The sequence below is a fragment of the Chenopodium quinoa genome, unplaced genomic scaffold (genome assembly GCF_001683475.1).
Source record: "Chenopodium quinoa cultivar QQ74 unplaced genomic scaffold, ASM168347v1, whole genome shotgun sequence".
NCBI lineage: Eukaryota > Viridiplantae > Streptophyta > Magnoliopsida > Caryophyllales > Amaranthaceae > Chenopodium > Chenopodium quinoa.
This window is the reverse complement of record NW_018742309.1, coordinates 5711082-5783170: the sequence shown is the minus strand read 5'-3', so window position 1 is coordinate 5783170 and position 72089 is coordinate 5711082. Positions and strand designations below refer to the sequence as shown.

The following is a 72089-nucleotide window of genomic DNA, read 5'->3' as shown; positions in this document are numbered from 1 at the left end:
TAGTGTTGATAATTGTTGGTATTGTTGAATTGTTAGTGTAAAAAATTGTTGGAAATTTTGAATTGTTAGTGTGGATAATTGTTGATATTGTTGATAATGTTGTTAATGGTTGATTATTGTTGGTTTTTGAGTGATTGTGATAACCTACATTGTTGTTTAATAATGTTGATTTAGGGCTTCTAAGCTGTGTTAATTTGACAAGTATGTATATTGTTGTTTAATTATGGCAATTGGGGATGATTTAGTGCGTTTAAGTGTAATGTGTTTTGGTTGTTATGTAGAATATGGCTGCACAAAATGTAGTTTTGTTATGCCGGTGGGGAGGTGAAATTTTGTTCGATGCACTCCGTGTCGAGTATAGTGGAGGAAATATGGAACCACTAACACTTGAACCGAACATGACTTTCAATGATCTGATGAACGAGGTTCATAGTAGTATTGGTTCAACCCCAAGGAATGTTGAACTAAACATTAAAATGAGGTTTGAGACCGGGAATGGGGTTCAAGTGTTACCTGTTTCTACGAATAAACATTTGAAGCTTTGAGGAGCGTTGTTGCAATGAAGGGTGTTCCCACTGAGATATATGTAGAAATGGTGCCTATATGTACCCAACAAAGTACTCGTTCAAAACAACAATCTACATATATTTCCGGTTACAACACAAAGCCCTTCCAAGTGACCTCACACGACATTCCATAAACTGAATATGGGATGGGATCTTTCAGTCGAATGCTGTATGACGATCAATTTCACATGCCATTTAGTTCTCATATAGCTTCACCTGTACATGAGGGGGCATATGTGGTAATGACCAGCCAACGTGGGCCTTCGACATCAAACACCGTCACACCTTCACCGATGCAATTGCATAGTTATTCGCCTATGCAAGATGATGTTCAAGCATCGCCATCTCAACTTGTGCCAAATCATCTTGAAACTATTCTAAATAACGAATTGTCTGTGTATAATTTGTATACAAATGATGAGGTGGAGAGCGGCGAGGAGGAAGATGGACTTCAAAACATGGATTATGAACCTGCACACATGGAAGTTGGCGAGCCCCTGGTTAGAACTCCCGTACCTTGGTTCAGTCAGGTAAACAAGAATTATGAAGTTGATTAGTATTGGGCCGAATCGGGTAGCCATACATCGTTTGTTCCTGGGAGAGAATTTGAGAAGGGGATGTATTTTGAAAGTAAGAAAATGCTTCAAGAAATGGTGAAGATGTATTTGGAAAGTAAGAAAATGCTTCAAGAAAAGAGCAGTACCAGCCGTACATCGCTCCACCGCTCCCTACACCTGATGAGGCGTACGGTTGTAGGTTTGTAACATTTGTCATTCTTTTTTGCCCCCATACGGTTTCATTTTACTTTGATGACAAAGTAAAACAATTTGTTGACATAGGTGGGTGGTCCCCAGACTCACACATGCGCATGGGGCAACGGGTCTTCCGTACTATCGAGACGCCCTAGACCGACTCACCGAGGATCAGGTGGTAACTTAAAAGGTACTTGTAAACATCTATGTAATGTGTATACTGACTGTGGACTAACCTATTCATGATATTACCGTTACTGTGTTATTGCAGATGACATGGGATCCATATGTACCTGAGTTGGTAGATGCCATGCTTGCACATCTGCTGGATCATCAGGCGGAGTGGCATGCCAGGGTCCCCCTGATCTGTTTTGAGGTTGTGGAGAGTCACCTACCCGACTGAGTCATGAGACAATTTGACTACGCCAGCCTATCCCCCAGCATTTTGACACTAGTGTACGCCTTCACAGCATTGACCATCGGGGAAAGGGGGAGACAAACTGGTCACTGGAGCATTGGTGTTTCCTTAAGATATGGCAACAATGGTTGGAGTTCGTCGTTGGAGGTGATCCGATGCAGGGCGTTACGGATCCTCACGATCCGTACATGGTGTGGTACAGGCGTATTACACGACGTTTCATCTACCCCAGCTACACACCACCATCCACACATTACCATCCAGCTTATGACATCATTAGCGGATATGTGAGTTTCTTTTATTCTACGTATTGTCCTCTATTTTTAAATTTCTATATCAAACAACTGACTAATCGATGATTACTGCAGGCGGCGGATATGGTGGCGATGGTTGATGCACTATCAGTCGCCATTGTAGACGGACCCACCAGAGCCCAGGTCGAGTGGGTGCGAGATATGGGCGTCGCTACCTTACAGAGATATGGTCATGACTATCTCCTCCACCGGCGGGACAGTCATGATGACCATTCCGTCCATTCACAGTTCAAGCTCGGCCAGAGCAGCGGTAGAGGTGATCCTACGTCACCCAGAGACGCAGAGGATTACATCATCCACAGTACTGCGCCCAGCGGTACCCAGGAGGACCCATTGTCCAGCCAGCAGACTCCCCCACCGCCCCGAGACCCATTCACCATCATTACTCATTACAGGCGGCGTCGTGTCAGACAAAGGGACGACAGACAAGATACACAACCGTTACCCCGAATAAATGAGTTGGGATAGTATTTTCTGTTTTATTTGTTGTAGCCGGATATTCTAGAATGATGTATATAACACTTACATTATTAATATAACAAATGTTTTTTGAATTAATATGTGTGTCGTTTGAAGTTTACTTTCCTTATTTGTCCAAATCGGACTTACGTCAGTCAAAATAGATCCTTCAAGGTCGATATATATCAAACAACAGACATTTGGGCTCCATAATAAGAAACGGGCTACAAGAGATGGCCCGTGGTGGTTAATGTGGTGGTTCATAGTGGTTGTAGTGCTGTTGTAGGTGGTTGTAGGTGGTTGGTGGTGGTGGTAAGGTTGGGGCTGGTGGTGGAGGTGGTTGTAGTGTTGTTGGGGGGTGGTTGGAGTGTTTTGAAGTGCTAAGGGTGGTCGAAAGTGGCGGGAGATGGTGGTCGACGGTAGGGGTTGGTGGTGGGGGTGGTGGTTGAGGTGGTGGCTTATTGAAGGCTGGGGGTGGTGTGTTGGAGGTAGAAATGCTGCTGGCTGCTGGTGCTGCAGTCCAGCAGAAAAACGCTGTCTGAGACAGCGGCTTATGTACAAAAAAATTGTACATAAACAGCTATCTCAGACAGCGTTTTATGTACAAAAAACAAATACATAAACCGCTGCCTCAGACAACGTTTTATGTGTAACAAATATTTTGTACATAAAACGCTGTCCCAGACAGCGTCCTATTCGCATTTGATTTTTTTCCCCTAAAATAAACAGAAAATAAGAATTTTTAAAATAAAAAAAAAAAAGTCAAAAGGTAAAATGCTATCCCAGACAGCGTTTTACAAATTGAATTTTTTTTTAAAAACTCAGGCATAAAACGCTGTCTGAGACAGCGTTTTACCCTAAAAGCTTAGTTTGGTAATAGTTTTGTCACGCAAACATTTTGCAAAATAATTTTTGTTTTAAGCTTACTTTGGGGAAAAATCCTAATTTTGGGGGCTTTTGAGTTAATGGGTTTTCAACCCATTAAACTCTTTGCTTAAGCATATCACGTGAGTATGTAGTGGGCTTTGGTTTTTTTTTTATTTTTTCTTATTCTTTGTGTCCATAAGTAATTAACCTGCAACAATATGAAAGATGAAATTTTAGTAGTTCCTTTGTCAAAATTGCATATTAGGGATATAATTAAGTAAAAGTTATCAATTAACCTTAGCAAAGTAAATTTCATGATAAGCCATTAATATCTATATAAACACATAATTTATACTCTAAAATAGCATTAAATGATATAATAAAGTATATAAAATAAGAACTTATCAGTAGCATAAACGGACAAGTAAAAGTTATCTTCTCTTATCTTGATCTTTCGGATTTATAAGGATTTGGAGGACACCTGAATAACCATTAAGAAAACAATAATACTTGTGCTTGGTTAGTTTCTCAAGCAATTGGGCAATAAAAGGGATGGGAAAGTGATCTTTCTTAGTAGATGCATTTAGACGTTTATAGTCTATACACATCCTCGAACCCGTGACCGTTCTAGTTACAATGAGCTCACATTTCTCATTCTCAGCTACAAAAACACAAGAAAACATTAAATAAAGAAAATAAAAAAAAAATCAACACAAATGAACGAGACTAATGTAAGACATTGATAAGAGGAAAAACTATAAAAAAAATTTAAAAAAAAAAGGAAAAACAAACCTAAACACTAATGCTATAAATGACACTCATCAGAGCCAAATTACATTAAAATTATTTTCATATTAACAAATTACATGAAATTACATGTATGTTATATTATACAAGATTTTTTTAAAAAATAATTAGTGGGATCAATTGACCCATTGCTTTGAATTTAGCTTCGCCACTAGTTACGAACGTAAATAGTTTTTAACTTAAAAAGTGGTGAATCAAGTGACAATTAAAATCTCTCTTTGTTAAGTGAAACTATTAATCTAAAATACAGGTAACTAAAGGCAAAAGACAAATACAAAGAAAAATTCAAAAAAGAGAATAGAAAAATTAAGGGTTCCGGTGTCGTTATTGTCACGATGGTGGAGCAATTTAGTTATGTATTTGGGCTACCAAGACTTAACAATACTAAAGTCCAGGTTAGGTTTACTCTGGATACTTTGGTGACTATCAAAGATAAAATTATAGAAGCGTCTAGAGGTACTCTTTATTTGGTTAGAAACATGTGAATTGTCTTAGTGAGTTACTAACGAAGTTATTTAATTTCGTATCCCGCTACTATACTAAGTTATATTTTTCAATTTAGATTTTTAGTACTTCGTACTAGTTTTATTCTTAAATTTTACTTTCTTATGTTCCTCCTTGTGTCAACAAGGATGTCGAAAGGGACATTGATTAAATCCCATTAATTGTCAGTTGTTTAATACCTTGTTATTTCAGCTTTGTTGCTTTAGTATTTTTAATTGAATTCTTGGGCTCGATTTCCCTCTACTTGGGCCAAGATGATGATATATGAACTCCTCATAATTAATTATTTATGGCTAGACTCTAGTCTAGGCATCTTACCCTACATCCCTCCCTAAACACGTCTCTTAACACCCCTTCCCCCAAATACTCACTTTCACAGTAACTACACAGTAATTGTACTATTTTACCCCCCTATATATACAAAAAGAAAAAAATTAAGCCGCCATTGTCATTTCACTTTCTCTCTCCTCACCCATTTTCTGCATTTTCTCTCTTTACACCCATTTTTTGCATTTTCAAATCCGAAAAAATTTCTACGAATGTGTAACAAATTATCAAAAAAAAATTTCAATCACTACAGAATTCAACAAATCAAGGTCGAAATTCAAAGGAGTAAGTGATTTTGTTCATATTTAGTTCGAAAAAGAGTATAAACCCTAGTTTTAATAGTTTTTTGTTGCAATTGTGTTACATGAACATCATTGAAGTATAAAACATGGAAAAAGAGTATGAACTATTACATTTTAGTAATTTTTACTAATTTTCGTTTAAAACCAGTAATATGAACAGGTACATTTTGATTTTTGAGTATGAAGTATTTCATTTTTTTTTTTATACGAAGGAAATAGTTTCAGAGAAGAACATCAAAGAAGTTGGAGAAAAGTAAGCATTAACTAAATTAGTTCGTAGTGGGTTTTTTATTTAATGAATGTTCATTTCCATTTTGATAAATGTTCATTCATATATATATTAGTATATTGTCATTCACATGCATGTTAATAAATGTTAATATAAATGTTCATTTATATATTACTACGTAGTCATTGTAATAATGTTCATTCTTTTTCATAGTTTGGAGTGGAAAATTATTTTGATGAATGTTCATTTTGTTTTTGTAGATGTTCAACCACATAAAAGTATATGGTTTTCACATATTAACATAAGATTATTAGAATTTTGATAAATTTTTATATTTTTGTCATCTTCAAATATTTCATGCTCAGTTCAATTTTGAGTTTCAATATATATCTTTTCTCATGTGTATATATGGTAAACCACATATTGGTAGCTTCAAGAGCTATTCACGTATATATTTCATGTTAATTTATCGGTATCTTTCATAGGCATTTTTAAACTATTGCATGTTCATTTATATATTAATAGATGTTCATTTTCATATTCAATTAGTAAATATGTTCATTTATGTATTAATAGTTGTTCATTTCCGTATTAATGGATGGTCATTTCCACTCTAATATATGTTCATTTATATATATACTGATAAATGTTCATTTTCATATCGATCATTTCAATTGTTATACTATTCATATTCATATGAAATTGGTTCATTTCAACATTTATCCTTGCTCAAATCTAACTAATAATTCATTTGTTTTCACTAGTAGAAAAAATGAAATAGGCACCGCACTTTTCGCATCGGTTGTTGAAAATTGTTGGGAAAAGAAATGGGCGGGATTGGGAAAAAGACTTTTCGCACCGGTTCCTAATAAACCGGTGCGAAATCATCTTTTTTTACACCGGTTTGAACCGGTGCGAATTTAAAAAGAGAGAAAAAAAAAGTGAAAGGGATTTCGCACCGGTTCAGGCCAAACCGGTGCGAAATAGTGAATTAGCACCGGTTCAAACCGGTGCGAAATTCAAAAAAAAAAAAGTCGGGCTCTCGTATTTCTTCTTCTTCCTTTCTTTCCCCCTGCTTTTCCATCTTCTTTTTTCCCTCGTTCTCGCCTTCTCTTCCACCACCTCCGAATTCCCACCTTTCTCCTTTGAAGCCATTTATGAGCTTTCTCACTCCATTAAAGCAGCTGCACCTCCTTCTCTCTCCATATCTCTCCTCCATTGAACTCGTGCTCTTTATTCTCCATTGAAGCGGATTCTGAGCTTTCTCACCTCAATTGAACCAGCTTCGAGGTAAGATTTTTTCTGTGCTCTTCTTAATTTATCGAATTCCTTCGCAATCTAGGGTTTATCGTTGATTTGCTTTTCAATTTAGTAATTTTAGGGTTGTGGTAATATAGGGTTTATCATTGAAGCGCGCACGCACCTCCACCACAACCACCTCCACCATTATTCAGCTTTGCAAAACTAGTCATAAACTCAGCCCATTCCTTCCTTCCTCTCTCCTTCTAACACTATGAATTCATGAAAATTAACTTCCGGGTATCATCTAATTTACCATTTTCTCACCCCCAATTCCCTAAATCCCACTTCAATTACGCCTTTTTTCATTTAGAATTTTATCCCATTTCTTTGAAAATTAATGAATATGTTGTTTGTTTAGATATTGATTTTTGTTTGTTTATAATTAATTTTCAGTAGATTCAAGCATAAACAAAGTTCTTATTTTCATATTTGATTGGGAGAATAAAATATATTGAGCATTTGGGTGAGATTGAAACTCCAGAAAAATGGTGGAATGTGGGACCGTGCCATCAAATTTTAAGCTGCAATTGCAAACAAATGGGTCTTGGTTCAAACCCCAGAATTCATACCCCAAAAATTTTCCAAGGTGATTGTTCTTCGTCCGAATTTCATTTGTAATTTTCATGTTGGTATTATAAAATTGTTCATTTTGGTTGTTATTTTGTGGTTGCTATAATGTGGGTTCATTTCACCTCATCCTTTAACAAAAGTGCTTTCATGTTGGTATGATAAAATTGTTCAGTTTGGTTGTTATTTTGCGGTTACTAAAATCGTATTGTAGTCGAATCGAAGAAATTGATATAATGTGGGCTCATCTCACCTCAAAATTCGACAATATGCTGCCTGTTTGTGATGTGTAAGCATTTGCAATGGGTGTATAACATAACTTTGTGGAGCCATGTCTATAAATATTGCTCTAATATTGCCTGTTTATGGATATGTAGCTCCCCAAAATGCCTATTGGAAGTACGAGGTTTAGCTTCAGCAGTGATGTTAGGGACTTTTGGATGTGTTGATTGGAATATTATGATAGTTTCTTGGGGTTGAACACCTTTGGCACTTAGCATCTTGAGAAATTTGTTAGTTACAATTTTCGTATTATTTGTTTTGAAGCTTCATTTTTCTTATGTTAATGACAACCCCTTTTAGGCTCGCTCTTCATAATTACATATTTTAGATGTTACCGACTTTCATTCCAATTTTGTCATTCTAGAAGTCATCTCTGTTGTACTGATCGAAGCAATTTGCAAGGCATATTTTACTGTCTTTTGCTATTTCTTTCTCCAAAAAAATGAGGCTTCTGCTTTGGAATAGGAATTTGTTGTTAGTGTTTTCGTGTATAAGTTTAAAGGACAAACTGTCATTGGCATGACCTGGTGTAATTCTGTAGGAGTATGTCAACTATGCACTTATTTGAGCTGCGCGTTTCATGTTAATTACAAATTAACTTAATTTGTGGGGAGATGGGCAGTCTTAATATATAATTTGTTTTGGCAACTTTTAATATTTTTCTCTGCTACAAAAGTACCTCTATGGAGGTTTTGACAACTTTTAATATTTTACTCAGCAGAAATTATAGGTGTCAATCTTAATCAAAAGCTCAACAAATCCTGCAAATTCAATACATTAATATCGACACGACAAAATTCATGAAAATGATCAATTAAACTAACCTGAAGTAGATGACTACTTGAATGAACAAAAGATTACTTAATACTTGGAAAGGTTGTTGATGTACAATTATATCTACTAAAAAAATTTGTTAATTTTTTATTTTTAACTTTGAAAGGTGGAAGAGGTGAGTTTAATTTAATGGTAGTTATACTTATAGATAGTGATGAATGAATCTATAGAAATAAATTAAAAAAAAATATATACACAATATAATGTAACCGTCAAGTTTATGATAAAAATATAACTACATGTTAAGAACTGCATGCTAATTGTATCCAACTTTTTTTTTCTTTTTATTAATTTACTATATTACCCTTATAGGGTATCTTTATCTTCTTGTATAGCTCCTCCTTTTTATGAAGGGTATTTCTGGTAAATGAAAATTCCAAACCAAAAATAGATGTTCACTTTAAAGAGTAACATGGATTAAAAAAATAAAAAAAAAAAAAAAAAAAAAGAGAGAGAGAGAAGTTTTAGAGCAAGTTAACCAACTAATCCCACTAAAACTAAAATTACTACTCACTCCGTCCCATAATATAGTTCTTGTTTGTGTTTTGTTACCGTATTTAAGAAATATGAGGAGAAAGTAAATGAAGTATATTAATAAAAGTGAAAAGTACAATTATAGACAAAAGTTAGAGAGAGAAAGTGGAAAAAAGTAGAAGACATGTGCTAAATTCAAAGGTAATGTAGGAAGTATAATGAATAAAGTAAAAAAATTGAGGGTATAATGGTCATTACATACTATCCAAAAATAGAAACAGGAACAATATTTTGGGTATCCAAAAGAGGAAAACAGACACTATATTATGGGACGGAGGGAGTATAAACAAAAAATAATCAAAAGCTAAAGACAAAACTATCCTAAAAACAAATCTCAATCCTTCAGCAAATAAATATCAGGAATCGACATTAGCAAAGTAAATGGAGTGAGGCCCAAGGAATTTGAGCCCACTCGTTGAATAATGCCTTGATGATTAAGCCCGTCCAAAACTCAAGCCCAACTTGTTGACTTAAAAAGCGGAACACTTCCTCTTCTTTGCTCGAAATTGCAAGCTTAGGCCCTTTCAACCTTTGGCCCAATTTTTTCCGTGGTTGGTCCGTAATATTTATTCAAACTTCTTCACTAATTAAGCTCTTAATCACCGGACCAAATTCCTTGAACTCGGCCTTGGGCTTCAAATATACGGTCATAAAGTACGATCAAACACAAATATCTTCGTAGTGGCTCAATAAGCTCGGGAATTGTCATAAATCTGCAAATTCCTAAAAAATAATACTAACTCTACAAAAACACTAGAAAATGTATTTTAGTAATAAAAATAGCTCTATAGAGCTTGAATAAGCACAAATATGACCATGGGACGGGATACATACATACATATATATATATATATATATATATATATATATATATATATATATATATATATATATATATATATATATAATAGACTCATCACCATGCCACGCATGATGTGCTGGTTGGCTGCCATGCTGCGCGTATGGCCAGCTTAGCTGCCATGCTTGCGGCAATTGCTAGCAATCCTCAGCCTAGCCCCCACATGGCTAGCACAATGCTAGGTCAATGTGGGGCTACGGCCAAGGTTTTGACCTTCATGTCGTTTGAATTATTTTCTCGTCTTCAACGATTTTTAGAATCGACTCGACGTTTTGACGTTCGACTTCGACGCTATAAGCTCGGAATCCAACGTTTGAGTACGTAATATCTCGATTGACGTATTAAGATATTCGGCTTAATTCATCGCCTTAGTTTGGTTACGCGATTGGGTGTGTCCCGTTGGGTTCAGTCAAGAGCAAGCTGTGGGATTAATTATATTAATCTAACTGATCAGAAGCGATCTCCAGCTAGACATTCCGATCACTTAACTTCACTAAATAATTAGCTTCCCTAATTAATTCCGAACCCTCTATCGGAATAATACACTTGTTCGAAGGACATCATTCTTTTCACAAGGGACATAGTTCATTATACTAGGATTTTTAAGGATGTTCCTATAAAGATTAAAGGGAAGTAGTTTATGTCCAATTTGATCGAATTTGAGCTAGGAGACCTTAATGTAACTCTAGGGATGGATTGATATTTTTCGGGTCGGTTTCGGATCGGGTCGGGTCGGGTCAGGTGTGGTTTTGACACCTTTAGTCGTTATGATGTCGTAATTCAATGTCAGTCACATAAAATCTACTGGAAAACGGCTTAGGTAGAGCCAGCACCCTCGATTTACTAATTAGAAATAAATAGGAATTAAAGGAAAAATAAACAACCTTTGAATACATTGCAGAACCATACACAGCTAAATCGAAGGTATTATTACAACACTTAACATTCTGTCCAGTGTTAAGGCTTACAAAATCCCAATAATTATAATTCCATAAACTAAGTGAGCTATTTAAACCACTTTACAAACTCGTTATAATAGACTAATCGAAACACTTGAGATCCTTTAGCTACAATCACTTGATTAACTTGCTTAGACAAACTTGACTGCTCACAATTAAGGACAAATCCCAAAATAGATTGTCATAGGGCCACCATAAGAAAAAGACATAGCCACAAAAACAAGTAGAAAAGCAAACAAACAACACCACACGTTAGCAAAAAGCTGAGTAATCATAACATATCATAATACAATGTATAATAGAATAATTAACATTACTAGCTCAATTAATTAAACAATGTAGTTCAAAACTACATTACACATTGTACTCTGAAAGTAATCTTTATCAACTCAACCTCGAATAATAATACGAACCTTTAACTTGTAATACCCCATATTTTTATACGTATTTTAATTTAAATAAGTATTTTTAAAAGTATTCAAATAATTCAAAATGAATTATTTATGGTTTTTATTAATTTAAAAAGAATTATTTTAATTAAAAAGTTTATTTTTAGTCATTTGATAATCTTGAAATTAATTTATTTTATGATTTAAAAATATTGGGGCATATTATTTTATAAAAAAAAATAATTTTTAAAGTCAATGGTATTTAAGGAAAGTCAAAATACTAGTTTGACTAGGAAATGGATCAATAAGGGTAGTAAAGGAATTTAAGTAGGAAGGATTTGAGAGGGGGTATAAATACCCATCATATGCATAAGGTAGAGTGCACCCAAAGGTAAACTCTCTCTCTCCTGTTATTTTCTACTCCTCTTAATTTTTCCCCTTCCCCTTTATTTTATTTTATTTATTTTATATTAATCACCACCCACACACCACCACACGCCGCCAGCCACCACCACACGCCGTCGAACCACCGTTGCAGCCACCAGTAGGCGTCGGCGACAGCAACGACACCACCAGCAGGCGCAGCAGTAGCTGGCTGTGGTGTCGGTGCTGGGGTTTTTCCAAATAAAAAAATTATTTTTGTTGTTGTTTTTAATCCAATCTCCCCTAAGTCTAATTGTTGTTTTTGGGTTTTGTGATGATTTTAGGATGTTTAATAATGAGTATTTTGTATATAAATTTTCAGATTCGAAGGCCCAAATTGAAAACCCTAGGTTTCTAAATTAATGTTTATTGATGGTATTTGATTGTGGTTGATTAAAATTATTGAAATTAATGTTTTTAAACTAGATTACAACAATTTTATAAGTTTTAATAATGTTGGAATTTTTATATATATAAGCTATAATTATGTTTTTTGAAAAGATTTTTAATTACCCTTAATTGGAAATAAAAGTAAGGGTTTTAAATTAAATTTCAGATTATTTAGAGGGTTTATGAGTGATTTAAAGAGAGTATATATTGCTGGAATTTTGTGTGGAAGAGGTATTAATACTTCTTTATAATTTTGGTTTGTAGGAGACTTTCAAGTGAGTAATTTGAGACTTTCAAGTGAGTAATTTTATTTAGTCGTGGCGATTTTGAGATCATATTCAAGGTACGTTCACGTACTTGGTAATTGTTTGAATGTCTAGAGGCATGCTAGGCTTTGTTTAATTAATTCCAAGTAGTATCATGATAGGTGATGGTTGGAATTTGTGATTGGATTGATGTTGGTGAATGATTTGTGATGTATGAATTATATATGGTGAATTGGTGATTGAAATTAATTATGTTGGCATGTTGGTTATGAACCACACTGTTATTATTGGCATGTTAGAGGGCATGTTTAATCAAACTAAATGTTTAATTTGGTTTAGAGTATGAAAAGGGAATTTTATTATGGTTCATATAATTTTTATTGATGCTTTAAGCATGGTAATCAAGCTATTTAAGTGTCTTAGTACACAGGAATGAATTATATTGCGGTGCTTATATGCACTTAAGGTGTTTCTAACAGCGAGGGATAGGATTTGCGGCGCATTATGCGTTTAAGGTGTCTTTGACACTGAGGTAGATTAAAAAGGATTCAACTATTAAATTTATGTGGACACTAATTATTCAAGAATTAAATTGGTATGTTTGGTTTCTTGAATGATTTGTTGTGTTATGGTTTGAGAGTAATCACCAAGTATAATAATATGTAAACAACGTGAAGTGAAAGAGACCAAAACTCTTACAACGTATATACCTTGAGTATGAACATATGGGGGGAGTTATGAAATTTTATATATAACCCTAACTTCTATGGGGAGTATTGGACGTTGTATTTTCCTTTTTATTGTTATTATATATGCGCAGGACATCCAGTCACTTTATGTGACATTTACTTACCCGGTTAGCTCCCGGTGTAGTTTACCTCAATTTATTTGAGGCAGGGATTTAGTTGGAAACCCGTTCGATGTGTAATCAAAATTAAATGACATTGATATTGGTCTAATTAGGTGTTAAATGTTTTTTGTGCTTGTAAACAGGGGTAACACGGTAAGTTATGTGTTGTTAGGATGAAAGCATGTTAGTGTGTTTTATTACGCTTATGTACTTAGCTTCGCTGATTGTGTGTTTGTATGTTTGTTTGGCCTTGTCTTTACTTTGGCCCTACGACGGCCCATTTCTAATGGCGAGTAGTGGGGACAAGTAGAGAGAAGCTTTTTAGGTGATGAAGCATTTTCATGAAGGGCATGAGTGAAGAGCAAATCATGCTTAGTTCTCATAGGAATATGATGTGTTTTATTTGCTTTGAATATTATTTATTTTATTATGATCATGAGACTAACGCAAAGGTTTTAAATATTGATTGGGTTTTAAGGGCCTACAATGGTTCCAAGTTGTAGGTTGACTTTATTTGACTTTACTTTCGTTTGGTTTGACTTCTTAAGTTGACTTGTTTTTAAATGGTTTTAAAAATAGTCTTCCGCTGTGTGAGTCTTTGAAATTTGCCTTAGCTGTTTTCACGGTGGCGGCAATGTTTTAGAATTTCCTATTTCGTATTTTTAAAAGAGCAAAATAGGTATTTTAAAGGAAAGGAATTTCTAGGGTGTTACATAACTCATATATCCCATAATTGTGCCACAATATTTGTTTTACACCTAGCCTTCGACATGGGTAATTTGAATAATTAAACCAACAAGTATAAAAACTTGAATACTCTCAATAACCAGAAAAACATCTTGAATAACCATAACCAACATACGGGCCAAATCCCACTGTAGGGGACCACATAAAAATATATATAAAGATTGTACCTCATTCTTAACTCATGATCGATTATTATCTCCTTACCAACCTGCCAAGGATTAAGGTAATTAACGTCGAGCCTTAAACCAAAAACAAATAATAATTCTAAAATCTTTTGATCTCATACATCAATCAAAAATCCATTCACAAAATAATAATTAGTATCTCAATAATGGCACATGTTCTTTTTGAGAAAAGGCAAAATTTTATTAAAAACGATCCAAAAAACAATTACACGGAGGTTACTAAGTCCCTCGGCAAATGCCCCTTATCCAATCTATCTCTCTAGCCTTAACTTTACAAGACATAACACTATAAATCCTATGATAAACCTCAAAACAAATTCTATTTACAATAACCTTATGTCTAAGAATTCTAGCCTTCCAAATAGCTTCATTCCTCTGCTGCCAAATGCTGTAAATCACTGCTACACCAACACTCTGAAAGACCTGCTTCTGGAACCTATTTTTGGCTTCCCAACACTAATCATTGCAAGCAGCAACACTTCTGAAGTTCACTCTTCTCTGAAATTTCTCCTGCAACAATTCCAGAATTCTCTGACTATAACTGCACTAAAAAAAGATATGAGCATTTGTCTCCTGATCATTATCACACAAAGGGAATGTATCATCCTCTAGTACCCCATACTGCTTTAACTTGTCTGTAGTTCTGAGTCGTCCCCATGTTGCAATCCAAGCAATGAAACGATGCTTGGGAACATTATACCTGTTCCATATCCAATTACACCAAGCCACCTCTGAGTGAGAGCTCTGTAGCCATCTGTATGCAGAGGCTACTATATAACCAGCAGCATTATGGTGCCATTTGTCGCCTATAAATTCATGCTTTATCAGCTCTTAAAATGGCACATGTTCCCAAACAATATGACGTGACTTAGTCGATTCATAAAATATCTCAACTCTTACTGAGCAATAATACATGTTCCCAAGATAATACTAGTAACCCTAAAACCTCAATAATAATACTACTTGGAGCAATAACGTTTAAAAACCCTGGCATAGTTGTACAATAAATTATGAACAATAAAAATAATACAATATTCAAATCCAATCAAATCGTATAATATCATAATAATTAATCATATATATGTACAATATTACTAGTAATAAATCATAAAATTCACACTTATTTATACGAAATATAATACAAACAACTCCAATGTAAGGTTCGTGTGATTACCTTATTACAAATAATGCTACTATACATTGATATTGCGAGAAACAAGCAAGAGACAGGTTGGAGCTCACGCCATAAGGCTACCACAAATATGGTTGGTTGGTTTGTTAGGTGAGTACAGGAGCACATGTGATGATTAACATATGATTATCAAAAGAATATAAATCATATGATGATAGTATTTAAGATCAAGGTGTTGGTAATGAGGGATTACACGCATAATGGGCTAGCAACTAGCAAAGTGATTTGATTTTGATGATGAGAAAACACGCAGGGATGAAAAGGAACAAAGAAAAAGAAGAGAAAATCGGGGGATTTAATAAATGTTGCACATGTTACCTCATATAATTAGGGTTTTGGGGCTTTTTAAATAACATTTATAATAAGAATCCTAGACTTAAAATAAATTTTAGAATTTAATAAAATAAGAAAATAAATAGTAATTTTAAGAAAAGTATAATTTATAAAATAAAAAAATTATACGGGTATTACAATCTATCCTCCTTAAAAGAAGGTTCGTCCCCGAAACTTTGAGTTTAAAGAAAAATAAAATACTTTATAAATTACATGAAAATAAATAATGCAAAATTTTTCTTTATAATTTATATAAATGTAGATAGAATACTAAAATTCTAGGGGTATTACATAGTGACCCATTGGAGGTTATAGAAAACCCAAGTACACTAAGATCATTTATGTGATGAAGTTGACTAATGTGTAAGAAACTTAGAGAGTGAGGAACCATCTAAACCTGAGGATATCAAAGTTGTGAATGAGTTCTTGGATGTGTTTCGAAAGGAGATTCCGGGTATGCCGCCAAGAAGAACCATAGACTTTACTATAGACTTGTTACCTGGAACATCACCCATCTTTAAAGCTCCATATAGAATGGCGCCTGCGGAGATGGGTGAATTGAAAGAACAGTTGTAAGATTTGTTGGAGAAAGGGTACATTAGACCAAGTGCATCACCTTGGGGAGCACCCGTGTTGTTTGTGAAGAAAAAGGATGGGAGCATGAGGCTATGCATCGATTATAGGGAGTTAAACAAGGTCACAATAAAGAACAAGTACCTTTTACCTAGGATAGATGACCTATTTGACCGGTTAAAAGGTGCAACGATATTTTCTAAGATTGATTTGAGTTCTAGATATCATCAATTACAAATTGTAGAAGAGGACATTCCGGAAAAGGCATTTAGGACAAGTTATGGACACTATGAGTTTACTGTAACGCCTTTTGGGTTAACTAACGCACCTGCAATTTTCATGGACTTGAATTGATGGATATAGTGTCTCAACCTTTCCTAGACAAGTTTGTGGTGGTATTCATATATGAGATTTTGATATATAATAAGAGTAGAGAAGACCATGTAGAACATTTAAGATAAGTGTTAGGTACTTTAAGGACTAACTAGTTGAATGTCAAATTCTTGAAGTAAGAGTTCTAGTTGGAGGAAGTAACATTTTTGTGACATTTCATATCTAAGAAAGGAGTGGATGTAGACCCTGCAAAGATTGAGGCTGTAAAAGGGTGGCCTACACCTAAGAATGTGTTTCTTAGGCCTAGCCGGATTTTATAGGAGATTTGTAAAGGACTTTTCTAGGATAGCTAGACCTATGACTTCGTTGATGAAAAAGGAATCTAAGTTTGGAGTAATATGTGTGAAGAAGAGTTTTACAACGACATCAGTGTTAACTTTAGCTGATGGGAGTAGTCATTATGATGTGTATAGTGATGCATCTAAGAACAGACTTGGTTGTGTTTTGATACAAAATGGGAAGGTGATTGCTTATGCATTGAGAAAACTAAAACCACATAAAGCTAACTATCCTACTCATGACCTAGAACTTGCAACGATAGTGTTTGCGTTGAAAATATGGAGGCATTATTTGTAAGGGGTCAAATGTAGGATATTCACAGATCATAAGAGTTTGAAGTATCTTTTCACGCAACAAGCATTGAACATGAGGCAACGTAGGTGGTTATAGCTTGTCAATGATTATGACTTAGACATCCAGTATCACGAGGGCAAAAGCTAATGTTGTCGTGGATGCTTTAAGTCGTAAGGAAACCCAAGGAGTGAATGTGTTGGTAGTTGCCGATGAGTTTTGTAAGGAGATGAGTCGGTTGAACCTTGAAGTAGTACAAAAAGGAACATTGGAAGGAATGCTTAATAATTTGAGCAAACCAACAATATTTGATGAAATCAAGGAAAATCAAGTAGGGGATGTGAAGTTAGATCGCATAGAGAGAAAATCAAACAAGGGAAGGTGACTAATTTCAAAATTCATGATAATGGAAGTATAAGATTTAAGGGAAGGTGGTGTGTACCACAAAAGTGTGAGGAGTTGAAAAAGAAATTGATGGAGGAAGGGCACAATACACCCTATTCAATACATCCAGGGGGAGATAAACTTTATAAGGACTTGAAAAAGGTGTATTGGTGGCCTAGGATAAAAATGGAAGTAGCTGAATTTGTAGCAAAGTGCTTGACTTGTCAAAAAGTTAAGATAGAACACAAGAGACCTCAAGGAACAGTAAAACCACTTAAGATCCTAGGATGGTAGTGGGATTGTAATGGATTTTGTCACTAGTTTGCCTAAGTCAAAGAATGGAAATGATACCATTTGGGTTGTGGTGGATAGACTTACCAAATCAGCAGTGTTTATACCATTGAAAGAGACTTGGAAAATGGAACAACTTGCAAAGGCTTACTTCAAGCATGTTGTGAGACTACATGGAGTTCCTAAAGATATCGTTTTAGATAGGGATTCTAGGTTTCTTTCAAAATTTTAGAAAAGTATGCAGGAAAACTTTGGTACGACATTAAAGATGAGTACAACATTGCACCCTGCGACAGATGGACTGTCAGAGAGAAATATTCAAACCTTAGAAGACATGTTAAGGTCGTGTGTGTTAGATTATCAAGGAGGATGGGAAGACAACTTAGACGTACTTGATAGAATTCTCTTACAATAATAATTATCATGCAAGTGTTGGCATGGCACCATTTAAGGCCTTATATGGACAAAAGTGTAGAAGTCCACTATGCTGGAGCGACATAAGTGAGACAATTATTCTAGGTCCTTAAATGATAGAGGAAACGACGAAGCAAGTGAGAGAAATACAAGCTAAGATCCAAGCAACACAAGATAGACAAAAGAGCTATGCGTATTTAAAGCGTTGAGAAGAAGAATTTCAAGTTGGTGATAAGGTATTGCTTAAGGTATCACCAATGAAAGGAGTTATGAGGTTTGGAAAGAAATGGAAATTGAGTCCAAAGTACATAGGACCTTATGAGATTCTACAAAGAGTAGCAAAGGTAACCTATAGATTGGCATTGCCTATGGACCTTAGTAATGTGCATGATGTGTTTCACGTGTCTCAATTAAGAAGGTACATCCCGGATAAGTCGCATGTGTTGCAACTTGAGACCATAGAACTAGATCAAAGTCTGAGCTACGAGGAAAGATTTATAAAGATCCTTGATAGTAAAGTGCGTAGTACACGCAAGAAAGATATTAGCATAGTAAAGGTTTTATGGTCGAATCAAGAGACTGAGGAAGCAACATAGGAAGCCGAGGATGAAATGAGAAAGAAGTATCTAGAGTTTTTTAGGTGAGTTTAGTTACAGGGTCGTAACTCGTTTTCTTTAAAGGGGATAGGATGCGGTAGAATTTCGCACTTTTTCCATTCATTTCTAGTATTTTAATGTATTTTTAGTATATTTTGCACAATTTTATACAAAGTTTAGAAAGAAAGTCGCAAGAAAGAGAATAAGAAAGACTACAAAAAGTACAGCAACTATGAGCATTAAGAAAAAAATTTGTTAAGTGGGTGAATAATTGCATTTCTAATAAAAATTTTACTATTTTAAGGGGAATAGAATGTAATACACCGTATTATATATATATATATATATATATATATATATATATATATATTATATATTATATATATATATATATATTGAAATGATTAAACTAGTGCATGTGTATAAATTAATATTAGCAATTAATTGGGGCAACTAAGTATTTTAAATTGAGTTGAAGTGGTTTTAAACATTGGACTAGTTGGTTGAAAAGAAATAGAGTTTTAAAAGCCCAACCAACTAGTCCAAGTGAGAATTTGAAAGAGAATAGGATTTTAGTAATGGAAAGGTTGTAAATAAGTGATTTTTAAAAGAGGGTATATATAACTCAAAAACCCAAAGATTTCCACTCATTTTATTTGTTAGTTTTCATAAAAAACCCAAAGCAATTTCTTCTTATTTTTTTCTCTCTGCTATGAAATATATAATTATGTATGTCCATTATTGCGTCTTTCTATATTCCCTTGTATCTTTTACATTCTTGTAACCCCCTTTATCTTTACTTCACTTGTAACTCCTACGTTATTATGACTCTTCATTGTTCTGAGATAGTTACTATATTCACTTAGCTTGTACATGTATAAATAGTAATCAATGTCTAATGAAAGATATATACAAGATGGTATTCTCTCTACATCTTCCTCTTTTATTCTTCCTTTTCCTTTATTTTATAACACTCTTTTCTTTTTCTCCTCTTTTCTTCTCTCCTTCCCACACACATACACACACACCCTCTCTCTCTCTCCTCCACGACCGACCACCGACTGGCGACCACCATCGCCCACCAGCCACGCCGACGACCAGCAGCAGCCGCCAGCAAAGGCATCCAGTAGCAACCGCCAGCACCGGCGTCTATCCGTCCTTCTTTCCCCCCGTTTCTTCTCGATTTTGGTAAAAAGAAAAAAAAAATCTCTTTCTCCTATTTTAATTTTTAAATTTTGTTTATTTATTCAAGGCATGATTTTAATTATGGTTTGATGTTGTTTTTGGATATTTGATGTTGTTAATTATTATGGTAATTTTCAGATTTTAAGTTGATGAAAAACCTCAATTTACAAACCCTAGAATTTGAGAATTTGATGTTTTTGGTTAGGGTTTGATCTTAAATTATTGTGGTTGATAAATTAGTGATTAGAATATTTTTTAATGAGTTTTAAACCCTCAATTAATGCTGGAAATTTATTATACACACTACTTTTTAATTATTATGTTGAAGTTTGATTACCCATAAAGGGAAAAAGGTTTTCAATGATTTAAATATGATTTTTTTGGTTTATTAGTGATACTTTTATGTAATTAAGTATGCTAAAATTTTATTTAGGTCATCAAAAGTAAGTCTTTTTGAAGGAGTTTTAAGTACCCAGTTAAAGAAAAGGTTTTAAGGCTTTTTAATCATTAAATTGGGTTAATTAGTGAGGTTTAAATCATTCAAAAGTTGCTGGAAATTTGTGTTGGTAGTGGATTAATTTTGGTTATGTATTTTTTACTTGTAGGAAGTTTCGAGCTAGGTGACTTCTAGTGAGTGTGGCCGAATTAAGGCAATATTCAAGGTACGTATGCACGTAATACTAATTGTGTATGCGTAATATCATGCATAATACTAATTGTGTACGTAAGCATGTGAACATGTTAATTGAGGCATGATACAAGTTAAATTATGTATGAATCTTGATAGTATGTTTTATTTTCAAGTATCAAGGAAGTATGAAATTATTAAGTAAGGCTTATATATGTTTAAAGGAGCTAAGAGTAAATTTATTGAACATGATTCATGATTTTTATTCTCACCCATATATTATTGGAGTTGAGTCAAGGAAGTTAGTTTATTTATTTACTTACTCACATAATTAAGTTGAGGTCAAGTCAAGGAAGGTTATTAGTATTATTTTATGCACCAAAGTAGTAAGAGTGCAATTTTGTGCACAAAACTAGGCAAGGAACCTTAATTAAAATAAATTGTATGTGCTCACTAATTAATTCAAGAATTAAATTGAAGTATGTTTGATGATAATGGTGTTGTATTCTTGATTGATTGGTTGGAGTCATCACATGTGAATTTGGTAAATTACGTATAGTGTAAGAGGATATGCACCAAAACTCTTGGAACGTATACACATTGAGTATGAATATATGGGGGGGGGGTTATGTTACTTTATATCTGATCATAGCTTCTACAGGAGTACCGAACTGTACTTTCTTTTACTATTGCGCTGGAATTCCATCACTCTTGTGACATAGTAGGTGCCAACTTAGGTAGCTCCCGAGTTGGAAGCCCAACATTTATAAAGGGCTAGGTAAGGAAGGAACCTGTTCGATGCGTTATCCAAAGCTATTAAAAAATAATTAATATTGCTAGTTATAAGTCAAAGGTAAAAGCTAACTTGTGATCGTATGGCAAGCATGTTTTAATTATTATTGCTAGGATGATCATGTTAGTGCGCTAGTTTTATAGGTGCATATGTACTCAACTTTTGCTGATCCGTACTTTGTTGTTTGTGTGTTGTCTTTCCTTTGGATTGGCCCTACTATGACCCATTTTATATGGTGAGTAGTAAGGTTGAAATAAAGAGAAAGTGACAGGCACTTGAAGCATGAAGAGCATGATGGGACAAGTGTTGAGAGTTACTTGTTATGCTTTCTTAGACTTATATCTTTAGTTGATTGATGATTTATTTGTGGACTAACATTGGTGATGATTTATTTTCGTTTGGTTTTTAAAGGGCCATATATATATTGGTTCCAACTTGTGGATGTTTTACTTTGCTTTGTTTTTGAGGTTGTGAACTCAAGTTATTTAATTCCAATGTTTTATTATAGATTTAAGACTTCTGCTGTGTGACTTTGAAATGCCTTAGCCGTTATCACGGTAGCGATAATATTTTGGTTACTTCCTAAATTAAATTTTATTAACAGCTTGTTTGGATAGAGGGATTTGGGATGAAAGGAAAAGGAGGGATGCAATTTCCTTTGTTTGGGTAGCAAATTATGGAGGGGAAGGAAATGGAAGAAAGGATTTGGGAAGAAAATATTTCAATAATTTCTTAAGAATAAAATATTTTTAAAATTGAAAAGATTTGGAAGGAAAATACAGTATACAAAACAGATTTAAAAGGAAAATAAAATATACAAATTGATTTTTTTTAAAAAGACAGTTTTACCCATTTTAAACTGGAATTCTTACGCATATTTCCTCCAATTTCCTAACCCTAATTTCACTTTTCTACCACCACCAATTCACCATTGTTAATGTCGTTGTAATCAATGGCTTCCAGTTTTTGAGCAAACTCTTTCTCCGCCTCTTTCGCTAGGCTCTTTGATTCCCATTAAATTATTGTTCCAAAGTCGAAATTTTGCTAGAATTTATGAACTGCATAATTCGCCATGATTGAACCGAAGATGAAGGAATCATGCGTTGATCAAGGAAGATAATTAGGAAGTAGAAGAAAATCAAGGATTTATGGTTTGATTGTGAATTGAAATTTGATGGTTGAATGTAAAGAAGGAACACGATGTTGTTGGCGGTTGTTTTCCCTCCCACCCCTTTCTTTTCTCCTCTATCCAAACAAGGGAGGTGAATTTTTTCCTCCTTCCCCTCCCCTTCTCTTCCTTCCCCCCCCCCCTTCCCTCCTAAAACTGTATCCAAACAAGCTGTAAGGGTAAAAAGGTAGTTTTAAAAACAGGAACTTTCCAGGGTCTTGCACATTGTTCTTAACAATATCTGTGAACCCATAAACTGGTATTGGAAACTTCAACCAAGCATTATCTTTTCCATAAGAGGCTGGAAAGGAATGGAGACTTTGCCTGATGCTATATATTCATAACCTATCACAAGAATAACCACGTTTAGGACAACAGGTACATGACAAATGGCCTTTTTGGTACATTTTCAATTGTAAAACCTTAAAGCTATAAAGCAAAGAACAACCCAAAAAACTTCAACCCAAAATCCTAACAAAACCCATAACAAGTATCATTTACATCATACACCAAGACAAAAGAAACATAACATAAATCAATCCAACCCTAGCAATGAATGTAATAACGACTCGAGTGTACTCATGCAAGCAACATAATAGTAGACATGTAAAACACTATATTAAAATAAGACCAGGTTCAGGTTCATAGTCACAATGCATATAGGAAAAGAGACAAATTCTTAAAACAAAACAGCCTAATAAGTAGAAAATTAAGGAACAAATAAACTATTAAAAAGAGCACTCACTACAAGAAAATTGTCTTTTCGTAGCGATTATTTTGTAGCGTTTGTATATTGGCTACAATATACGCATATGTTTATGAAATGGTAGAGCAATTCGTATCATTCTACAATCGACAGGGTAAACTCATATGAAATCGATATGAAAAACATAATAATATCTACTCACCTTTTTCTGCACATTTATAATATTATAGAGAAACATATCGTTTACAATTGCCACTAAAACCCAAAAATTGATAAGAAAAGCCTTTTTTACACTAGATTTTAAAATATTGTTTGACAAAGAGAACATAAATATGTCATAGCTTATCAGAAAAACAATTAATATTAGAACTTGAGGTTGCAGGTTCGAATCTTGTATAGATCATATGTAGGGATTCTTTTTTAGAAAATAATTTCAACATTAGTAGCGATTATAATCGCTACAATAATCACCACGATTGGATGTAGTTTTCCGTATCGATTAATGAAGACAACCCCAGCGAAAGCGAAAAATACTACTAAAGACTATGGTAACGACGGATGTTGTATTGAATAACCATTCGTTGGGATTTTTTTGGTAGATAGCAATTCAATCGATACCAAATTTTAAAATAATCAATACGAAAAGGTAATTTTCTGGTAGTGACTGCACATACCAACTTATGATCCAAGTATAATGGAAAGGGAAACAAATTTAACTAATTGTTATTTAGGGATGTAAACAACAGCACATACTCAATTATGAAACACAGTACTAGTAATATTTGTCATAGTAATACAAATAACCACATGCAACAACAATATTAACAGACCAAACATTACCACCCCTCCACCCCCTCTACACAGTTCTTAAACCAAACAGCACAAAGTTGACACAGTTAAAATAATAAAAATAAGCATTATGTAAAACAGTATTCCATGCTCAATATGTAACTTTGCTTTGGATTTTGAGCAACAGTCATAAAATGTCAGATTTGTTACAATTTTAGATTACAATTTTTAAGGTAAATTTGGAAGCATTTTTTTAGGCAAATTGCGTGCAAGGCCGCCTTGCGCCATAAATGTTTAGTAATGTCTAAATGTTCACTTGTCCAAAAGGATCAACGCGTATAACACATAACAAAGCTCAAATTCAATGCAAAAGCACATACACTTATAAAAGATACATTTGTGAAACCGACCCCTGCTCTACAAGATACCCCCAAACAAATACAGAAGCACATACATCCATGGATGTATATATATTATATAGTGAATTTATAACCCTAAGAGCACTGCCTTAATTAAAGAGAACAATATTTTAAACAAATGAAATACATGACCAACAGTAATGTTATCTAATAATAGGCATACTCTATGAATAGATAAAACAAAGACCAAGCAGAAAAGCTGAAGACTGCAATTTGGGACCACCAACAACAAAGACATTAATCACACACTAAACAACACTAACAATACCCCAATTATCAATTCAATAAAATCACTAACCACACTCAGCCAAACCACCAATAACACCAAACCCCAAAGAAATAAACACATCAATCCAAGCAAGGAAAAAATTATGCTAAAATACGACCTGATTACCCAAAACACAACCAGAATTCCCGCCACCATTTCCATGAAAGATCACTGCATGAAAAACACCTCAAACGGCACAATCACCGTCGCAACATCCACCATCAAATTCCCGCAGACATAGCTCAAACCAAAAGCCACCCACCCCCCTTTAGAAAAAGTTTTTTTTCTTTTTTAAAAAAAGTAGCATTAAGCGCACATAGTTAATACCGCAATGACCCAGCAATACACCTGGTCCACATTAAACAACTAGCACTACTCCTCCTGACACAACAAAGGAAATAGGCAAAGGGAAATTCCGATAAACCACTATTGTTGGGGCTAATAGGGTAATGATGCCACTTTTTACTATTCATAAGCACAGTGCCACAAGTTTAAATTTTTAAATAGTTTATTTACATTATAGATTTATAGAAATAGGAAAATTTGTAATATATATATATATATATATATATATATATATATATATTAAAACACCATTTTGCGAAAAAAAAAAACCTTTTTAAAAGTTTTTTGGTAAATAAAACACCACCATGTTCTTTTTTTTTTTTTTTTTTTTTTTTTGCAAGAGGGAACCTGTTTAGTTATTTACCCTAAAATTACTTAATTACTCTCTAATTTCCTTGAATTTCTTCTTACTATCCTCTAACCTACCTAATTATTTAACAATTAAATTTAATTTATTGAAAAAAAGCCATAACCCCCCAAACTACCAACCAACCACCCCCTCCCCCATCGGACCCGCCACCTAGATACCCCATCCCTGACGACCTACCTCGATCGCTGGCCGACCGTCCCTTTCCCCCATATCCCCGCCGTTGACCACCACCTTCCTTCGAACGAAGAAAACAAGTAAGAGCAGAAGGCGGGGCGTAGGAAGAAGAAAAAGGAGGAGCTAAACTGGAAGATTTATGGAGGTAGAATGAATTGCTGGTGGTGTCACCTATGTTTTGATACATAATTGTTGAATTAATTGATGAGATTGAAGGATTATAATGAGGAGATTTTTGGGTGGGTGATTGAGGTAAATTGAGGAGAGAGAAAGAATTCAATGAAATTTGGGATTTGAATTTTGGTGTGAGGAAGAAGAAAGAAAGGATGGAAAAGTGCAGGAAGATGACGGAAGAGTAGAGGAAGGGGAGAAAGAAGAAGACTTGAGTAAAGGGGAAAGCGAGGAAGAGATGATGGTGGTGGTCGCCAGAGGGGATCAGGGGTTTTAGGGTGGTTGGTTTTGGGGATTTCAAGGTGGCTGGGTGGTCAGTTTTATGGGGTACGGTGGTCAGGTTAGGAATGGTAGTCGTGGGGGTTGGGTATGGAGGTTTAGTGGTGCTGCCAGGGGAGGAAGAAAGGGAAGGGGTGGTTTTTGTTTTTTTAATTTATAAATTACTTTAGTTATTAAATGGTTAAGTGAGATTTGAAGGATAATTAGAAGAAATTATAGATTAATCTATGTTACTCTTTAAAGCAAACTCCCATTTTTGGTTGGAAATTTTCATTTTCCAAGTATACCCTTTATAAAAAGATTGTGCTATACAAGATAAAGATATATTACAAGGGTAATATAGTAAATTAAAAAGAAAAAAAACTGGATACGATAAAAATGCGGTTACATTTCATAACTAAAACTACCTTACGGTTACAATTTTTTTTTCTTTTCTATCTCCTTTATTAGTCAGATTCATTCCTCATTTTCTCACAATCTATAAGGGACTATAACTACCATTAATTATACTCACCTTTTCCACCTTTCAAATAAAAACTTGAAAAGTTCACAATTTTTTTAGCAGATATAATGGTACAATCAACAAACCTCTCAAGTCTGAAGTACGTAATTTATTTTAGGTTGGATAATTGATCATTTTCATGAATTTGGTTATGGTGATATTACCGTATTAAATTATTTACATGATTTGTTGAGTTTGATTAAGGTTGACCAATTCATCTACTATTTTGTTATTTTGTTACAAGTGTTATTAAATACACAAATACACATTAGTGAGTTTGAATTACGTAGTATATGTTATTGATTGCATATTCCAACATATATCTTAAAATTCATTGTAAAATTGTTGTATTTGATTGTAGGGGAATTGTACCAAATAGAATATTGTAGTGATCTTCTATCAATGTGGGTCTATAAATTTTTCTTTGGAAAAATCAATTGTTGGTAATGTTTCCCAATCATATTATATCTAGGTATTTCTTAATCGTGTATTTAAGTTTTTTACAAAGTATTAGGTTGTTTATGATGGGCATTTTAAAAACAAAATGAACTATTATTTTAACAAGAGGAAAAATAAAATTTTGATGGATTTATCATCTTCTAAGCTACGTACGAAGTACCTAAAGGTAAACATATACAATCTAATTTCTTGTTAATTTTTTTCTTAATCGCTTTATTTGTTATTTAGTTTTAGAATATAAAAAAAATGACATGGAGACATGGAGTCATATGTAAATTTTTTTTTATTTCTTATATTTGTTTTTTTAAAATGCATCTTATTACTGTCAATTAGTCAAATTAATATTAATAATTCTTATTCTTATTTCTTTCAATGTTCTTATGGTGGTTCTTTTTATTTACAAATGTGTTTTGGTGTAAAAGTTAATGATGTCAAATTGTCATTCATACCATATCAATATATTTGGGTATTTACTTTGAACCATTATTTTGAAAATAAATGTAAATAGATTGTCCATCCATGCTATTTTTTATAGGATATTGATGCAATGTGATTAGGGGATTTAACCCCGCCACGTGGACCAATGAAATACTACCACGTGTCACCCACGTGGACCAACCAGAGCCTGCCACGTGTCACCTCGTAAGAGGTCCAAGGTGGACCAATCAAGCCACGACACGTGGCAGACAGATTGCCAACTAGGAAAGTGGCCTTTAACGGCCCAAATACCTAGGCAAGCTCAATCAGTCCTAGATTTCTAAAACCTAATACTGGGAACGCATTACGAGACCCTGTAAAAGGAAGATGTTCCCCCTGAGGAACATCATTTAGAAATTATTAAACACCCGTGTACATTAACTGCTGAGCATTAACTCCAGCTTTAATTGCACTACTTGAATGCTAAGGCTCAGATTTTGAGGTTATCTCAGATAACCAGATGATCCCTTCTCTCCTAAGAGGAGCCTGATCCCATTTTCATTCCGCACTTTTTTACATCCGAACACGTTGTAATTTGATCGTCGGAGGTGGAACTCCTACCCATAGGAGTCTCTGTTGTTTTGCAGGTACAAGCGTCTAGAGGTCAGTCTTGATGTTGTAACTCTCCCGCATGACATCCAAAAAACCCCGAAACATTTGGCGCCGTATGTGGGAAGTGTACTTCTAAGATGGCTTCACAAGAACCGGTACCACCTCCTAATGAGAAACAGCCTATGGCCGACGTCCAGGTTTATATAGACCAGGATACAGATGACGACTATGAAGTCGACACACACACGGCCCCTGATGAGTCCCTAAGAACTAGGCGTATTCGTGCCATCGAAAGGAGGGAACGGAATAACGAATAGGCGGGCCCTAGTGAACCAGTCGGCCAATCGACTGGTCAACCCCAGGTGGCCGAAGGCTCCATCCCTATAACTAGAAACGAGCTCAAGACTCTCATGACAAGTTTCAAAGGGGATATTGAGGACCTGATTGATAAACGGACGGTTGTTTCCACCAGGGAACAGTCGGCCAAGAAGCCCTCTCATTCTGGGAGGAATAAGTCGGTCAAAGACCGTGAGGCCACTCCTTACCCTAAACCTAGGGAGGGCCAGAGGCCCTTGTTAAATTTGGCTAAACTCCGGTTCCCTGAGCCAGGGAAGAGGAAGGTCATCCGACATGTACAGCCGGATGGTTCAAAGAAAACTTATTCAAATGCCCGGATGTTAATCTAGCAGAAGAAGAACATGCAACTGTTAGAGTTGGCTTCAACGTCGAACTTGCAAGACAGCTTTCAGAATACTTCAATGAGGTATTCAAAATCAAATCGAAGAACCAGATAGGCGGCATGTCCGCCTACTCTAGTCCCCAAATGCTCCATGCAGCCTCGTATGCGCCTCAACAACCATACATACCGTATGGACAACCTTACATGCTGCCGACCCTCTTCGGAGGACAGGCGGAACATAATGTCCAACCCTTGGACTAGCAGCTCCGACTGGGGGAACAACCCTCTGCGTCTTCCAAGAAAATAACTGAGGCTGCCCAACCGGCCAAGGTGAAAATGTGTTGGTAGGTACCCATGACGGTACCACCAATCCAGAACATCACCTTATGGCATACACCAACCTCATGTATCTACAAGGGTTGGATGATGCCGCATGGTGTCGATGCTTCCCGGCCACATTGAAGGGCGTCGCCCAACAATGGTTCGGCAACCTGCCGGCCGGATGCATAAATAACTTTAAGACGCTTGCATACTTGTTTGCGTCCAACTTCTCAATGAACATTCCTGCGAAGAAAACAAGTCTTGACTTAGGAGCTATCCAGCAGGGAGAGAAAGATGGGTTACGCTTATACATCAGGCGGTTCAATCTGATGAGAATCCAGATTCAAGGATTGTTTGATGAAGTGGCCTATACAGACTTTTTTAAAGGTTTGAAGGACAGGTCGGCCTTTAAAGTCGACCTTGTCAAAAAGAGGGTTGCCACCCTCCAAGAAGCACTAATGGAGGCGGACGTCTATATACAGGCGACCGAGCTCTGCCACGTTAGTAAACAATCGAACTCAAAGAAGTCCGACAAAAGAGAGAGTCGATCATCATAGTCGACTAAGAAAGAAGAAAAGAAGTCTGGGTGGCTAATACCTCTGAACAACCGACCAAGAGGAAAAAGAAAGAATCTGAACCATACACCCCCAAGTATGAGTTTAACAAGGATTGTCACTCCATCCTCATGGAGATCAAAGACCGGGTGACCATTGAGAAGCCGGCTTCTATGAAAGATTCCACCAAAAATCGGAACAAAAATAAGTACTGTCATTTTCATGAGGACGTTGGACATGACACCAACGACTGCTATAGTCTCAGGCGGCTGTTGGACCGCCTGGCTAACAAAGGGGTGCTCAAATCCTACATTGAGGTCCAAGGTTACCCTGCAAACCAACCTTGGGCAGTTGTTTAACCTTTGATACTAATGAAGAACTAATCTATACAATAGTAGGTGGCTATGCTAGAGGCGGCCCTACCATTCGGGGAACCAAAGATTACATCAGGCGGCTAAATGTCAGCTCATTTGATGAGGGGTAGGCATCTAAGGACACTTTACCTGAAGTTTTCATCTTTGAGGGAGATAGGGGTAATGTTAGGAGGCCGCATGATGACCCCATAGTCATTGAATGCAAAGTGGTCAACCAAAAGGTGGGCCGAATCCTCATAGACACCGGCAGTTCCTCTGATCTCATTAGCCACAAGTGCCTGACCAAGCTCAAGCACAAGCCTGAGAGCATGCACAAGGTCTCTCATCCCTTAGTGGGATATGGGGGTGGAGTTGTGCATCAGGTAGGTTGAATAGACTTGCCCAATCGGCTGGGAGAAAAGGGAGAGGGACGCCACATGGTGGTCCGGTTCTTAGTTGTTGAAGAGATGACTGCCTATAACATGATTTTGGATCGTCCAACCCTAAATGAATCTAAAGTTGTTATCATTCCTTCCCTTATGCTTCTCAAGTTTGAAAGGGATGATGGAACAGTCGGCTCCCTAAGGGGAGACCAAAAGACGGCTAGGGAGTGCTACCTCTCTGATGTCAAACCCACTGTGGTCACATCCGACTCTAGTGGAGAAACTATAGACCTTGACAAATTCAAGGAAGCCGCGCCTGCTTCCATAGTAGGCGGCAAAAAGAGAAAGGTCGACCAGTTTGTGGTCGTGAAAAAAGAAAAGCAATAGTAATCACTGACCAGAGAACGACCGGATGAACTCCGTCCCCAGCCGGCTGGAGAGCACATTAATATTGTTCTAGATGACACTCGTCCAGAACGTACAGTTAAGGTGGGGACGGCTCCTTTTGTTGAATTGGGTGCAGACCTGCATAACCTATTGAAAGAGTTCAAAGACATCTTTGCCTTTGAAGTGGACGAGAAGTCAGGCATTTAGTCCGGATCTAGCCGTCCACAAACTTGTTGTGGATCCTAAAAAGAAGCTGGTAACGCAAAAGAAGAGGAGCCATGGTGAAGAAAGAAGCTAGGCGGAAGCCGCCGAGGTAAAGAAACTATTGGATGTTGGGTTCATTCGGCAATGCTACTTCCCTAATTGGGTTGCCAATGTTGTCCTTGTGTAGATTACATAGACTTGAACAAGGCATGTCCAAAGGATAGCTATCCCCTTTCAAAGATTGACAGTCTGGTCGATTCTACAACCGGTCATGCCTTGATGAGCTTTATGGACGCCTATTTAGGCTTCCATCAGATACCCTTGTGGAAGAAAGATCAAGAGAAGACGGCATTCGTCACTGATCAGGGGTTATTCTGCTATACTGTGATGCCGTTTGGTTTGAAGAATGCGCCTGCTACCTTCAAGCAAATGTTTAATACGGTCTTCGTAATCAAATTGGAAGAAATGTGGAGGCGTATATTGATGATATGATAGTCAAATCCAAACTATAAACGGACCATCTTACAGACCTTCGAGAAACATTCGCCACACTCAGGCAGCACCAGGTCATGCTCAATCCTTAGAAGTGTGTTTTTGGTGTCGAGTCTGGGAAGTTCCTCGGATTTCTGATAGATCAAAGGGGAATAGAGGCCATCCTAGCAAAAATACAGGCGGTCATAGACATGCAGTCGCCCCGCAATGTAAAAGAAGTTAAAAAATTAACAGGTTGTCTGGCAGCATTGAGAAGATTCCTCAGTTGGTCAGGCGACAAGTGCCTCTACTTCTTCCAAGCAATCAAGAAGAAGACTATGTTTGAATGGGGGACGGACGCAGAGGCGGCCTTCCAAAGGTGAAACAAAACTTGCACTCTTTGCCAAGGCTGGTCAGTCCTTTGCCAAAGGAAGTGTTGTACATGTACCTAGCCGTCTCTGACCATGCACTCAGTGTTGTTCTCCTTGCTGAAAGAGGCAACACTCAGCTCCTGGTCTACTTCATCAGTCATGTTCTACGGAATGCAGAGCTAAGGTACCCCATGGTTGAAAATTTTGGACTTGCCCTCTTTATGGCAGTTAAGAAGTTAAAACCTTACTTTCTAGCGCATTCGGTAGTGGTTTACACAGACCAACCAATCAAGCGGCCAATGACAACCATGGAATCATCCGGCCGAATGATCAAATGGGAGATTGAAATTCAAAGCCTTGAAATTTCTTTTAAACCAAGAAAGGTAGTGAAGGGACAGGCGTTTGCCAACTTCGTTGTCGAAATGACTAGGTCGGCTGATCCTAAAAACGTTGAACAAGTTTGGAAGGTATATGTGGACAAGAGCTCCACCCTGAACGGTTGTGGTGCAGGCGTCATATGTTAGTCTCCTGAAGGAGACAAGTATGAGTATGCACTACATTTTAAGTTTCAAGCCTCAAATAATGAGGCAGAATATGAAGCCTTACTAGCCGACATCCGCATGTGTAAGGCGGCTGAGGCAAGGAAAGTGGACGCCTGTTCCGATTCACAACTGATTGTTAGCCAATACCATGGTGACTAAGATGCCACACATCCGGCTATGATCCAGTACTTACAGGCAGTCAAAGAAGAGGTTGGGACACTTATGAATTTCATCTAAGCCAGGCGCCCAGATCCGAGAATAATCAGGCAGATGCTCTCTCCAAACTTGCATCATCTGCCTCTTGTGATACACCTAGGTCTGTCTTTTGGGAAGTAATGGATCGGAAAAGGAAGTATTGAAGAAGATCCCATTGGAATACTAGACCGAGGTTCAACCTGGATGGACGGCATTCGGGATTACTTAACAGACGACACCTTGCCGGATACCTACCCAGAGATGGTCGCAATGAAAAAGCGTGCGACCAATTTTGAAATCCAAAATGGAGAGCTTTTCAAGAAAGACTATCTCCAACCTTTTTTGAAATGTTTTACCCTAGAGAAGGGACGAGAGGTCTTAAAAGACTTGCACTCGGGCTTTTGCGCCTCCCACATAGGCAGCGAGACCTTAGCAAAAAGAGTCAAGCGGCAAGGTTACTTCTGGCCTACCCTAGAAGTAGACGCCATGGAGATGGTGAAAAAATGTGACAAGTGCCAAAGGTGTTTGGCAAGCTCATACACCGTCCGGCCACTGATTTGACGGCCATCTATAGCCTAGTACCATTCGCCAAATGGGGCGTGGATATTCTAGGTCCGTATACGCCTGCTACAGGCGGATGGAGATATATTTTGGTTGCTGTCGATTACTTCACCAAATGGGTAGAGGCAGAGGCAGTCAAGGGCATTAAAACAAAAGGCGTTATCTTCTTCATCTGGAGAAATGTCATCACTCGGTATGGGGTACCCATGTCTATGGTCTTTGACAATGGTCCTCAATTTGAGACACCTGCTCACAAGAACTGGTTAGGAGACCAAGGGATCTCTCACTGTTTTACATTAGTCGGTCGTTCCCAAGCAAACGGTCAGATTGAAGCCTTCAACAAGTTAATCTCTGATGGCATCAAAAAGAAAATTGAAAGAGCTGGCAGCCTATGGGCTGACGAGCTATTGCATGTTCTGTGGGCCATAAGGACGATTAAAAAAGGGGCGGCTGGTGAAACTCCATTTCTCATGGTTTATGGGGCAGAAGCTATTTTGCCTATTGAGCATTATGAGCCGACTCTTCGAGTTATGTTATATGATGAGGAGGCTAACTGGGAGGCCATGCAACTAGCACTAGACTCACTCCCAGAACGCAGGGGCAATGTTGTCTTGCCCCATGAGATCTACCGTCTGAGAATGACGAAAGCCTACAATAAAAGAGTGCATAAGCGACCCCTGAAAATAGGGGACTTTATGTTGCAAAAAATGGAGGCGACTGGTAGGGCCAATGAGCAGGGAAAACTAACTCCCAATTGGGAAGGCCCCTACCGAATCTATGAAGAAGTAAGAGGCAGCACCTACCGCCTGGAAACATCAGACGACAGGAAGCTAGCCAGAACTTGGAATGTAGATAACTTGAAAAAGTACTACTTTTGAGAATTGTAATTTTATTTTGTACTTTAGTATCAATGAAAGATGAATCTTTGGCTTCTTACGTACTCTCTATGAAAGTATCGTCTGTACAATGGACAGGGGGCCTTATCAATTATTTCAATTTTTCTGCTCCAACATGAGCAAATCTATGTGACGTTCCACTTAGAACAAATGAGGCCTATGGCCGGATGATCTAAGTCAAGCCTATGGCCTGACGATCGAAATGAGGCCTATGGCCGGATATTCTTAATTTATAAACAATACGTCTGTCCCTAACATGAACAGGCGTCCGGCGACATCCATCCGGGTGAATTCGTCGCAGAGAGCATCTCCCATTTGGGTGTCACATTGCTCTGAGAACTGATCAAAATGAGACTAAGATAACAAAGACTACCGACTGCTCTAAAACATGCAGTAATCTACAATATCTAAGTCGGATGCCGACTGTTGTTGCTCAGAGGCAACGGAAAAATTTTAGGATATAAGCTAAGTTCCACACTTAGCAGTTAATTGAGTAAAAAGCTAAGTCTAAAGCTCAGCACTTGTGAGGAAACAACATCCGGCTAACGGCCGAATACTTCTTCTATTTACTCAAACTAAGGTGACAAAGATTGATTAATCCCAAAGCTTAACTCATAGTCGCTCGACTTAGCTAACCTAAACGGTATGAATGAAGCCGCCCGTCCTTTTGATAAATAGACGGCATTCGGCCACTATTCCTATTTAGGTTAGCAAAACAATTAAAGCTACCGCCTGTAACCCAACAAGCGGTTGCTACTTTGGTTAAATATCCCGTTTGGCGCCTGTTTTTGCACATGTATCAAACAAACGGACAATTTACAATCAATAAAATAAACTAAGTACAAAACTTAGTGGCTAAGCGTGGTTCGTCTAAAAGAACTATATTGAGGCTGAGAGCCGGATCATGCTAAATGTATGACCGTCTGTCCAATGGCCGTCTGTCCGCCTGGTTTGGGGAAATCACCATAGTGATTGATTGACTTAGAAATCAGCCACACCCTATAAAGTATTAAAGATTTCCAAGTCAATCCATCAGCCTTTGAAAACCAGGCGCACAGCTGCCCAGGGGCAAAAACAGTCGGTATACCAAAAAATGTTCAAAGCATTCATACAAAAAGGCAAGCTATACTTAACAAAAATTATGAAATGCAAAAATTCAAAGGAAAGTGCAAATTGGAAAAACTGCCAAATGATTCATATAAACAGTCAGCCAGAAGACCGACAAAAATGTTAAGATTGTCAATAAACCCCGACCCCTTGGTCGAGTAATGATACAAAACAAGCGGCACACAGGCCGAAGAAAGTTGATATAAAAATAAGAAAGGCTTAAGCAGCGAGAGGGGGTTGATTAGCATCTGGCTGAGTTTGAGCTTGTCCACCCTAGTACGGAGGCCGACAACTTCTTTATATGCCTTCTAAAGAGGCTCGAGCTCAGCCTTGAGGTCTTTCACGGACGCCTCTAGCTCCGAGATCCTCTTCTTAGCCGCCTCTAAATCTGTTTTGATCTGCAAGTTGGCAGCCGCCTGATAACACAGTATGTCAGTAGTCAGAAGTTCATTTTGAGCAATCTGGAACATAGCTGTGTCAGAAACAGAGGCGGCCCGAGCCTTCACAGCCTTTACCTCTTTGGTCTTCTCGTTTATGGGCTACGAAGACCGTGTACTCGCAGCATAGACTGTAATCGACCAACATAACAAACGTCAGTTACAGGCGGCTCGCAAATTATATAGACAAGAAATAGAAAATTTTCACAAGTATACCTCCGTAAGAAGAGCGAGGGTGGCGTCCAGATTGAGGGTGCCTACTCCTCTAACCGCCTCCCTGTCCTCAAGGGAAACGGCTTTCAGCATGGACTTGGCCAGGTGTACAAGATTCGGCCTTTAAGAGGCATATGCACAATCAATACTCTATAAGTACTTAGTGTAAATTTGGTCAATAGACCGACTGCTTTCAGAGGTACTAGACGATTCCTGATTGAATTTGACCCTCAAAGGGTAAGGGAAAGAAAACAAGTCTTTGTTACCTTCAGCATCCGCCTCCTTCTCCTTTCCTGGCCGACTGCCCTCAGGGACGGCTGGAGATTTTGGAGGTGGGTTCTTCCCTGGCCTTGAGGCCACATGCTTCCTGGCTCTCCCAGGAGTCGTCGGGTCACCAGCCGCCTGTTTCCGAATCTTCGGATCTGGCTGTGAGTGAGAGGGTTTGTTTGAGTCGCTCTGCAACAAAAATCATAGAATGAGGAGCAGGCGACAACAAATATATTTTGACTTAAACAAATGAAAAAGAAGTTCACCTTAGGCGCCTGTGAAGCAGGCGATTCTCCCGTAGGCCGCTTGCCCAGGATAGCCGAGCGTTACTGGGCAGCAGTTTTCTTCGAGGCCGAGGGCTTTTCCATAGCTTTATCTGCAAAAGATGAATCAAAGAGTTAGTTTGACACAAAAATAATAAAGTTTTACAAGACACTTGAACATGCGGTCAACTACCTCTTGGCATCTTTCCGCTAAGGCCACATGCGGCCAAGTTTGTCCCATCGTATAACCAGTTATACTTGGGAATATAATTTTGAGGAATGAACTCCCTTGGCCTAGTCTCGGGGTTCGCTTGGATATCCACCTTGAAAAGGCCTTTGTCAAGGATCTCTTCTCTAGCTCTACAAGGAACAAGCGGCAACTCAGATTCGCCTGTTAGGAAAGGTGGGTTCCTGTTCCACCTGTTAACCTTTTTATTCTTGACTTTGTTAGGGCTAAAGACGATGTAGAAAGTGTTTCTCCAATCTTTCCACTTGTTCTCCTTCCCTAAAGTCATCGTATAGCCTTTGTCGCTAGACAGCTAGTACCAGCCGGTCCCACTTGTTTTTGGGGTCTGGCTGAGGTAGTGCATATGGGCGAATGCTTCAAAGTTGGGGTCTACTTCGTTGCCAGATACCCAGCTAGTATCCGTCCAGGATTCGCTCCACAGCCAGATGCAAAGGAAATCTTAGGTCAGCCTTAATAGCCGCCTCATAGCAGCCAAAACACTCGTAGTTGGACCCCTCTGGCCAGAATATGGTGTCTTCAGCATCCGGCGTGCATAAGATGTAATAATGCCCCATGACATGTTCAACTCTGAAGCTCCCAATCTTATTCGCCATCATTTTCCGCCTGCATGCGGGAATATGATGATAGTAGGCGGCATATTGCTCTCGGTTGGTAGCAGATGGCTCCGCCCAGTTTGCTCCCAATTCTACTGAGAGGGACTCTCGCGCAGTCTCTAGCCGAGAGTGCCTCTCTTCAGATTCATCTGAGAATTTGCTGGAGGTACTTAGCTCAGAGTCGCTGTCTGAGCTCTCGGACCTGGTGTCCGCCTGGTGAGCTAGATCAACAAAGCCCAGCATATCATTTTGAACCTCCTCCCCTGATTCTTCTAAAATGGAATCACTGGGAGTGCTTAGGGCACCAGGCAGCACGTCAGATACCTCACTGACAGGGGCATGGAAGTGGGAGCCGTCTGAGTTTGTCACCCTTGTAGTTCTTTTAGTTCTAACCATGCAATGGTGTCTTGCACAGACACATAGACAGCCGAACTTGGGGCAGTTCGCAAAGGGTGGTCCAGCAAGGGGCAATCGGCACTCCTAGTTCTAGATTCAGCCGTCCCCGGTGACCGGCTGATCACTAACCTAGGTCGTGCCGTGTGCTTTTGGGAAACCATTTTCAAAAAGAAAAAGAAATAAAGAGAATGCAAAATAAAAACAGGCGGTTACCTTTGGTCTGTAGAGATGAGGGTGCTTGAAAAATCTTCGGCAGCTATAAGAACAGGCGGTTTGGTAGCAGGCGACGGTCGTTCTTTCTCAGAAAAAGACAAAGTTCTCAAATCAAGAAGTTCTGTTTGAAATTTTTTGGAAATATCCAAAAAATGATTGGGAAATGCCCAATTTATAGTGGGGTGAATTTCAAGGGACAAAAAAAATAAAAAAAATACGGTAAAAACCGTTGGCCAATCAAAGTGTGACACCTGTCACGGGCGCCACGTGGCAAGCCATGTCACCCCTGTAAGGGGCAAATGATTAGGGTATTTAACCACGCCACGTGGACCAATAAAAATCCTGCCACGTGTCACCCACGTGGACCAACCAGAGTCCGCTACGTGTTACCTCGTAAGAGGTCCAAGGTGGATCAATCAAGCCACGACACGTGGCAAACTGATTGCCAACTAGGAAAGTGGCCTTTAACGACCCAAATACCTAGGAAAGCCCAGCCAGTCCTAGGTTTCTGAAACCTAGTACTGGGCACGCATTACGAGACCCTATAAAAGGGAGATGTTCCCCCTGAGGAACATCATTTAGAAATTATTAAACACACGTGTACATTAACTGCTGAGCATAAACTCCAGCTTTAATTGCACTACTTGAGAGCTAAGGCGCGGATTTTGAGGTTATCTCATATAACCGGATGATCCCTTCTCTCCTAAGAGGAGCCTGATCCCATCTACATTCCGCACTTTTTTACATCCGAACACATTCTAACTTGATTGTCGGAGGCGGAACTCCTACCCCCAGGAGTCTCCGTTATTTTGCAGGTACAGGTGTCCAAAGGTCAGTCTTGGTGTTGTAACTCTCCCGCAGGACTTCTGAAAAACCCCGAAAAACAATGTAGAGGTTCATAACACCTAGCCTAGCTACATCTTGACCGTGTTTGTGAAATACAGGTTTGTTACTTCATGGGTATACACCAAGTCTCTCAAGTTAACTTCTTCAAAAGATAGATTGAGAATATAGTTGGTAACCTTGGGGTGGGTTATGGTGGACATGTACCATCTCTTCTTGTTGACAATGTCAAGTTTTTCAAGGCACATGTTTACCACTTAAAACATGTTTATCTACCATAAGCTCTCGTATTAAGGTTTCATATATTTTTAGTTTAATAGCCATTAAAGTAAGATAAAGTGTTTCAAGTCTATATATATTCTTACAGCTACTAATTATAAAGAGTAATGGAGAATGTCAATATGTCATTTATGCAAATACATAAAGTATATGGATAACTTTTTTTTTTAAAGAAAATGTGTAATAAATTTGGGGAAGGGGGACGGGCAATCATGCGCCTCTAAGCTTGTTAAGTTAATTAGATGTACTAGGTTGCCTCTAACAAATAAATTTTACAATCGGGTTTTCTTTTGGCAAAGAGCTTTTGAAATTTATTTATTTTTTTTCAAAATGGTGATTTAAAAGCTTTTTTTTTTTTTTGACAATTTTTCCATAAAAATGTGTTAATATTACCCTTTAGAGCATAAATATCAAAGAGGATATATGTCCTCTTGTATGGGGTTTTTGCTGATTTTAAGTAGTCCTCTTTGATGTTGGATAATGTAGAGGATCCTCAAGGGGAAGAGGATTCTCAACAATCCTCATCTGGTGAAGGATTGAGCACCTCGTCCTTTGAGTCAAGAGGATGAAGCCAAAAGGCCAAAACCCACTATTTGAAACAATTTTGTACAACAAACGGCAACGTTTTGCTAAATAAAAATAAGAAAGAAAAATGAAAAGCTCCTGACACACAGTCAAAAACATCAAAATAGCAAAGCAAATTGTAACGGCTAGATTTTTAAATTGACTTGCTATTCGTTGACAAGTGTCAACCTTTTATTTGTTTTTTGTTACATATTTTAGAAAACTGATTTTACCAACGGTTGTTTTTTTTTTCTCTTTAAAATGAACCTAATTTTGGCCATTTTTTATGCACTTCAATATTTCATCTTTTTTCACTCCTTCCTCTCTTTTTATAATTTTCTTTTGTAATGGATGAAAATAATCATGATTATGGAAGAAATATGAATTTCCCAAATAATCCAAATCCTCAATACAATTCAAACACTCCCCCTTTTGATCCAAGTATATTCAATAATCCACAATTTCAAGCTGCTTGGCAATGGTTTGGTAGCCACCAAAGACCTATAAACCCGAATTATACATCTCCAATTCCTTACCAATTTCATGGGAGCTCATCTTCACAAAATGTCCCATTATTTTCCATGTCCCAACATTTTACCCAACCCATGGATCAATCTCCAGGAGTAAATGTTAGTAGCACTGCTTCTCCAACAGAAGATGTGCGGGAAGCTCAAGATCTAGAAGATCTCGATGATGATGTTGTTGACAATACTGGAGAAGACCCCAATGATAAAAAAGGTAGTGCATGGAGTATAGCTGAAGATAAGGCGCTTATTTATGGAGTATAGATGGTGGGAACGTTACCATGAATACAAAACGAACTAAAGCCGGTTTATGGGCTGCAATTTGGAAGTTATACGAAGAAGCACGGGTAGAGAACCTTGAAGAGATAAAAGAACGGACCATTAAGTCCATGCAACAACGTTGGGATTTTATCAACAAATTGGTATCAAAATGGATTTTATTATGGGTTATGGCGTATGGTTATATCCTACGACACCCGAAAAGTGGAAACTCGGGCGGGGACGCTGTCCAACGTGCCCATGAGTATTATGCAAAACTCAATCATGGAAAACACTTTATTTTGATGCATTGTTTTGAAACAATGCAAAATTTTCCTAAATGGGACCTACATATGGTCCAACAACTTCCTTTGGAGAGCGAGGGAAGTGGGAAACGATCCGAACCAGAATCACTAAGTGTGGGTGCTGGAAGAAAGTGGCCTCTAGGTATGAAAAATCAAAGAGTTTAGCTGCAGAAGGTAGTAATTCTTCTACATTGATAAACCTTGAAGCTTTCAATACAACTCTTGACGAATGTAGTGATAAGAGGCTTGATCAAGGAAAACGAATGATTAACTTGATAAGCAAAAGGAGTGAAGATAGGAAAAAGTAAAACGAGGAGGAGATGAAATTCGGCATGTTACGTTCATTGATGGCGAAACCCGTCCTCGATGAATTTGAAGCCGACATGTACAAGAAGCTTAGAGAAGAGTTTAGTAATAGGTTTTTTTAAAGATATAAGTTAAGTGTTAGTTATTTTTATGTATTAACTATTTTATCTTTTAGTTTCTGTATCAAGAGTTTGTCTTTCAGCTAATAACGTTATGTTTAAGAGTTGTTGTAGTACTTAAGATGTAATCGTACGTAGTAGTAATTTTAATCGTTTGCATTTTTAGTTCATATTAGATGTTGTAATCTTATGTGTTGGAGTAATAATATTATGTTTTCTACTAAAAAAAAAAAATGTAATTTTCGAATCCTTAAACTTTATCTACCAAAAATCTTATCCCTCTGATAAAAAAACCTTACCTTATCTACCAAAAATTTTCCTTTCTGATAAAAAATCTTACCTTCTGATAAAAAATCTTACCTTATCTACCAAAAATCTTATGTTATCTACAAAAAATCTTACTCACTGTTAAAAAATCTTATCTTCTGTTAGAAAATCTTATCTTCTGGTAAAAAATCTTATCTTACTAGATTGCAAATCATTTTTTGTAACTTGTATCTCAATTGTCTATAAATTGTCCTATTTCACTTACAACACTTTCACTATCACAACTACAACTACTACATATTAGTAATTTTAAATGAGTAATAATCCAAATTCTTCCACTTCTAGTGATGAAATCTTTGACTACATGTTGCTTGATTTTATTGAGGGAAATCGGCAACAACAAATCATAGAAGATGCATTGAGATATGTGGTTAACACCACCATGAAACAACAACAACAAGATGTTCCACGTCAGAGAAAACGAAGGGAAGTTATACCACGTAATCGTGAAGCAGCTCATGATCAGTTGGTTGTTGACTATTTCAGCGACCAACCATTGTATGGTGATGATAAGTTTCGACGTAGGTTTCGCATGCGAAAACCTCTATTTATGAAGATAGTGAATCAACTAAGTGAAACTGATCAATTTTTCCAGCAACATCTAAATGCTAGTTTGCGTTAGGGTGCTTCTGCAATACAAAAGTGCCCAGCGGCTATAAGAATGTTAGCATATGGCTGCGCAACTAATCAAGTTGATGAGTACCTCAAGCTTGGGGCAACTACGGCTAGGCATTGTATCACGCACTTTGTTGGCGGAGTGATTTGTGAATTCTCAGCAGAGTACTTGAGGAAACCAATCCCTGCAGATATGAATTGTCTTCTAAGAGAAGGAGAGGAAAGAGGTTTTCCTGGTATGTTGGAAGTATCGACTGCATGTATTGGGAGTGGGAAAATTGTCCTGCGGGGTGGAAAGGGATGTATCAAGGGCGATCAAAAACGGCGACGGTTATCTTAGAAGTTGTTGCATCTTGGGATTTGTGGATATGGCATGCCTTTTTTGGAACACTTGGATCGTGCATCGATATAAATGTCCTTCAACGTTCACCCGTCTTTGACGACATTTTAAATGGTCGTGCTCCACAACTTCAGTTCACCGTGAATGGAAATACTTACAATCAAGGGTATTATCTCACAGATGGGATCTGCCCAAAATGGGCAACATTTATAGATGCGATAATTGCACCTCAAACCCCTAAACAATGATTGTTTACTACCAAACAAGAGAGTATTAGAAAAGATGTAGAACATGCATTTGGAGTGTTGCAAGCTCGATTTGCCATAATAAGGCGTCCTGCTTTGGCACGGAGTGTCAAAATGTTGTGGAAAATTGTTATGGCGTGTCTTATCATGCACAATATGATCATGGAAGATGAGCGCGATAGTTATCTTAACTATTGGGATCCTAATGAGTTTGCTACTGAACAACTCGAGTACTTAGCAGGAACTTCAAACCGAAGAGCAACGACTTTCACCGTAACCTCGCGCTACCAAAATCCTAATCTAACCACATTAATGGCAACACCAGAAAATCTCCACGATAAACAAACTCATGTCACTTAAACAAGATTTGGTAGAACATTTGTAGGCAAGATTTGGGCATACCAGTAATCCTTAAGGAAAAAGAGGATAATTAGTTATTTGTCTTTAATTTCTTGTATTTGTTGTATTTTAGTGTATCAATTAGTGTTTTTATTCCTAATTTCATGTGTTATTGTATCAAAATATTGGTAAAGTATGGTAATTTTTATTATGTATGCTAATTATCGAATCCTAAATTATTATTATTATTAGACCTTATCACTAAAGAAATCAATAAAAAATAATCTTTCACAAAGATAAAATTTGAAGGTGGGGACATATTTATAGTATAAAATATATATCAAGAGGATAGCCTTTGATGTGGGAAAAATAAATGGAAGAGGGTGGAAGAGAGGAAAGAGATAGTGGAAAATAAGGTGGATGAAAGAGAGTATGAGATGTCAAAATAGGGTAAGAAGAGAGAATGTTTGAGAGAAAGCCATCCTCCTCGATATTTATGCTCTTGATAAAATAAAAGGGAAATTATCAATGATACCCCCCAGGTTTTGACTTCTATCAATGATACACATCAATAAACTTTCATTATCACCGATACACCTAAACTTTTCCCTAAATACCTACCGTGACCTTGACCGTTAACTAAACATTAATGAATCCACAGCAACCGAGTCCTTAAACACTGGCAATCTGGCATTGGCCCTTGAAGCATGTTATTGGTCAAGTTCACAACAGCTAGAGACTCTAAACTCATCAAAGACGGCGGAATAACTCCAGTAAACTTATTATCCCTAAGGCTCAACACCTGAAGATCCTTTAATCCTGAAAAATCAGGCAATGGACCAGAAAATGCATTCTGATGCAACTAAACTTCCTTCAAAGCAGTCATGTTCTGAATCACATCAATCCTCCCATTAAGCCTGCCAACACTTTTCTGCCCATTAACCCACAATGACTGAATTTGAAACCCATCAAAGCTCCTAGGCAATCCTCCTTCCAAACTATTAAAGCTCAAATGCAAATGCACCAAACCCGGAAACGAATCGGCCCGAAAAAATCAGGTATTACCCCAGTCACATTAGCAGAATTAGCAGAAAAATTCTGAAGTGTTGAAGCATCTTTCAAGGATTCAGGAATTTCCCAACCCTCAAAAGGGTTATTATCAAGATCAACAGACTGAAGTACAGACAACCCAGTAAACAAATCACTAGGAATTGAACTAAAATTATTATTACTAATCATTAAAACTTGCAATGAACTTAATCCACTTAAACTAGGAAAAGGGCCTGAAAATTTATTCCATTGAACTTCTAACCTTTCAAGAGAAGTTAAAGAAGAAAGACTAGCAGGGAGAGTACCTTCCAAGTTCTGGTGCCCAATTTGAATTTGGGTCACTTTTTTTTCCTGGTTACAACCCACATGGGTCCATTTACAAGGATCTAGGTCGGACCATCCAAGTGATTCGGGTGGGTTATTCAAGTTCTTCCTCAAAGCTAACATAACTAAAGCATCATCTGAACTTGCTTCAGAAAAAACTGCAATATTACAGAAAATGGAAGGGAAATTTGGAGGGAAATTAACCTTTAAAACGCTAAACAGAGCTTCATTAACGTTTAGTTAACGGTCAAGGCCACGATAGGTATTTAGGGAAAAATTTAGGTGTACCGGTGATAATGAAAGTTTAATGATGTGTATTATTGATAAAAGCCAAACCTGGGGGTATCATTGATAATTTCCCAAAATAAAATTTATTTATCAAGATAATTAACCGGGCTATCCTTGGAAATTCATGAATCGACTCCCAAAAACCCAAACCGCAAACCCCTATATTTGGTTGGGCTTTTGCTTTGAACATTCTCGACGAAGAGATCTCTTTTTCTCAAAATCTAACCCAACCAAATTTAGCAGAGTAGCCGCAGTTCTTCCTACTCTCTCTCTCTCCCCTCTTTGCGGCAAACCTCTGTTCATCACTCTCAGCTACTGATCTTCGCATTCTCCTGAAAAAACCCCATTTCAATCCTACACTCTTCTCGTAATCCCAATTATCAACAATGCCGGCCCCTGATATATTGGGTGACCGCCAATCTGGCCAAGATGTTCGCACTCAAAACGGTTTAATTCTCATATCTACTGTTTTTGCCCTAATTCTTTGCATTTCTTTCAGTTTCTGATTCTCGGTATTTCTCTTTTTTGTGTGTTGTGTTTTTATGGTGTGCAGTGGTTGCATGTCAAGCAATCGCCAATATCGTTAAATCCTCACTTGGCCCTGTTGGTCTCGACAAGGTTTGATCTTTTTGTGTCTATTTGTCTTTTTTAGGGTTTAATTTAAGTGGGTTTCTTTTAAATTTTACTCTGATTTAAGGGTTTTACTTCAATTTTAGATTTAGGTTTTGTAACCTGATTTAATTTTGTCATGTATTTTGCTCAAATGTTCAGCTTTTTTGTTATGGTTTTGTCTTGTTATTTTCTTAGTATGTGATTCAATCAATGTTTTGTTTTGCTGCTACTTATATGTTGTGTTTACTTTAAAATTATGGTAGTGGAGGAAATGGTTTTAGGTTAGATAAATGATTTGTATTTGGAAGATTTGGAAGGTATGATGAGCAGACAGCATGGTTTGTGTCGATTGAAACTCTAATGACATGGGTGATTATGAGATAAAATGAATGGAAATTTTTTGAGGTAGTGTTGTGTGATGTGTGTTTAGGGATGAAGTAAAACAGAAAAGTGAAGTAAATGAACATATACGGTTAGCGGCAAGTTGAAACATTGTTCGATGTGGCATTAATACAGTTTGTTGTTTGTACTTATTTGTGATGTGCGTTTAAGGAAAATAGCTCTAAGTTTAATTAGAAGTTTGACCAACTTTTTTGTTTTTAGTTTGAACTTTGAAGTATACATCTACTTGTTATTGACTTACTCTTTTAGTAAGGTATTATACCAACCTCATTTGATGACATTTTATGGAAAGAAGAAAGATAATGCTAGTTGTTTTTGCATTGTGGTAAATAGGCAGACTATGGCGCCTTATAGTGTTAGCACCATCCCTGTAGATACTAAAAGTATGCAACATTTAACTTTGTTGACTTGAAGTGCTTTTCATATTGTAGCCAAAAGGGTGAAATCAATGTGCGTGTAAACAGTGGGATTTTAGTGGATATACTTTAACCTTTTAAAAGATGATTGCTTTACTTCCGAGAGTTCTGACAAGTATCTTTCCTTTCATAATTGCTGTTCCCCCCTAACTCCCTAAGTAAGCTTTAATAACTGGATCTCTAATGTTAGTTATCATAATGTAGATGTTGGTTGATGATATTGGAGATGTCACAATTACAAATGATGGTGCTACCATCCTCAAGATGTTGGAAGTTGAGCATGCTGCTGCTAAGGTACATGAAAGCTCTTAATTCTATAGTTTCTTCCCTTTTTATTAGAATATTTAGTCATGGTTGTCTCCATTTGCTTCTAGGTACTTGTGGAGTTAGCTGAACTCCAAGACAAAGAAGTTGGAGATGGAACAACTTCCGTGGTTATTTTTGCTGCAGAGTTGCTTAAGGTGAGTTGGAGCTTGTAACTGCTTTTATACTATCTGTTGCAATGCCTAACTTCAATTTTTTTATAAAAGTGTGATACACTCTTGATTTTTCCATGATGAAAGATTTATCGAGTTTTATATGCTTGTTTATTACTGCAGAGGGCGAATGATTTGGTGAGGAATAAGATTCATCCAACATCTATAATAAGTGGATTTAGGGTCAGTATCTTATCAATCTCCTGTTGTTTGATGTTCAGATTGCCATTTTTTCTGGTGATAAGTGCTCTATCCGTAAAGAATGAATTTTTAATGTGTCCCTTATTGTCTCATTCTTTCTCAGCTTGCAATGAGGGAAGCATGCAAATATGTTGATGAGAAACTTGCAGTGAAGGTATTTGCCTCCTGATAACTATTTAGCTGATATGAATTGTACATGCCTTGCAATAAATTGCTTTTTTCATTTATCCATAATATCTGGCCAGAATTTTATCTTCTTCCACAGTAAATTTGAATGATCAGTATTTTGGTGAAAGGGCAAGTCATTATTGATCACTAACTCTGGTCTATTTATTGTAATTTTTTTTCTTTTCTGTGGTGATCAGAGGACCTAAAAATTTTAAGATGTTTATATATTCTATTGGTTCTCTAAACTTAAGATGATGTGGCTTTCTTACAATGCCATTTTGAGATTGAAATTGCCTTTGTTTAAATTTCTTTGTTTTTGGAGGCCTCTAGCTCTCTTTCTCTGTAATAACTCATCTTTGTGTTAGTTAAAATGAGATGATTAGTTGTGTGTACATTTAGGGTGTGGTTTAGTAAAATTGAACGTCTCTAAACCTTGCCTCAGTGCAATTTTTATTTATTTATATTTTTTAATTTTTTAATTTTTATTTATTGTGATGTGTGGATCCTGTTACTACTTGATTAATGTTGCTCATGATTATTCTAATTTTATTTATCTTTTATGAAGGTTGAAAAGCTTGGCAAAGATTCACTGGTAAATTGTGCAAAGACAAGCATGTCATCAAAGCTAATAGCAGCAGATAGTGACTTCTTTGCAGGCCTGGTATGCTACCTATATTTTTATGGATTATTGATCTGTCATGAGATTGGGTTTTATATTTATAAAAGAGTTAACATGCCAAACTTACATGTCCTTAATGTTGTTGGACTCAAACAGTCAAACCCTCGAACTTGACCTATCCATTTGTCTTTTAAGAACTTTGATATGAGCTGTACAGATGTGCTATCTGCTCTTCTTGTTTATGTCATCTTATGCAGCCATTTTATTATAAAATGAAGTTATATTTTAGATCTATGAGCTGTTAGTCTATGGAAATCTTGAAATCCCTTCATGTTTGAACTGCATTTGGCGATATTTTGATTTTGATGATAGCTCTAAAATGTAAAATGCTTTAGGTTCTTGTCCATCTTTATTTCCCATCTTTGTGAGTTTTACATCTTCAGTTTCTATGATCATACCCCTGGATCTTTCATTATATGACCTCAGCTTTGCAGATGGCTATGTATAGATTTACCGTAGGCATCTCTACTCTCTTGACACTTTCTTGGCTAAGCTCATGGCCATCTGCATGCATTTAGTTTGAAACCCAATTTACTCTTTATCTTTTGATTGGGAAAGAAGGTTATCAATTTATCATCAACTAAATGCCAAAACAATACCCAAAATATAATATCAATACAGATTCTAACATCAAATTAAATACTGCTACTAGTTCTTCTTTTTTCCTACTTCCATGCCATGCTTTTTATTCAATGGCAAAGTATCTTTTCCTGCAGATATTATCAACCAGTATAGATTTTCAAATCTGCAATGGAAAAAAAAAAAAAGAAAAAAGAAGAAATCCCTCATAGTTGGTGAGACAATATGGCACAATATTTGAAATTCAACAACACTAAGAAAAAACAATACGGTATTAGTATTAATTATTTTATGAGAGGCTGTTTGTCCCCTTCCTAATATAAATGGTTTTATTATCTTGAGAGGGAGAGGAGAGGATGAAATGTCACCTGATGAGTCGCTATATGTTTTTCCTTAATGGTTGACAGCTTTTCACTAGCAACGATTGATTTCTTTATATAAGAATTTTAGTTGCAGGTGTATCGTTTCTTGAAGTCTCTGGCATGATGTATATATTGATTTTTGTTAATGCATGGAGTAGGTAGTAGATGCAGTACAGTCAGTTAAAATGACAAATGCACGTGGTGAAGTAAAGTATCCTATCAAGGTTTGTTTTATCTTTTGCTAACTCAACGTCTTTTGTGTTCTAAAAGCCTATTTTTTTCTACTGCATATAGCTGTGTCTATATTCTTCAGTTCTGATGTGCTACTTGCTTCTCATGTTATAGAGCATCAACCTTTTGAAAGCTCATGGAAAAAGTGCAAAGGAAAGTTATTTGTTGAGAGGATATGCTCTTAACATAGGTCGTGCTGCTCAAGGAATGCCCACCCGTGTCTCTCCAGCAAAAATTGCCTGTCTTGATTTTAATCTCCAAAAAACAAAGATGCAATTAGGTGTTCAGGTTTTAGTCAATGACCCAAGAGAACTTGAGAAAATCCGTCAAAGGTATTTTATTAATATAGGTGCTTGACGTACTTTAGCTGCCAACACAGTGTATATTTAATTAATCTGTATAATACTTGCATTATTGGATATTTTAGTCATCAGTTTTCTTTTGATCAAGTGTTATGAAGTTTCAAAAAGTTATGAATTAAGAAAGGCCTTTGTGAATGTCTCCATTTGTTTGCTATATAGGAAAATTAAACAAGCAACCAAGTTAAAGGATAGGTGTTTCTTGTTATTGCCTAAAGTACTTAGATAGAATATAAAAAGCACATTTTTTTTAATGAATCTGAAATCAATGTATCTAATTATTTTTCCAGGAATGCTTTTATTGCGAACTTTAGTTATACTTATAAGAGTAAGGAATAAGAACTGAATGTTTAGGCTAAAATACATAAATCTTGAGGATTTTTAGCTATACTTGTGGAAAACAACGGCATAAACTGAGTAGGGCACTTATTTAGGTAAAGTAGTACTCTTTTACTATTCCTTGTCTAGCTGACTCGTCTAAATTGATCATCGAGGAAAAAAAAAATTAGAATTGACAAACCTTTTCAGTTCACTTGGAAAATTGCCAATGTATATTTTCCGAACTATTATGATGATGCAGCAGATTTTTCCATTCTGAAGCTCCTTAATACTCTCGCTCAAAAAAAAAAGCTTCTTTTTTTTTAATAATTGAATTCTTTATGCTTGTCACCTTCCTACACATATACATACTTTGTTCCACAATCCAATAATGCAGCAATTTTCTATGGAAGAACCAAACCAATGGCCTCATGTAGGCTATTTAGTGTCATCAACTACATCCTTAGCTACCAGGACTTCTGGAATGTCAATGTTAGATATTGCTACTGTGTTATTATCCATAAATTTGCATGATCTAAGTATGTTTCTTGAAAAAGGTTAACCTTTTGTGGAGACAAAATATTGAAGACATTTACACTGAACTCATCATTAACAATTCTGAAATTGACTTATTTTTCTTGTTGAATATTCTACTCTTTACATTTTTTTTCGTTATTACACAGTTGATTGTTACATGCTGTGATTAATGATGGTCTTCAAGCTTGATTGTGGTATGCCCCCTTTTTTTTTTTTTTTTTTTTCTCTCTACAGGGAAGCAGATGTGACCAAAGAGCGAATTGAAAAACTATTAAAAGCTGGTGCTAATGTTATTTTAACCACCAAAGGCATTGATGATATGGCACTTAAGGTATTATTATTTTTCTCAATCACTGAAGTTCTTCCGTTGTCGCTTCTCTCTACCTTGACAATATTGTCACTGTTTTGTACTCTACTTGCCTACATTGATAAATGTGTGTTGATATCTTGAATGGGTGGGTTGTTAGTATGGGATTGTTTTGCAACTCCTGATACTTTAAGCCATATTTTGTTATGTAATCTGTGAAGTTAAACTATTTTTATAACCATATGGTTATTTAAATTGGCTATCAGTTATTGATTTTTTTTTTATCTTTTATCCTTTTTTTTTTTTTTTTGTTTTTTTCCCAGTATTTTGTAGAGGCTGGTGCAATTGCTGTTAGACGTGTACGGAAGGATGATATGCGCCATGTAGCCAAGGCCACCGGTGCAACACTGGTACGTCACTATATAGAATGACTATACTCTTAGCTCTCTGCATTGGATTCTGTTACAAGGCTAGCTATATAGGCGTCAACATAGCTTTCCTTGTTATATTTTGAGGCTTTTTCTTACTCTTTCTCTTTGTTCCTATTTTGCTTCTATAATTATCATCATTCTGTTTGTGAAAGGTATTGATTAACAAAAACTTTTTTTAATGGACTTATGGTTTATTAAATGAATGCTATATGGTTAGTTGTCAGCTGATATTGAATGTGGCATAAAACATTCATTTTAAGTGAAATGGGTTCCATGACCTTGGGATTGCTTCTCTTTTGGGGTTTGTTGTATTCTTGTGTCCATATGATGCACTTATGCACTATAATCTTGAAATTTTGGGTTTTCGTTTGTCATTAGGAATATTCATCTTATCAATTTTCTGCCTATGGCTTCAGGTTTCCACTTTTGCTGATATGGAAGGTGAGGAAACTTTCGAACCATCATTTCTTGGACAAGCAGAAGAAGTAGTGGAGGAACGTGTTGCAGATGATGATGTCATCATGATTAAGGGACCCAAAACAACTAGTGCGGTGAGTAAACTGAATTACATTTTTGAATTTTTTTATGTGTTCTTATAATTTGACTTCTAATCATGAGAAATTGCAGCATATGATACCTGTCATTTAATACAAGTTTATTTCTTTTCTGTACCAGGTTTCTTTGGTTCTCAGGGGCGCAAATGATTATATGCTTGATGAGATGGAAAGAGCCTTGCATGATGCTTTATGCATTGTTAAGAGAACCCTTGAGTCAAATGCGGTAAGTCTTCAGTAGAGATCTGCCACTTCTGACTTCAGAAGCCAGATTTAATGGCTATAAGAGTCTATAGTTTAATGAACTTTTTTGGTGACCATATCTCTGGAGTAGATTTGATCTTTACGGGTTTTGTCTCTTAGTATGCTGTCTGTTTTATAATATGGAATTCGTGCAATTCTAGCATAAATTATTTGGTAAAGGATGGAACATATATGACTTCACTTAGAACACAATTAGTTCATTGTTTTGGACCTGCTCTTTGCCTGCTGCATCTTGTTATTCTAATGTTTTTTTTTTCTTTTCTTTTCGTCGTCGAAAGAATTCATGTCATCTTTGATATATATTTCAGCCTATGCGTTAAATGTGTATTACTGTAAGAATTGCAAATGAATATTAGCCTCTTGGATTTGGATATTCTTCCATATGAGTCATTAGTGACCTGCCTCTTTGCTGATATCTAGAATAGTATCATTGGCAGGTAGCTGTTGTTTTCTGGACTTACTATCATCCTAATTTTGAATACTCAGTTCCTTAAAAATGGATAAAAGGAGACAGCCCATTTATGATTCCAGCCTAGAAGACTAGTTAAGGGAAGGATCAAGAATGTCATATATTTCAGGAGCTAGATTAGTTGACGATAAACAAGTAAAAATTGCCTTAACATACAAGGGGGACTCTTCGAGAGTTCTTAATACTTGAAGTTAACTCAAATACGAAGATCCCGGCTGACCTTGAGGCTCGGATTTCTACAAAGTTCGTATGTAGATCTATTATTTTCACAAAGTCCTCTGATTTTGGAGGCTACAGCTACTACATTTACCTTTACGGAAGTTTCACAAAATTGCTATGTTTTCTGTGAGAAAGTTCAATGTTTTCACACTGCAGTAGTTGAAGTAATTACTTCAAATTTATTGTTAGCAGGGTAATTGTATCCTATGTTTTTTGAGTTAGTAGTTATTGAGGCATGGGTCGTTTTTAAACATAATTTACCATGTGTTTATTTTTTTGTCAAAGAGTTGTGGGTTCTAGATGGAATTTCGCTCAAGTGTTGAACGTAGAAAAACTGCACATTAAATATCCCAATTCTCTTCCCTAAGGGAAAAGACCAAATATTGATAATCCTTTCCTATTCTATGATTCAGGTAGTAGCTGGTGGAGGGGCAGTTGAGGCTGCGTTATCTGTGTACTTGGAGTACCTAGCTACCACATTAGGATCAAGGGAGCAGTTGGCAATTGCTGAATTTGCTGAAGCCTTGCTAATTATTCCCAAGGTGTTGTATTATTTTCTTAAATTTTGAAAACCTTGAGCCTTTTATGATCTGTAAGCTTCAATTGCATGGTTTGATCTTGGCAGGTTCTTGCTGTGAACGCTGCTAAGGATTCAACTGAGCTGGTTGCTAAGCTGCGGGCTTACCATCATGCTGCACAGACCAAGGCTGACAAACAACATTTGTCCAGGTAATGATTGCTTGTTGCTGATGGTTTCTCTACTTTTGAATTTCTCTCTTTTCTCAACCAAATCGAGGTAGAGGTAGTTCAGTATTTTCACTATTTTGGCTAAGATTTTGCGGTGCCCATAAGTTTTATGTGGACCTGCTTGGTTGCTATCTATGCACTTCACTGTAAATCAATTCAGTTTCCTCTTAGTAGGGGCATCAACTGCATCCTTTATGGGTAATGCTATATGTAGCCCTAAGGGCTACAAATAAGCATTAAATATCTTTCCTTATATGGTATTAGTTTAGGAATGCATGGCAAAATCACGCGCAAATCAGTATAATTAATGAATATATTCTATGAATACTTTCCTCTTTTAGCTTCTTATATATAGCCCTAAGCGCTATGAATAGCGTTTTCCTTGATTTATTTATTATTTATTTTGAAAAAATCTTAGGAAAAATTGGTAAAAATAATTTCAACTTTGGTTCGTTCGCTCAAAATAATCCCAACTTTGGATTATTTTTAAATAATCCAAACTTTGGGGGTCGTTCGCTTTTAATGGTCCCAAGTGACCGGCAACCTGTTAAAGAGGTAATTTTTTATTTTTTATTTTTAATTTTAAGTAACACGTGATTAGCTGAAATTTTTTTAAAAAAAAATGAAAAACAAAAAAAAGGAAAAACCCAACCCAACCTTCGCAGCCACCATCCCCACTTCCACAAGCAGTCTTCAACTCTCCGGCAGTCCCCAACTCCCCGTCAGGCCCCACCCACAAACCACCGGAACCCCGCCCTCACCACGACCCAGCCACCAAAACCGCCCCCACTCCCCGGAATTCACCAACGATTCCCACCCCAACCCACGAAATCTACCCTTCTCCCTATACGTTCCGCCACATCAAACGGCACATAGAAACCAGTACTTTATAAATGGCTAAGGTTAAACACTCCATTAAAACACAAGGACAACATCATTCGACAACGCAATTCGTCGCTGTTCCGATGGCAACTTCTCCGTCGTTCGATAATGGCTTTTTCTGGGTTGGGGGAAAAGAAAGGGGTGGTTTTCGGGTGTTGGACAATTTTGGTGGCTGAGTCGTGGTGAGGGAGGGATTCCGGTGGTTTGGGGTGAGGAGAGGGAGCTGCCGGCAGGCCTGGGGAGGGTGGCCATGAGGATTGGGGTAGCTTTTTTCATCTTTTTTTTTTCAGTTTTGTTTTTTTATTTTTTTTTTAGTTTTTTTTTTTTTTAAATTTTTTTTCTCCAGCCAATTAAGTAATGACAAGGTTACCGGTTGAGACCATTAAAAGCGAACGACCCACAAAGTTCGAATTATTTAAAAATAATCCGAAGTTGGGATTATTTTGAGCGAATGAGCAAAAGTTGGGATTATTTTTACCAAATTTTCCAAAATCTAAAATTCCTGTAGGTTTGTCGTGCGGGTCTTAGTTTGGAAAGTTGCAATCTAGTTTGACCCTTTGAAATGATGGCTAAAGGCTATTTCAGTGAAAGCTAACATATGATAATTTGGCTGTAATTTGTTATGAAGATATCATAACTATGAATTAGAAGTCAGCAGTGTGATGAAATTTCTTCAGTTTTCATTTATGACTTTAGAAGATGCTGAGCTTTTTTTTATTTTTTTATTTTTTTTATCCATAGGTTTCTTCTTTGGTGTGTTTGGTGGTGTTGCTTTAGGATTGATGCCTGTTGTATTTAAACTATATTTTATCATGCAATATTGCAATTTATTGACTACTTCTAATTTACTGTCCTTAGCTATGTTGTCTCACTCCACTTAATCTGTTGTTTGCAGCATGGGATTGGACCTATACCAGGGCACCGTACGTAACAACCTTGAAGCTGGAGTTATTGAGCCAGCAATGAGCAAAGTCAAGATTATTCAGGTAAGAATTATAACCCAACATTTATTTGTGCTTCCTAATCTTAATAAATGTAATTATTTAGGGTTATGTAATTCCCTCTGTTCCTCAATATCCGTCATACATGATCTTAAGATGTGCTAAATATTAGATACCCTGTTTCTCTCTTCTGAGATAACTTCCAAAAAAAAAGGCTATGCCAAATTATTTTGGTTTTTGGGTGTGATAACAGATTCATGGGAGAGAAATAAGTTATGGACATGTTAAAAAGCACCAATCAAAAACTGAGCAAGCTTTTTATGTGGCCGTAAGGGTATATTAACAATTCACAGTTTCACACTGATATGTTATTTTATACGATAGTTTAAAGTACCAAATTATTGTTAGTAATATGCATTGATATAGTACAAGGAAGGATGGTATGGAACATGTATAAAAGGAGTGGTTAAAACTACAAAATTGCATTAATACTTTTTTTTGGTAAATTAAGAGATTTTATTTATTTAAGATCCATGTTTAATTAACTACAAAATTGCATTAATACCATCAGTTTGGAACCATATATAATCGGTATATTTGGTAAATTGCATTAATACTCAATATCAATATCCAGCTATTATAATTAATTTTATTTATTTATTTAAGATCCATGTTATTTGTGTGTTTGCGAGTCTCTGATGGCACATTGAATTTGATTGGTATGTTTTGTTTTCTAGTTTGCAACGGAGGCAGCTATTACTATTCTTAGAATAGACGACATGATCAGGCTTGCCAAGGATGAGAACCAGAACGATGAATAAGTAGGAAATGTTAGATGGGAAGACTAGAATCAACACCGTGGGATACTACAGTTTTGGGCGTTACTTGTATTGAGTATTTTAGATTTGGCATCATCGACTGTGATAATGATGGTTGGCAGGCGGGTTTACGTTTACCTGCCTTAGATTTTGTGCGTGTTGAGATAGAAAGTTGATCTTGTATTTGTGTTGCTTTGTTGGCTCCTCCATGAAAAGTTAGTTCATGATTTGGCAGAATGTAGCTGTGATAATGCCTGGATCTAAATTATTAGAAGTCAGAACATACATATTGTATCACATATGACATATCAGAAAGATGCAAAGGCTTATAACAGTAATATTTTTGCATTAACTCGTTTGATGTTTTTTGAAATCAGGAATTGATGTCAACTTTGTTTTCTTCCACTCAATCTTTGTTATTTTCTTCCACTCAACCAATATTGAGTTCGTCAATATTTCAAGAGTTATAACTTGCTAATTGAGCTAAACTAGGTTATTTCCCGTGTTATGCATGGAAATTTTCAATAATCATTATTAAGTTATCATTATAATTAGTTTTTTTATAAACAAAATAAAATCTAAAAATATAATTGACAAGTTTGATGGATTACCAAAGATATGTTAGATATAAAACGCTGTAGAAAATTATCAAAAGTATGTTAAAGAACGTTTATTTTATAGCTAAATAAATATTTGTGTTAGATATGTCAAATGTTTTTTTGTAATTATATTGTATAAGATTAGAAAATTATTTATTTATAAGATTTGTTTTTTTTGATGTAATTTTATTTACAAAATAAAATAAAATAAACTAATGACACACTAGGAGATGACATGTGTTAGGTGTGTTTTTTAGAATATACTAGGTTAGTTCTTGTGCCATGCACGATCACTTTCAATAACTATTCTTTAATTAACATTATATATAATTATAAAAATTAAATCTGGTTAAGTTATTAATTTGTAAAATGAATTTATTATGAAAATCTCTTATTAGCAAAATAGATATTTTAAAATGTGTACGTATATTTATATATATTTCACCAACAAATTTATATTGTTTTCTTCTTGTTAACCAAATGAAAATCTTAACAACATGCATTTAACCCGTAAATAGATTTCTTTTTTGCACACTATTATTAATTCTCTCTTATGTATGTCGCATTTTTTTTCTTAATCATCAACTAACTTAAAATCTTTTTTCATATCTTTCTTGGCAAGCTTTTCATACATGATTAAATAGAAAAATCTTTTTTAAAAAACAATCCTTATTTTATTAATAGTAAAGTAGTACGTAACTCTACATATGTCATAAATTACGTTAAGAAGTTTATGGTATCAATATATATTTGGAAGGACACATTAAATCTTTTCTAATTTTTTTTTTTTTAAAAGAAAATCTTTTCTAATCTTTTATTTATGTATAAGATTTATTTTCTATATAGATATTTAAAAAAGAAAAAAAAAACTTTACGGACACACCAAAAAATGACACGTGTCATTGCTGGTGTGTCTTTTAATATATAGTTATTATTGATTATTATTGACTCTTGAGATGATGTATTCTAAAGGCATATTTGCTATGCAAAACCTGATGCATAATTAAGGGTAATCTAGACATTTTGTCCACAAAATGTCATATTATTTTATTTTATTTTGAAACAAATGTCGTATTTTAATAATAAACAAGTTTTTAGGGCTCTAATCAATCATCTGTAAACGCTCAAATCCTTAGTCATATCCAATTTTAATGGGTTAGTTCTTGATGATTCTTCCAATAGACTGATTTATCTTTTACTTTGTACTTCATCTGTCTCTTTATTAAAGACCTATTTGGGTTTTTTTCACAGAAATTAAGAAAGTTGATGGAAATACATAAATGCATGTGGGGTTAGAGAGATAGAGAGAAAAAAAATGTGGTTGAGAATAATTGAAGAGATAGAGAGAGAAAGTGTTAGAAATTGATATAAAAAGCCATTATTAGACGAGCGCGCCCCGGTTGATCTTCATGATCAATTTACAAAACAAATCAAGGTGGCAAAAATGTAATAAACGTGAACAGTAACCATCCACCTAGCCATGTATGTGGTGGACAGTGGCGGACTTGGGCTTAGACCTGGTGGGTCAAGTGACTCACCAGGCCCAAAATTTTTTTTTAAGTTATTTAAAAAAAAAAAAAAAAAAAAAAAAAAAAAAAAAAAATTAAAATCAGTTACAGGAGAGACGGAGAGTTCAAGGCTTTCAAGCCCTAGCCTCTTCGTGCTCTGGCTTCTCCTTCTCCGCCTAATCGCCTCCATTCTTCTCTTCGTGAATCGTGACTTCTCCTTCAGTCCTTCTCCGCCTAATCGCCTCCATTCTTCTCTTCGTGAATCGTGAGTCGTGACTTCGCCTTCTCCGCCTAATCGCCTCCATTGTTAATCGCCTCATCTCCATTCTTCTGTTCGTGACTTCGCGTCCGAGGTTGTGGAAGATGACTAATTGACTTTCCCATCGTCACATTTATCAGGTTCGATCTTGTTTCTCTGTCTTGATTTAGTTTCAAATTTTTGGGTTTGATTGTCGTGGATTTTTGCATATATGTTCCTGTTGTTTTCGACATGTTCAATGTGTATTCGAATTTTTTTGGTTCAATCTTTGTGGGTGTATTTCAGCAAAATCGCTTCGTTTTTATTGGGGTTTATTTGATCATTATTTGTTTTCGATTTTTTGGCTTTATTTGGTCGATTGGTTTTCGATTATTTTGGGGTTTATTTGATCGATTTGTTTTCGATTTTTTGACTTTATTTGGTCGATTGGCTCATTTTATAATACAATGCCCTTTAATTTTGTTGATTGTTTGGTAATTTATTGTGTTTTTGTTTATTGATTGAGGGGGGTTATTAATCCCTGTTATTTGGTTTTGACTGTCGAAATGGATTAATGGGTCAATATATATTTTTGGTATGTATGCAGCTCAGTAAATTGGTTATTGGTATCATTGTTGTTTGCAATTGCAGCTTCTTTGAATGTGATATTGTCGATTAACAGGATTTTTAAATAATGGTATGAATGTATGATATGTTGATATGGTTTTATAGATTAGTATTCATTGATACTTAATTGATTAGTGATGATGGAACTGTTATCTATGGTGTGTTAGGTTCCAGTTTGGATTTTGGATGATTAGTGGGGAGCATCTGGGTGTATTTTGTTGATGGATGTCGAAATGGTTGTGGCTCGATAATTTTGGATTAATTTGAGGAGAGAATCTTATGAGTAGTATATTGTCAGATACTGAATATCGAGTATCAATGCTTATGTTTTCGTCTAACCCCTTTGGTTGGGACTGTAATTGGATGATCTTCACGACCAATTTTGCTAGGCTTTCATTTCTTTGGTTATATTTGGGGCTTTTGATGTGAAGCTTTTTGTTAATTATGTCAAATTCTATGATGTGTATGATCGAATATGTTACTTCTTTCATTTTGCACATCCAATATGCTTGTTTTGAGAAACCTATATAAATAAGATTTGACTTTTTATTTTTTTAAATTTTTTTTTTATGTTTTGTGGCCAAGTCACAAATTGGTTTTTACGGTTCTACCATTATGTCTTTGCAGGCTCATCTAGATTCAATCAATGAAGAAACGCAGAAGAAAGTTGGTAAGTTTTCTTTTTACCATTGCTTAAGTGGTGTTATTCTTGGCCTATGCTACTCTATGGATTGATTTGCTCTTCATGTCTAATGCTTGATTGTTTACGGTTAGAGAATGTATACAAATTACTCAACAAGTTTTTATATTCTCAACTTAATAACATAGATTCTATATATACATTTGGTGCCTTACTTTGGTATTTCCTTCCACCTCTCTTTCCTATGTTCACTGTTTTCATGTAAGATTTTAACATATTTGATTATCGATTGTGACTCACCAGTCGGAAAATCCTGGGTCCGCCACTGGTGGTGGATGGGAATTACTCAGCTAATGACTAGGCTATCCCTCATGGCCTCAAAAGTAACAAATGCCATCACCGTTAACTACTTTCCAATGGCAAGATTTGTCCTTTTTACATCCACATACTTTGTTCTTCTTTGTTGGTGTTCTACAATAAAAAATCCATTGTTCTGGCAAGTGAAGTTGCAACGATGCTAGATTGGTGTGAGTGATTTTGATATCTATTCTAACGGATTGTTGGTTAAGTCGATTACCATTAATCGATCACCATAAGTAAGTTCATATTTTTAGCATCTTTGGACACTGTTTTGTTTTGTTTTGTTTTGTTTTTTTTTTTTTTTTTTTTTTTTTAAATTTTTTTTTTTTCATCATATATAATGAGTATTCTGTCTTATGGTTATCACGGATTATTGAAATGTTTGTATTCCTGAAGTAAATTTTGTTGGTGAAGTAAATGTCTGGATTATTGAAGTGTTTGGATTCCTGAAGTAAGTGTTGTGTGATAATACGCATTCGATTAGTTGGGCGTGGATAGTATTTGTTTGTGTTTGTGTTTGTGTTAGAAGTTTGAAGACTCTGAACTAGTAGCCATGGAAGAGTGTAATGTTTCGCCCGTAGTTGGTGGGTGCATAGATAGTGGTTTGCAAGATAAGGGGAGCCGGGATAGGTGCAGATGTAGAGAGGAGCCATATTCCTATATTGGGCTTCACATACTTACAAATTGCAATATTGGGCTTCCCCGGTATAAACTACATTTTATACTCAATTACCCGATATCAAATTATCAATTATTCTAATCTGAGATTAATGATAACAACAACCAAAATTTCCTTTTTTTTACGGTCTAATTAATTTTTGTAATGAAATGCAATAACAATGACTAATGCCTTATAGGGTAATGTGGAATTATTTAATTACGTATTAATACAAAGTGGTATTATAAATAGTTGGTATTAAACCTTATTATACCGAAGTTAAAACAAATTAAAAAAAGTTAATATTCAATAGATTTTTTGTCCATACTTCTCAATACATTAATTGTGAAAAATTATTAATATTCAATATTTACAAGGGTAGTTGGCATTTCATTACACACATAAATTAAAAAAAAAAAAAAAATGGGTGGATGCATTTATGGCACATGTAGAAGCAAGTTTTATGACGGCAAAATTGTGCCGTAACGTACCCTTTCAACATCAATCACACGTCAATTGCATAAGTGGCAAAGAGGATGAGTTACAGCATGGGATATTACCATATTGTCCCCGGTTTAATGATGGAAATGTCTATTTTACCCCCTTGATTGACAAACTAAATTGATCAAGAAGATCAACATGTATTTTGCGTTATTAGACCATACCCACTTCTCAATTTAGTAACACATGTGAAATCTAAATTCCCAATGATGAGACTTTCTAAAGTATATTAATTCTAAGTTTTTTCAAAACAAAAAAAAATAAAATAAAAATCAAAACTTAAATAAATTACAAAATATATTTATAATATTGATAAGGGCCCACACTTTTTGTCAAATGAGACTCAAAGTTGGGTATCTAAACTTAACAGCTTTCTTTTAGAATTGCCAAGTTTAGATACCAACTTATTAGAATACTTTGTAAAAAATACTCTCTCTCTCTCCAAAAAAAAAACTCCCTCAAATCTCACCATTGGAGATGGTTTTAGTACAAAAAAGTGATGACATATTGACAACTCATTAAAAAGTGGAGAATATTCTCAAATAGTACAACCTTAAAATGCTAAGACCAATTCCATTGGTGAGACTCAACTTTGAGTATTGAAATACAAAATGAATTGTTTTTTACTTCCAATAGTAATACCCAACTTACTTATCAATTTAGCAACTCATGTGAAGTCTAATTTCCCAATGGTGGAGTCTCTAAAGTATACTAATATCACTTTCAATTTATGGCCCACCAAATCCATATTGTAAGTTTTTCAAAAATAAAAAAAAAATAAAAAAAAAAATTACAAAATATATTATAATATTGATAAAGGGCCCACACTTTTTGTCAAATGAAATTCAAAGTTGAGTATCTAAAGTTAGTAACTTTCTTTTGGATTTGCTAAATTTAAATACCAATGTATTGGTATCCTTTACAAAAAATACTCTCTCTTCTAAAAAAAACTCTCTCAAATCTCACCATTGGAGATGGTCAATAGATATTTAATTTTAATTTACCAAAAAATGACGAGGAGTATTTGATTGTATAGGTTTTTTCGGAACATTTGTTTGTTCTCTCAGGTTGGCCAGCTTGGACACTTGTTTATTTTTGAATAAATCAATTGGAAAAGAAAAAAAAAAATAAAATTAACTTATCTAAGGTTTATACTGTATGTTTTATCAGAGATGTTAGGTCAAGAATTAATGTTAATTAGGCAAGCTTATCTATGTTTATTAGAGTGGTTAGTGCTGCTCTCTTTAATTTGTGCAAACGATACACAGAAGTTTAATTCATGGAAGGTATAAGATTATTGTTGAACTATTTACCGTGTGCGAATTTCAAAATTTCTTACTCGTTTCCATATTTGTGCGTATCGTATATCCAATTTATTAAGAAATGTCTCAATTTGCGTATTTACGTTTTTAATACGCAAAACGAGGCATTTACTTTTTTTTGTCAAATTTGAGCTCAACTTAGATCTTATAAAGACATAAATGGCCTCCAAAACCTTTAACGGAACATTTTCCAACACACAAATCGATAAAAAATATTAATAAGTGAAGAGTGAACCCCATTAACAGAATATGTTAACAGTGGGATAACGGCAATGTTACTTTATGATTGATAAGTTATAATTTGTAACTCGCTAATTAAGGGGTACAATGTAGAAAAGTAAAATTAAGAGGATTACTGTGTAGAAAAACCCTATATTCACTTTCCTTCCTTTTTTTCCCAAAAATCTTAACTTATACAAATATTATTGAGTCTTGACTCTGAATATTTAAACTCATATCCCCTTCATTCATTAAAATTTAATCTTACCCATTTATCAAGGTTCGCTTTCTAAAGCTTGTTAAATTGATAATCTAGATTGGCTTGAGCTCGAGCTCAGATATATTTCAGCTACTAGTGAGCTAACTTTGAATTAAAACGAGGCATTTTTTAAAACGTAAATTGAGGTATTTACGTTTATTTTTTGTCAAATATGAGCTCAATTTGTATCCTTAATAGACAAAATAGCCCCAAAATAGTGTATCGTACGGGAACTAAACTAGGTTATTCTAAATAGGGGTGACAAAAACTGACCCGACCCGAAAACCCGACCCGAACCCGACCTGAAAATAGCGGGTTTGGGTTGAGATTTTCGACCCGAAAACTTAAATGGGTTGACACGAACCCGACCCGAAATTAAATAGGTTAGGTTAAGGTTGAAAATCTCAACCCGAAAATTACCCACTTAACCCGAAATTATTTTCGGGTCAAAATCAGGTCGGGTTCAGGTCGGGTCAATCCGAACCCAACCTTAAAAAAAAGTCTTACAAAAAAAAATAAAAAATAAAAAAGAAACTAAAACTACTACTAGGCCAAGGCCCCAAACCCCAAGCCCAAATCTTTAAACAAAAACCGTAAGTGCCTTATATTGAGCTTGAAACCCTAACACTCACTCTTACTCTCATTCTCTCAGCCTCTTATCTCATCTCAGCCGTTTTCACATTTCCCTCTCTTAAAAAATTTCATTCTCAATTTCTCTGTTTCTCCTCAAAACCCTAACCCTAAATCGGTTCAAGCAATCAAGCTTAACGTCTCAGCTCTTAATAGATCAAAGGTAATTTTTAACTTTTAGTTAATTGTTTTTGTTTTCGTTTCGGTTGTTTTTTTCGATCTCAAGTTCTCTATATTCGATTTTTTTGAATGATCTCCAGTTCTCCAACTTCTCCTCCAAGCCGTCATCTTAATATGCCTAAGATTTTTGTTCTTAATTTCTATTTTTGATTTGTTTTTTTTATGGGAAAGGGTAGATCCGTAGATCGATAGATTTGTTGTTGACTTGTTGTTTAATTTATATTTCTGTTTTCTTTTTCTAACATTTGCAAATCAGATATTAAGATTAACATTTTCTGTTGTTGATTTGTTGTTCATATCCTCAACTACACTTTTCGGTTGATCTGCAATTCTCCATCTTCAAATCTTTCACCTTCATCTTCAAATCTTCCTCTACTTCTAAGGTAATTTTCTGTTTTACTTTTTCGTTGTTTTTTTTTTTAAATTTTTTTTTTATTTCAGTTTTTGTATTCGATTGTGTTGATGTTCTTGGTTAATAATTGTAATATGATAAATTTTTTGTTGATTTGTTGTTTGACGAGAAAAAGTATAGTGCATGTCTTTTTTATTTTTGTTTTTTTCTGATTTGTTGGTGATTTGTTGTTCTTGATTTTTTGCTGATTTGTTGTTGATTTCTTGCTAATTTTTATTGCTTTCTTACTGATTTGTTCTTGCTGTTTTGGTTGTTTTTCCTGAGATGTTGCTAATTTGTTGTTCTTGCTAATTTGGTTGTTCTTGAGTTGTCTTTTTAATTGTTTTATTTTGTTATATTTTTTTGCAGCAGTTATGGACACCCATCATCCCCTTGTACAACAGCTTTCTTCTGGGAATATGAGAAGATTCAGGAGATTGTAACTTTAAATACATTTGTTTCTTTTTAATTATGGTTTGTAATTTGTTAAGACTTTATTTTGGTATGTAATAGTTAATTAGGCATTTAGACTTCTTATACTTTATTTGGTTTTTATTGAAAATTTAAGTTTGAAAATTAAGTTTGAAGACATTAGGTAAAAAAAAAAATCAGGTTTTATTAACGGTTAAGTAGTCAATCAGGCTAAAAAATCAGGTTATTCAAGTAAAAAAAAAAATAAATAAAAAATCATGTCAAATCAGGTCGTTTTCAGGATGACCCGAACCTGAAAATATCAGGTTCAGGTTGGGGTTTTCAACCCAAAAACTTAAATGGATCAGGTTCAGGTTGGGGGTTAGCTGACCCGAAACCCGAAAACCCGAACACGAACCCGACCTGACCTGATCCGTTTGCCACCCCTAATTCTAAAGATAGAGTTAAGTTTTATGCCAATCTACAGCAACACTACTAGTCTACTATATTTTTGCTCTCTAGTTGAAGTGACCAAGCGAGATAAGATAATTTCACAAAACAAAAAAATCTTAATAAGTAACATGATCAGTTTGTAAATTTACATGTCTCCTACGAAATATTCTTCTCGTTGCTATGCTAAACTTTGGATAGACTTCAAAGTACCGAATAGAAGTAATTCTAGCCTTCTAGGTGCCGAGACGTCTGAACTCTGAACTATATCAATGACTCAAATTTTTTTTATTTTTATTTTCCAATCTACATTAATATCAAGGAAATCAAAATGATAACATAATATTTACAAATTATAAAATGCTAAGAGCTTAAATAATACTTCATATATATACGTAGTATATTTTTTTGCAACATACTTTTACAATGTTTTACATATTCCGATCATTATTTGACCTTCTTTAGTTTTGTGATTTATATGGATTGAAGAATATAATATAATCAGATCTATCTTTTTTCTGTTTTTATAAGAAATAATTAGAGTTATCTTGCTAGGTTTTTCTTATCATATGCAGGGCCGTTTCAGAAATTTCGGTGGCCTGGGACGAAGACACAAATTGGGGGCCCTAATTCACATATAATACTTTAAAATAAAATAAAAATTAGGTAGGCAAAAAAATACATATTTTATTACGCATAATAATCTTTAAAAACATCAAATTTCATATAGATAAAACATTGAAATCAAAGCCTAAACGTTCATATGAAAATATTTCTACGAGCCTTTCTAGATGCAAAGTCACTAATAATAGTTTCTACATTAATATGTTATAACATATTTTTCTCAATACATAAAGTAGCTAGACCATTCAACCTTTCTTGTGACATTGAAGATCTCAAGTAGGTATTTAGTAATTTTAACTTTGAAAAACTTCTTTCAGCAGATGGAACTGTCACCGACATAGTTAATAGGATTCGATAGGCAATAGAAACATTTGGATAACAATCTGCAGCTTTGACAAACTCAAGGATTTCAAATGCTGACATCAAATCATTTGGCAAAGTCATTTGCAACACTTTCAATTTAAAAAAAAAGATCATCTGCATCAACATCCGAAAAATTATTATGAGTAATAGTAGTCATAAAACTTGTGCAAGATTTTCTTAAATCGTCATTATCCAATGATTTCAACCTTTTTGCATTGAATAAAAAACCAAAAATGTTATCAAATACCTCCAATTGCTCAAATCTAATTTTCAAAGAAGCTATTGCAATATCAACAACCACCAAAAAATAATTGACTCTAAAAGATTCCTCGGATGATTGTATTTCCTCATCATTATCGTCATTCTCATTCTCATCAAATTGTCTTTTTCTAGTGATGCGATGCTTTATTGGAAATGTTGGCTCTATATCCGTATCAAGTGCAAGGATTTTGGCAGTATTCAAACTAGATTCAAATCCTTAAATTCTATATTTCTCAAAATATGTGATCATACCTTGCACTTCATTCATTACAACTCCAATACTCATGGATTTAGATTGCAACTTTTTACTCACAATGTTAATAGCAAATAAAATGTCATACCAAATTACCATGCCAAGTAAAAACTCAAAACTTGCAAGAGAATTAGCCAAACTTTCGGCTTCACTTTTTGTTTTAGCAATATTAGCGTCATCACCACTAGAATTATACAATTCCAACAAAGCTAATCTAATTTGAGGAGATTGAAACCTTATAGCTTTAACACTCTTAATTCGACTCTCCCATCTAGTATTGCACAAAGATTTAACAGTTAAACTCAGGACATTGTCAACTAAAATCTTCCACCTTTTAGTGGAATGTGCAAATAATATGTATATACGTTGTACAATTCCAAAAAAAGAAATACCTTTAACACAAGAATGTGCCATATCAGAAAGAGTGAGATTAAGACTATGACAAGCACATGGCATATATAAAGCCCTTGGATTAATTTCAAGCAATCTCTTTTGAACCCCTTGGTGTTTCTCTTTCATATTAGAGCCATACCTTGCCCCCTTACATCATCAATATCCAAATCAAGGGACTTATATACATCTAAAAATTAATTAAAAAGTCTCAAACCAGAAGTATCATCTACTCTTAAGAATTCTAAAAAAAACTCTTCTATCTTGATTTTATCACTTGATACATTCACACATCTTACTATCAAAGTCATTTGTTCTTGATGGCTCACATCAGGGGTACAATCAAGGATTACAGAAAAATATTTTGACTCTTTTATTATTTTTATCATTGAAGTCCGAACACCATGAGATAAAAGATAAATAAGCTCATTTTGAATTTGAGGACCAAGGTAATGTTTGTGAATTTCTTGGCTTTGAATACGTCTAACATGATCTTGCATTGCCAAATCAAATTCAGCTATCATTTCAATTAAGCCCAAAAAATTACCATTACTATCATCATAAAGTTTTCCACTAGATCCATGAAAAGCTAAATTATTTTTAGCTAGACATTTCACAACAGAAACAATTCGAATTAAGACTTGCCTCCAACGCTTTTTTTCCTTTGAAATTGACTCTTGCAAGTCTTTATCAATGCCTTTATTCAATTCTAATCTCACTCTTGTTTCATACCAAGTGTTCATATTAGTCATATGCTCAACACTATTCTCATGTAATTTGAGTTTCTCACCAAGATATTTCCAATCATTCACCAAGATATTCTAATTTGAGATGTGAACAATTTACAACAAAAACAATATACTTTATCAGCTAATTTTTGTAAACCAACCATTTTCTATCAAAAGTCTCACCATTACTCAACTTCTTAGTATAATAGGCATATGAATAATGCCTTAATTTGTCATCAATTGGAAACACAAGGTTCAAATCTCTAATAGAACCTTTTTATATCAAAATATCCCTTCCTTTAATGTCAAGATTACCCCAATTTTTAGGATCATAAATATCTAAAGGAGGAACTACTTGATCAATGCCAACATCATTAACATCAGATGTATTTGGTACATTCGCTGGTTCATTCATATTAGTCGCATCCTCATTAGGCTCATTTGCCTCATTATCACGATTTTCATTATTTATATTCTCATTAATTGTTCATGATTTTCATCTTCACCCAATTCATTAGAAGACTCTTCTACTTGTACTACTTTAGTAAAAAATTTGTCAATGGCACCCTTTTGAGATTCTATTAACTCTTCTGCCCGTTTTCTTTTTTTCCTCTTATCATTACCAGATAAATATTTTCTAGGAAACATTCTATCAAACAATGCCAATAATAAATTAATAAGTATATAGAAAAGAATAAAAACACCTGATTATTGAAGTAATTGAACAAAAGACTTAGTACGCTCATTTTGCACTCCAAACAAATGTCATCTCAAGTAATCAAATCTGAAAAATAGGAAACAATTGAAACAAAAATTTTTCGCTCTCGTCGACGGTCGAAGGACTGAAACAATTAAAATTAACCAAATAAAAATACAATTACATAATTACATTATGATTATTTAGGAATGAAAAAGTATAAAATTAAAAAGTTAAATAAGAATTAACCTTAGCATACTAGCAATCTAGCATTTTGATGAAATGATGGTCCCGTAGGCTGTAGCTCTCATCGACGGTCAAAGGACTCAAAGCAAATCAAGCAATCAGGGCCGTAGCAAATCAAGGAAATAAGAAATTACTCCAATTAGAACAATCAAAGTTATCAAACGAACCAATTCAATCAATGAATTAGATAATTTTTTCCCCCAATTTTATAATTCTTGATTGAAAGAAATTGTAAAGATTATGAAATCTTAATAGAAAGAAAAGATTTTGATGAATAAAGTAGAATATACAAAGAGGATTATATATAATTAGATAAATTCCCATTGATAATTGAAGGATAAAATTACCGTTTATCATAATCACGAAAGAGAAGGAATTAATTTGACTGAAAATTGAATTGAGATACATTTTGAAGAACAAAATCACCGACAAAAGGGGATAAAATTGAATTAATGACAGTTTTTTTTTTTGGGTTAATCAAAATTCACTTAGGAAAGTGAATATTTTGGGAGAAAAATTAGGGAGGAAGGAGGTTGAACAGCGAAATTGGCGTTTGAAATTCTTCTGAAACTCAATGTTTTGCTAATTGCTATAATACGTTTCTTCCTTTTTTTTCTTTTATTTTTTGTTATTTTTTTATAAATAATTATTTTGGGGTCTTTATTAAATCTGAAGATGGGCTTTTGGTTTGGGGGCCCAGGGGGGTCGCCCCACCTGCCCTGGCCTTGCTACGGCCCTAATCATATGTACCTTTAAATATCAATTTTTAAAATTTTATACTAATAAATGATGTATAAGATATGAATAATTATTGAGGATATATTTCGGAAATCATAGGATATATTTTGTGACTATATTTTATGGCTAGAATACCTTTTGGGTTATCTTTGGTTAGTTTCCTAATTTTATCATATTAGGGTAAGCTTGTATTATATATGTGTGATTGGAGCCATCAATGAGAATCAAGCTATTGTGTTTATTCAATTTAGCATGATATTTGACATGGTATCAAGAGCAGGTTGAATTTCTTTCATTTTTTTAACCCACAAACATGACCGGAGATGATGCACCACCACCTCCGCCACCTCCTCCAACCAAAATTAAACCGAATTCTCCTTTTTACTTGGGTCACAAGATCAACCCGGGGATTTCATTACCCCTTCTCGATTAAAATCTAACAATTACGATGATTGGGCTGCTGATATGCAAATTGCGTTGGAGGCTAGACGTAAATTTGTGTTCTTAGACGGTACTATTAACGCCCTTGTTTCGCCATGTACACAGTTAGATTGGACGACCCTTAGTGCGATGTTGATTTCTTGGATTACCAATACTATTGATCCAGAGGTACGATCTTCCCTTTCTAAATTTCGTGAAGCTAGGTTATTATGGGAGCATCTCAAGAAACGATTTGCTCAAACCAATGGCCCTAGAATTCAGCAATTAAGATCTTCGATTGCTAAGTGTGAACAAACTCGTACTATGCTTGTCTCGGTTTATTATGGCAAATTGCATTCCTTGTGGCAAGAGTTGGATCACCATGAGCCATTAATTTCATGTTCTTGTTGTTTAAAGTGTGTTGCCAGTCAATTAGATGAAGCTAGGCGAGAGAAATTGAAATTACATGATTTTTTAATGGGCTTGTACTCTAATTTTTATGCTTCCTTGAGTTTTAATATATTGTCTCAAGATCCTCTCCTTAGCCTAGACCGTGCATATCAGTTGGTTGTGCAGGAGGAAAGAGTACGAGCAGCAAAGCAGGAGCAAGAACAAAAGCCTTTCTAGGCGATTGGCTTTGCTGTCCGTACAACAATAGCTCGTGGCTATGAGAATACAGATCATGGTCGAGCGGGGCATGGTTCAGTGTGTGCTAAGTGCAGGATGGTGGGTCATGAGACCTCGAGTTGTTGGTTGGATAAAACTTGTAATTATTGCAAGAAGCGTGGCCATGTGGAGGAAAAATGCTTTGATCTACATGGAAGACCTCCCCCAAGAGATGGCAGCTAGGGAGGGAAATATTCGACTGGTCGTGGTCAAGGTTTGGTGAGAGCCAATGCTGTTTCGGGTTCTAATGCTCCTACCAAAAGCTCCTCTTCTCAAGGACAAGTGCTCTCAAGTGAACAATGGAAGGCTATCACGGGTTTGTTTGGTAATGCAAATGTTCCTGCAAATCGTTTGAATGGTAAGTTTGATGTTACTTCTTGGATTATAGACACTGGAGCAACCCATCATGTTACTGGAGAAAAATCTTGGTTGATTGATACTCAGAATTTTAAATGTCCTGTTGGTTTACCTAATGGTGATACTGTCGTGGCTTCTTTGATTGGATCTGTTCGTTTTTCGAACAAAATCACTCTCACAGGGGTTCTTTATGTTCCTTATTTGAGTTGTAATTTACTTTCTGTGTCACAACTTACCGATGAGCTTAACTGCATTGTCTAATTTAACCCTTATATGTGTGCTATTCAAGACCAAACGAAGGAGTTGATTGGAACGGGAGATAGGAGAGACGGATTCAGTGCATTATGTTGGCGTTGGTGAAGCGACCTCAAATTTGGAGTTGTGGCATCGTCGAATGGGTCATCCTTTCGAGAAAGTAGTTAAGTTACTTCCTCATGTTAGTAGCAATAAAGATTGTCTAGATAAGGGGTGTGAAGTATGTATGCGTGCTAATTATGCTAGAGATAAATTTCCTTTAAGTGATAGTAGGGCTTCTAGAATTTTTGAGAAAATACATTGTGATTTGTGGGGTCCATATCAACATGTTTCATCGTGTGGAGCTCGTTATTTTTAGACTATCGTTGATGATTATTCTAGAGTAGTTTGGATTTATTTGTTGGTTGATAAAACCGAAGTTTTTAGAATGTTTATGGCTTTTGTTGCAATGGTTGATAGAAAATTTTCACAAACTAGTAAAATTGTGCAAAGTGATAATGGTACTGAGTTTAATTGCTTGCATGATTATTTTGTTGCTTCGGGTATCATTTTCCAAACCTCTTGTGTCGGAACTCCACAATAAAATAGGAGGGTTGAGCGCAAAAACATTCTTAACGTTGGGAGAGCTTTGAGATTTCAAGCTGATTTACCTATTTATTTTTGGGGTGAGTGTGTTCTTGCTGCTGCTCATCTTATTAACCGTACACCCACACCCTTGCTCTAAAATAAAACTCCCTTCGAAATTCTTTTCAATAAAACACTTTCTTTTTATGCAATTTGCACTTTCGGATGTTTGTGTTATGCCCATAATCAAAAAACAAATGGTGATAAATTTGCAAGTCGGAGTAGGAAATGTGTTTTTGTGGGATATCCCTTTGGGAAGAAAGGATGGAAAGTGTATGACCTTGAGTCGAAAGTTTATTTTGTCTCTCGTGATGTGAAATTTGTTGAGGGAGTGTTCCCTTTTGATACACCGGCTGTTGTGAATATAACGTCGATATCCTATGATAATGGAGACATTCATGAGGATTTTTTGGGGTATGAGGTATTTGATGATGGTGAGGTGAATATTGATGATGCTCGGGTGGTAGTCGAAGAAGTGCAAGCTGCCACGAGGGCAGAGGGAGCTGCCCCACATCCTGTGGGCGCAGCAGATTCTGCGACTGGGCAGGAAGTTCGCCCAGCCAACGCACCTGTTGCAGGAAATCCTGCGGGCGCAGGGCCTGATCCGCAGCCAAGCAGCCCAGCTACTGCCTCACTTTCTGGATTTTTAGTGGCAGCTGGGCCAAGTGAGCATAGTAGCATAGCAGATGTAGTGCACAACAGCATCACCGCAAATGCCGAACAGCTCTAGGACCCCTCTGAGTAGCCCCAGCCGGAAGTCTTGGGTAAGGGTCACCGTTAGAAATTTCCATCGTTCAAGCTTCGAGATTATGTGACTCATTCCGTTTTTGCTAATAATCAGTCTCCGTCCTCTCCACCGTCCAACACTCCTTCAGGTACGCCTTATCCTTTGGCACACTATATAAATTGTGGCATGTTTTCTGTGAATTATCGAAAATTCCTTGCACCTGTTGTTTAGGA

General features: G+C 35.8%; 4 protein-coding genes and 1 pseudogene across 4 annotated transcripts; 3 read left to right on the top strand and 2 right to left on the bottom strand.

Moving 5' to 3' along the window:
- The first annotated feature begins 41594 nt into the window (after positions 1-41594).
- LOC110687255 lies at positions 41595-41963 on the top strand. Its single transcript, XM_021863886.1, has one exon. It carries the CDS (start codon positions 41595-41597, stop codon positions 41961-41963), a length of 369 nt encoding a protein of 122 aa, XP_021719578.1.
- Positions 41964-42002: 39 nt separating this feature from the next.
- On the top strand, positions 42003-42544 carry LOC110687249. The gene is made up of 2 exons (XM_021863874.1): positions 42003-42192; positions 42255-42544. Exons 1-2 carry the CDS (start codon positions 42003-42005, stop codon positions 42542-42544), a joined length of 480 nt encoding a protein of 159 aa, XP_021719566.1.
- A 2180-nt stretch (positions 42545-44724) lies between these two features.
- On the top strand, positions 44725-55887 carry LOC110688656 (T-complex protein 1 subunit alpha-like). Its single transcript, XM_021865393.1, has 17 exons — positions 44725-44989; positions 45096-45160; positions 46177-46266; positions 46347-46433; positions 46572-46631; positions 46753-46803; positions 47383-47478; positions 48596-48661; positions 48783-49000; positions 50117-50213; positions 50513-50599; positions 51037-51171; positions 51296-51400; positions 52540-52668; positions 52752-52855; positions 54651-54741; positions 55434-55887. Exons 1-17 carry the CDS (start codon positions 44929-44931, stop codon positions 55515-55517), a joined length of 1626 nt encoding a protein of 541 aa, XP_021721085.1. The 5' UTR covers positions 44725-44928; the 3' UTR covers positions 55518-55887.
- A 9448-nt stretch (positions 55888-65335) lies between these two features.
- LOC110687243 lies at positions 65336-66558 on the bottom strand. The gene is made up of 4 exons (XM_021863862.1): positions 66554-66558; positions 66008-66279; positions 65742-65917; positions 65336-65608 (listed from the first exon to the last, which is right to left on the bottom strand). Exons 1-4 carry the CDS (start codon positions 66556-66558, stop codon positions 65336-65338), a joined length of 726 nt encoding a protein of 241 aa, XP_021719554.1.
- LOC110687398 lies at positions 66414-67843 on the bottom strand (annotated as a pseudogene).
- Positions 67844-72089: the final 4246 nt, after the last annotated feature.

What these genes read in the sequence shown, in the direction of transcription:
- LOC110687255 (XM_021863886.1), top strand. Translation starts at nt 41,595, where the DNA reads ATGAGTAATAATCCAAATTCTTCCACTTCTAGTGATGAAATCTTTGAC.
- LOC110687249 (XM_021863874.1), top strand. Translation starts at nt 42,003, where the DNA reads ATGTTAGCATATGGCTGCGCAACTAATCAAGTTGATGAGTACCTCAAG. An exon ending in AGAGGAAAGAGGTTTTCCTG is followed by an intron (nt 42,193 to 42,254) that starts GTATGTTGGAAG and finishes CGGGGTGGAAAG; the next exon opens with GGATGTATCAAGGGCGATCA.
- LOC110688656 (XM_021865393.1), top strand. Translation starts at nt 44,929, where the DNA reads ATGCCGGCCCCTGATATATTGGGTGACCGCCAATCTGGCCAAGATGTT. An exon ending in GTGACTTCTTTGCAGGCCTG is followed by an intron (nt 47,479 to 48,595) that starts GTATGCTACCTA and finishes TGCATGGAGTAG; the next exon opens with GTAGTAGATGCAGTACAGTC. An exon ending in CTTGAGAAAATCCGTCAAAG is followed by an intron (nt 49,001 to 50,116) that starts GTATTTTATTAA and finishes TTCTCTCTACAG; the next exon opens with GGAAGCAGATGTGACCAAAG.
- LOC110687243 (XM_021863862.1), bottom strand. An exon ending in TGTAATGAATGAAGTGCAAG is followed by an intron (nt 65,918 to 66,007) that starts GTATGATCACAT and finishes ATACGGATATAG; the next exon opens with AGCCAACATTTCCAATAAAG. An exon ending in TTAGATTTGAGCAATTGGAG is followed by an intron (nt 65,609 to 65,741) that starts GTATTTGATAAC and finishes ATGTTGATGCAG; the next exon opens with ATGATCTTTTTTTTTAAATT.